The 72,089-nt window shown below is 38.5% G+C and overlaps 1 protein-coding gene across 2 annotated transcripts; it reads right to left on the minus strand.

Annotated features, from left to right (window-relative positions):
• Window positions 1-7,028: 7,028 nt before the first annotated feature.
• Window positions 7,029-54,430, minus strand: tafa1a (TAFA chemokine like family member 1a). 2 transcript variants are annotated; one of them, XM_027145326.2, is made up of 6 exons: window positions 54,074-54,430; window positions 53,153-53,282; window positions 11,914-12,051; window positions 8,181-8,305; window positions 7,974-8,029; window positions 7,029-7,297 (listed from the first exon to the last, which is right to left on the minus strand). In XM_027145326.2, exons 2-5 carry the CDS (start codon window positions 53,280-53,282, stop codon window positions 8,003-8,005), a joined length of 420 nt encoding a protein of 139 aa, XP_027001127.1. In that variant the 5' UTR covers window positions 54,074-54,430; the 3' UTR covers window positions 7,029-7,297; window positions 7,974-8,002. The 2 variants fall into 2 exon arrangements, with proteins under 2 accessions (XP_027001127.1, XP_027001126.1); XM_027145325.2 differs by having other exon boundaries at window positions 11,914-12,054.
• Between the last annotated feature and the right edge of the window lie 17,659 nt (window positions 54,431-72,089).

Raw genomic sequence — 72,089 nt, forward strand, 5'->3', positions numbered from 1 at the left:
GGGCCCAATTCGGACATTAATGGCTGTGTGTTGAGATATTTTGAGGGGACAGCAAATTTACACTGTTATTCGAGCTGTACACTCATTATTTTACATTGTAGCAATGTGTTATATTCTGTGTTGTCATTTAAAAAGATGTAATAAAATATCTACAGGTGTCCTGTAAAAATTCAAGGTTTGTACTCACTTCTGTGAGATACTGTACTGTATGTATGGCCAGACATACATTATATAAATATGACCATCACACCCATATGTGAGTGTTTCCCAAACCTTTGCCACAAAGTTTGAAGAACATAATTGTATCTAAACATATGTTGTGTTCCTTTCTTTGGAGTTCTAGGGTTCAACCCTGTTTCATATTAACATTGCATGGTCCATAAAGACCTGGTTTGCAATGGTTGGTGTGGAAGAACACGTGTGGCCTGTGCAGAGCCCTGACCTCAAGCCCACTGAACACCCTTTTTTGATGAACTGGATCAGTGACTTCACCAGACCTCATTGGTCACTAATGCTCTTGTGGCTAAATGGGCAAAAATGCTCTTGTGGCTAAATGGGCAAATCCACACAGCCATGATCTAAAATCTAGTGGAAAGCCTTAACAGAAGAGTGGAGGTTATTGTAACTGAAATGTGGGGACTAAATCTTAATATTCACAGAGTCTAATTTGTGAAGATGTAACCAAGTGTAATAAACTAAGCATCACAACACTGGTTTAAAGTAGACAGAAGAGTTTACTGCTTTATATGAATATTAATATTGTAGCGAATCTCTACTGAGACAGGTTGAACACAGGGAGGGGGTAAGGGGCATGAGAAAAGTGCTCTTTAATTTTAAGGTTCTTTAGGTGAGGTGCAGTAAAAACGTGGTGAGGGATGCTGTCGGCAGAGGTGTGCTCCACGGTAGTGAGTTGTAGGCAGTGCTAAACTGTGAAAAGGCAGGACCCAGGAAGCATACAGGGTGCAAGTTAAGGGAGAGTCATCCTCACTGTCATCAATGGGCTACCTGGAACGTAGATGGAAGCAATCATTAGACCACATTCGAATGCAACTGGCTAACACGAGCACTGAACTGGTCCTTTCAGCACCCACGTGGTAGTCATGTGAGGAGTGTGTTTTGGCTGAGATATGTAGTTTCAACAACATTGTACTCACAACCAAAAGTATAGTATTTACAACCTGGAAACCTTTGCTGTCTGAAAGCCTTTTCTCTTATTTTTCTTTTCTTTTCATTTTTCATTTTATTGTATTCACTTTGTCATAGTCATCATGAAGTCAGTTATCAAAAGAGTTCACTGATGACTTTCATCTCTCTCTCTCTCTCTCTCTCTCTCTCTCCTCAGCATCTATCGTGCATCTGAAGTGGTGGTGTCAGATGGAGCCATGCTTGGAGAGTGAGGAATGTAAAGTTCTTCCTGACCTCACCGGCTGGTCCTGCAGCTCTGGGAACAAAATCAAAACCACCAAAGTGAGCAGGCCACCCAGGGCTGCAAAATCAAATTAATTACCATCATCTAAGTAGTCTCATCTGGCTGACCTTTTCAGAAGTCATGCGCTGATCTCCAGCAGTAATGTACAACAATATCTGGAGTCCAAGAAATCCACCCTCGACTCCGGCTGCTATGATTGCTGGATTCCTGCTCTTAGGCAGCCTGTAAATGTTAATGGCTACAGGAATAGAGTTGGATATTGCGCCCACAGATGCTGGGAATCCACATAGAAGTGGTTATTAGTATTACATTTGTACTGAACCTCTTATTCTTTCTTGCACTCTGTTCTGTTTTGCACAGCCATCTACAACCACCTACAGCTACAAGTAATGAGAATACACAGAGTGTACACAAGTGAGAGCATGTCTGAAGAATATATGTAAATTCTTAATGAAATAATGTAAAGGTTATTTTTTGTTCATATGAGCAATTATGAGGAGGGATTTTACTCTAATTCCTTTTTAGATTATTATCTTAAATAATCATTCCACCACTCACAGTCTTACAAATTAAGACGTTTCCCCTCTACATTAACCTAATATGTCACTGTATTACAGACTCAGAATACTTCCTGGGAAGTTTGGGTCACTGGGTCATTCATGTTGACATATCTCAAAGTTACATGATTGTATTATTCTCTTCATGCATAGTGATGCTACTCTTGCAGTTCACACACACACACACACACACACACACACACACACACACACACACACACACACACACACACACACACACACACACACACACACACACACACACACACACACACACACACACACACACACACACACATGTCCACTCTGACACAGTGTACAGTCCCAGCACAGCTCCCTGCCTCTGACAGCCTGACTAAGCGAAACATGGAAATATTCAAATAAAGCCCTAACACACACACACACACACACACACACACACACACACACACACACACACACACACACACACACACACACACACTTGCCGGCCCCATTTATTTTCCATCTGACTGGTTTGACACACCGCCTGCAAGCCTGTGGAGACAACTATGGCACTCAGTATGGCACCAAGAGAAAGAAAGAAAGATAGATTTATAATGTTACTCTTTGCTTTTTTTAGATTTCATATTATTTTGCCAAATTGTGCATGTTTGTTTAACCCACTTTAAATGACTGTAAATGATTAAGAATAGCCATGATGAATGAACAGTACAATCCTGTTGTCTTATGAATATTGCATGTTGCTTGTTGCTGGTGGTTGATATTATTTCCAACTCTAGAATAAAGTTTTATTTAATTAATTTCTTAACCATTAATTGCATCCCTGATCTGCATTTTTAATAATAAATAAATAAATAATAATAATAAAATAATAATAATAATAATAATAATAATAATAATAATAATTAATAAATTCAAATAAAATAATTTATTAAATATTCACATATATAGTGTTACTGAAGTCTGACAGAGCTGTCAAGGAATAGACATATTTATGTTTTAAATACATACAATTTAATCTTAATTGTATACAGCAAACTCTCTTAGGGAGCAATTGTTCTGAGTGGAAATGCAGGGAGCTGGATTTTAGTGTTATTATTGCACACTGTGTGTGCTAAAGGCCCCTGGGGAGGTCCAACACACCTCTGCACGTTTTTAGCAGAGATTAAGTGAACACAGCGTCTGCATGGTGAGAAGAATAAATTTAAATACTATTGACATTCGTAATGATGTTAATAGCTGTCTGATAGAGCACTTCCACTTTCTAGATTGAACTGAAATGTTAATTCACTTCAAACTGGAGGCCTAGATATGTCACCACCTGTTGAAAATGTATTTATTTATTACAATTATTTTTAACAATTCGATCTATGTTTCCGTAGTTATACATAATATTTTAAAATGGTGACATGTTTATGTGAGATTGTGTCATGTTTCAGTGCTGATTTCAATACTTCTGATTCCTCCAGGAAAATCTGCCCAGGAAGCTTGAAATGTACAAATACTGTGAGTTAAATAGAGAGAATACTGAGAAGATATCATCTCTGTAATGATGGCTTGAACCTCTACTGATTCCTGGTCTCTCTACTGATTTGATCATCTCAAACGCTGTGAGCTTTAAATTGGAGCTTTTGCGATTTTGTTGTGCTTGAGTGCAACATAATTGCTTTGGTTAATAGGAAAGCACTAGTGTGATCTAAGAAGAGAAGTTGTTGAAATTTGAAAACCAGAGCAATGGATTTTAAATCAGCAAGCAGACAAACACAGCACTGAATGTTTCAAAACAACAGGGAAAGGGAAAGGAAAGACACTATTCACTGTACACTGTAAAATAACTGAATAGTACCTTTCAGTGACATAAAGAAGTCAATTAACAACTCAGATGGGTATGAAACAAAAACTTTCATCTCACTTTAATTTTATTGTGGCTTCAGGGTTGGGGTTTAATTCCTGCCCCTGCCTTGTGTGGAGTTTGCTTTTCATCCCCAGGACAAAGACATATGGTGTAGGCTGATTGGCTTCTCCAATCTATCCGTAGTTCGTAAATGTGTGTGTGTGTGTGTGTGTGTGTGTGTGTGTGTGTATAGGTTGGCACCCTGGTGTCCCACACCTTGTGCCCTGATTCCCCTGAGATAGATTCCATGTTCCCTGTGTAGGGTCAGTGGTACACAAAATGGATGGATGACGTCAGCTTATTATTATTATTATTATTATTATTATTATTATTATTATTATTATTATTATTATTAATCTAACCTGACTTAACCTGACTAGACACTACGAGACAGAAATGTCTCACTTGCTGTTCAGATGCGAGCACAAATAGATCTAGACCATGGCAGCACAATCTCTGGACATCAAACCACAGATATTTATATATCCATCCATGATTGAAACCCAATTCAAGCTATTTAAAATAGCAATATTGAGAATTAACTGGATAATGAAATCATCAAATTTATTGAAATTGGTGAATGTCAGTTCTAGATGTTGCTATTGTGCATCAGATGTAGAATGTCCATAAAACAATAAAACTACCTGAGACACGCCGCTTACCAACAGCCCCTAACACATTCACACCTTACTAAGAAACACGTTCATAATCTTAATGCATAAACTTAATGGATATGTGCATTCAGGCACAAGTATAATTTGTTATTATAACATTTGTATATTACAATTTTAGTGATGCTTAAGTCAAAACCTTCCCGAGTTGATATTTTAATAATCTGAAATAAACTCACCTGCATTGATGTGGACTGAGTGGTGCAACAGGGGGTATGCAGGATTACTGCCTGCCAAGACAGCAGTGGCAAAGCAGCTTTTTTTTATTGCTTTGAGTAAAGGCTAAAAACCAAATAGCAAATTAACAAAAATAGCAAATGAGCTTTTCTCCACTTTCTTGTTTATGCTTTTAAAATTTGGACAGTTGGCTTGTTTGTGAAACTACAACTAAACAATGAAATACAGTTTGTACATGATGGTGAGGACAGAACAAAGTATTTACTGCACGTTGTCTCAACCAACCAGCCATTTATACCACAAAAATATCAACCTGGATTCTTTAAAAAAAATCTAATCTAATCTAAACATCACTGTGCCACAGCAACACACCAAACTACACTTCTAAATAATACACAATATGGACAAAAGTATGTGGACCCCGACCATAATTCCCATACGTGGGCCTTCTCCAGACTGTTTTATAGAAGGTCTGGCATGTCTTTGTATGCTGCACCATTAAGATTCCCTTTGACTAGAACTAACTGCCCTGAAAATATTCCAGCAAGACAATTCCCCTGTGCACAAAGCAATGTCTATAAAGACATGGTTTGCCAAGGCTGGTGTAGAAGAACTGGAATGGCCTGTACAGAGTCCTTGTGACTGAATGAGCACAAATCCCTACAGTCAAACTTTAATATCTAGTAGAAATCCTTCCCAGAAGAGTGGAGGCTGTAAAGGGGAACAACTCAATATTAATTCACATGCTTTTGGACCACTTAGGCATCCACATACCTTTGGACATATAGTTTATATTCACACTCAACCTGCAAGTCCATATCAATCCCCACTATCGCTCACTAAAATACAGAGGACACATAATGGTGCACTCAATCGTATGCCTCATTTGCTCGTACCTCACATATTGGGTCTATTGAATAAAACTGTTTTCCTGATTATAAAATCTGGTTGGTTTACAATATCATGGCTGTGTATAAACTTTTGTACAAATATAGTAAGCTTATGACCTACAGGTATATAATTAATTATCTATACTGTACGTATAATGAATAACACACCAGAGAAGGCAAGAGAATATTTTTCCAGAAATAAATAGTAGAGCGTTTTACATGTTAACTCACCCCCACTGTGATATTACATTTAGGACCTTTAATATGAAGTGAGTAAATGAGCTGGATGTCAGGAGGATATCCCAAAGGGTTTTCATGATGTCCTTCAGTCCAATCTGCATGCTTTCACCTGCAGACACAATCATATAACTGGCCCTCTGGTTTTATTGAATTTTACCAGTTTATTTTTTAACAATCAGGACTATAGATACAGTAGGAAAAAGGAGGATTTGACTTGAACAAATCTGATTGTATTGTAGTAATTTTGGAAATGTTCCAAATTTGACACTTTACGCTTTTTTTCTTTACACTTTCATCACTTGTAGGTTTTGTTTTCATGTATACTGTATGCTATATCTTATACAGGTCCCATCCTCGAACGGACTGAAAGTCATATGTTGAGCTTTGCTGGAAAAGTTACTGATGCTATGTGGTTGGCTAGAGAAAAAAAATAAACATCACATAAAAGAATAAGATACTTATTTTTCGCTTTCAGACTCTCATAAGACGAGGAGCTCAATTCAAACAGAAGTAGCATTCAGGATGTTCGGGTCTCCAACACGGAGCACAAACCATCTTTACATTTCACATTTTACTACATGTTTAATGAAAGCAAAGCTCTAGACAGTTTAATCGAGATCTGACTCTGAGTATTTAAATGCCATGCTATTTGATATCTGCATGCAGCAGCAGATTTCGATCAGACCTCGTTGGCTTTGATAATAAGTCTCAGAGCTTTCACACTGGTGTCCTCTCAATGATGTTCTATCAATTTATCATTAGCTTAATGAACCAGAAACAGGGAAAATCAGCTGGAGCTGGACTAGAGCTTCACTAGCACATAGAGGAAGGAGGACACTTTGCATTATTGTGCTTTTGCCTTTTAGATCACAGTTAGCAGTGGGTTCAGAATTACAGTTTCATTTAAGATGATTTTCATCTGCTGCTTTGCTTAAGGACATAAAGATGTCAGATGTCTGTGGTTAGACAATGACAACGAGTCTGTGAACAATTATATGATCAGTTTTATGTTACACATGTCCTTAACAGTCCATTTAGTGGCTGAAGAAATGCGGTGAGCTCTTCAATGACACCCGATGAGGTTTTACCGACCGAGTCATATGAAAAGTCTTCTTCCTTCTGTAATGGCTTGTCATAAATCAATCGTGCAGGTGAGTTTGTTAGCTCAGTCAATTTTGGAACCAAGGATCACCAGGAATGTCTTTAATGAAGACTATATTTTGGGCAAACAGGGTAAAGTCTCAGATTACCAAATATTTACAGCACAAACCTAAATGAGCTGAAACAACAATCAAATCATGAATGAGAAAACGTCCATGGACTTCATCAATCAGCCGATGGTCGCGCTGCTGTGTAGAAAATTGAAATGAAATATCCGCCTGAAATGTACCATGAAGTTCACCGGCTTCCATCCATTGGAATAGTTTATTTAACTGTTGTCCTGTTCTCCTGAATTCCTAAAATGAACAATACACAAATCAATGGCTGCAATATTAATAAAGGGGAACAAAACAAAAATGTATAAATACAATATTTCATAAGTGATGTCCTAAAGAAGAAATTCTGTTTGACAGAATGACAGAATGTATAATTTAAAACAATTTATGGTTGTGCGTCTATGGTAATGGTTTAACTGGAAATTTTTGGTCCTGTACGAATTACACATATGAAAAGATTAACCTCTGAATTTACTTGTTGTTAAAAAAATTAATTAGTTTTTTTTATTTTTGTTCAGAAAACAAAACCTCCTAGCACAGGGTTACTGTACAGAAACATCAAGGTCATGTGATTTACTAATGTTCAAGTGCAACAAACAGCTTAAAGTCCAACAACAAACAGTTTCAATAAATCGATAAGGGGATTTTGTCTGTGTGTGTGTGTGTGTGTGTGTGTGTTGAGCATGAACATATACTATATGCTCACACTTATACACCGTGATTTAAACACAGATCTCTTATGCTGTGTGATTACAAATTATTACAGACGCCCTTATTGCTTAACTGAACATCTAAACACAAGCCCTTCCTAAAAGTACTTTAATCCATTCAGCAAATGAATCATCATTGGGACTTTTTGTTTTAAATAATAACAATCATGCAGTTATGCAGAGTAGATATAATGAAGATAACAAACCTTTGTTTTGCACTAAACTGCTCCTGCTGCTACAATGATGTATAGGGATGAGTGTTCTAAAATACACACACACACACACACACACACACACACACACACACACACACACACACACACACGCACACACACACACATACACACACACGTACAATATTATGCTATGAATAACATCGCCATGTTAATTCATGCATATGAACCAGCTCTCACCCTGGTGGTTTTGATCTTGTTCCCAGAGTAGCACATCCAGCCCGAGTTGTCTGGCAAAGTCTTGCACTCTTCTCCCTCCAGACATGGTTCCATCTCACACCACCATTTCCCCACCACTATAGAGGCTGTGGGAAAGCACTCGTGAACACTTTTTGCAGGTTAAAAGGAACAGTTTACACAAAAATACTACCTCTGGTAATAGACCATTTGGTCAATGTTTGGCATTTGAAATGTTATGTGAATAACATCAGATTTACGACTGTGATGTCTAACCATTTTTAACCTAAACAAATTGTACCAGTCATCGTTGAAGTCATTGCTTTTTAGACGTTCCTATAAGTGTATAAGCTGAATTAAAAACAGTTAAGGAGTAAAGGAGTTAAACAACTTTTAACATATTTCAAGGGTAACACTGAAACACTCGGAATGTACTAATTTTTTCAAGTTCAACAGAAGTGTTATTATTATCCGCGTCTATTTTTATTTAGTCTGTTTTTATCCTTGTATCACAGATCTATGAACTTTTCTCTCAACCAATATCGGATGAATAATAAGTCAATATGTGACATGACATCAAATTAAATTGTCTACATATTTGTATTGTTTTCTCTTGTACATGTTGCACTGTATAAGGCATTACATGCAGCAAAATGCTACATTGGTTCATTTGAATTTATTTCATCCTACATCAACTACCAGTCTAATACCATATCACATACAGTATAATCCTGACAGATTTGCTGCTAGTAATGGGAGGAAATTGACATAAATACAGTTTAAGTTCATGGTTCATTTCAATGACTTGTCAAAAGACCAGACAATGTAGACCTTATAAAAAGCTATCAATTTCACTCACTTTACACTGTGAAAGAGTGATCATTTTGAAATGACAAGAACTGAGGCCATTATATGCAGAGAAGGAGCGCAATCTGGCACCGTGATATAAAACTGATGTGTTCTGAATGCTGAAAGCTTTTTAAGCCCTCATCATGCACATGGTCATTTTGTATTGTAACAAAAGCATAATACTGATTTAAACTAAGGCTTATTCATGAGCAGTGTGAATGAGCTTTCTGTCTACATTTTAATTTCCCTGCAATATTTCTGTCAGCCATTGTACAGCAGTATGTATTAGTCACAATATTTTTTAATTCTAGTTTCAGTGTTCTTTTTCCATAACAGTACAACCTTTAGTCACTATTTGAAATATTACACCTGACACCTGAATAACAAAACTAATTGGGAAACTAAAAGCATAGGCACTTGATTTACTATTTATCTATTTAATCTTTTGAGTGGTTGGAACCATCAGTAAAGCTAATTGAGCAGATAACTGCTATGTTTTGCTCCATTAAACGATTCATAAAGAATGTGGAGTAAGCTGCGGAATTTCATCAAGCTTGCAATTTAATCTGTTGATAAATTCAACATGCTTGAAACCTTCCCTATAACAATTGGTGAGGTGAGGAAGGAAGGAAGGAAGGAAGGGCATAGTCAAAATGTAAGGCTTATTAGGGCAAATCACAAATCATCAGCATAAATCGAAGCAGTGGCCAAGGTACTCGCATGAGAGCGTTAAACAAAGGTTATTCATAATCAAAAATGTTTTTGACTTTCATATGCAAACAAGCTCAGGAGTTGACATTGTTAATGCATGCCATAAATCAATCAGTGTGTGCGTGTTTGCCCCATTCTCCTTGGTTGTAGAATATCTTCCATTAGTGGCTGAGTATTGGAGAGAGCTACCTGGGGAGATAATGAAGCAAAAATCTGCACAACTGGAAAAAAAAAAAGATAGAAACTTAGACAGGAAATAAGGCTTTGATATAAAGAGACAAACTAATTGGCAAATTGGGATGAAACAAGGAACAAGTACAGACAATTAAGGAAACCAAAAAAATGGACTAGACGATTGTAAAGACAAACAAAAGCATATGGTGCTTGACTTGTTGACCTATTTGTTTCAATGTTATATTTTTAAGCTAGAAATGACCATTTTCTCTTCTCTGCTTCTTAACTAGTTCAAACTGGCCAGAGTTACACAGTGAAAAAAGCTATATCAGTATCACCTCTGGAAAAGTCATTTCTGGGTTCTGTTAAAGAAAACAAACACTTCTCAGCCTTTATAACGTTAATAAAATGTCCTATACATAACTCCTAAAACTGAACCTCATGTTAAGCTTTGACAGGAACTGGAAGTATTCATTCCAAGCATCTCTGACATTCCAGCACACGGGTTTAATGAAGCAGACACACAGATGAAAGTGCAAATTTATTCAAACTACTGTTGCAAATAAACCAAAGGATTAGGCAAGACACAAAAATACACGAGGCAGGCGAGTGATCAGGCAATTAGCAAAACATGCTAATTCTGGAAATTTGTCAACTTATTGTCAAAACACTAATAAAAACAAACTGGCCACTGATGGTGTTGGTTGAGTAACACTGGGTCTGGTTTATTTAAAGGACGCATTGTGACTGCAATCACTTTGGTGTCACTGTGAGCAGAGATGTGTGAGTAGATACTGAGATACTGTGATGAGTTTGTGGGCTGAGGATCATAATGTAGTTGTATGAGTTGTAGTCTGCTATCTTATAATCGACTTCATGAGATAGAGGACAACATCAATTATCTGCTTGGATGTGGATGTGTAGCTTAGTAGTTAAGTGTTGGACTACTGGTTGGAAGGTTGTGAGTTTGAATCCCAGGTCCACCAAGCTGCACTGTTGGGCCTCTGAGCACAGACTTTAATGCTCAGTTTTATAAAATATAATGCTCTGGATAAGGGCAACTGTGCAAAAAAATGCAATAAATGATCTGTTTTAATGGCCATCAGTGGATCAGCTACATCCATCATTACAGATTAAGTGAGATTCACAACCACCCACACTGAAAATGAGACAGGTTAACCCTAAGTAATACCATCTTATACTGGCCCAAGCAATTTCCGTAATTAAGACTGCACTACGTTCCTTAGGGATTTTTATTTGTGGCTATTCCAGGTCATTACGCTGGAGTGAAATGTGATGTTTGGTTGGTATTTCCTGGCACAGCCAAGGCTAATGTTTTTCCACAGTAGCAGCTCAAAGCGACTCATTTGTCAAAAGGACAGAGCGGTAATAATAAGAGCCCCTCAAGAGACCCTTGGGCGAGGATACTACAAAAGTGACCTGAGTGCAGAGCCTGCTCAAACACTGCACACTTAAACAGCCGTTCATTTATTCATCTTCACTAACCATCAGCATTCATCTTTATCTTGCTCAGGGCCATGGTGGATCTGGAACTTACATAGGAACACTTGCCATGAAGGAGAAATATACCCTGGATGAAAGACCAGTCTAATATCACACACACACACACACACACACACACACACACACACACACACACACACACACACACACACACACACACACACAAACACACCTAGGAGCAATTTGGAGTAGTCAATCCACCTACCGGCTAATTTCTGGTAGGTGGGAATAAAATAGGGAACCTAGAGGCACAGGGAGAACATGCACAGAAACACCATACTGCTCACTTAAATATGTCTAGTCCTTATTTTTAAACATGGTAGTGTGTGGTCAGGTTATGTTTGGGCAGTGTGTGGAGCTCCGAACCACAACATTCGGTAAATCTGAAAAATCTGATTTCTTCCCAAGATATATTTAGTTTCTTTATAGAAAGACATAAACAGTGCAGCAGTTTCAGCTTACAGCTCAATTCACTCACCGTCCACACAGGAGGGCTTATTCCTTGTGGTTCCTGCTACTTTCCCAGGTAAACAGGAACACTTGACTGTCTGCGATCGTTCCTCGATCTTGTTTTTGTTACAGCATCTATGTGCAGCAATCACCTCGCATGTCCCTCCTTCTGCCAAAAAGGGGGAGGGGGTTACAAAAACAACAACCGGTTAATAAACAAATTAATCACATAACAAGTTAAACCAAGTAATCACATCTCATGTCTTGGGCAATATTTTATCTTCCGGTATAGTTTAAATCATCATCATCATCATTACATTATGGCTCTGCATGACATAAGAAATAAACCAGCAAGCAGTGTAAAAGTGGGTGAAGTTTTTAACTGCTGTGTTTCCAGTCCGGAAACTTTATTTATGTAGATTAATGTTTGTCCCCTGCGATTAGCACGGTGCCATGGTGCTAAGTAAGAATGATGTGGTGTGTGTGACGCAGTGAAGATTCGAGGCCTGGGTGGGGGTTGCTATCTGTATAAAAATGCAATAATGAGAAGGGAGGTGAAGTGGGAAGGAGGGAACACAAAAAGACAGGAGGCCTGCAGTCACACACCACAAGTGAGTGATTACTGAACACTTCAGTACGTCCCCACGGTGACAGAGGGACACACACACTCACAAGGAATCTGAATAGCGCTACTGCAGTGTGGCTTCAATGAGACTGAATGAGAGATACGAAGTCGGAGTTTGTGTCATCCTGCAAGACCTAGGTTAATTATCACATCAAATAGATTTGATCCAGTGTGTAAAATTATGGAATATAAATGATGACTCATGACTCAAATGAGTCATGAAACAGAAGCCTGGAGCTTGATCAAACCCCCATCTGGAAATATAACACTCCCTGTAAGGTTAATGAGGAGACAAACAATTAAACATAAAGGCATGGGTAGAGTGTGCCATAAAGACCCAGGAGAGTGATTAGCTGACTTCCTCTTGCCTGGGTTCCCACTGATTAGGATTGGAATGGCTCAGGGTTTCCACATCTGGCATCAGGTTTGGCTAAGATGAGCACGATACTGAATAATACAGCCACCAGCAGTAGGAATGAGGAACGCTGGGAATATGCTGAGCACCGTGTGGAGTGTTGAACAGCGTGCGTTTGCGCTCCATTAATTATAAACTACTCCAAGCTCCACTGGGGCTTCAGAGTGAAGGCACAGAGGTTTGTTTGCTTTAATGTTCAGTCTTAATTACATAAGACAGACACAATATTCCACTTTGATCCTAAAAATAAATAAATAAATAAATAAATAAATAAATAAATAAATAAATACAAAGGAATAAAGCAACTTCTTGACAAATAACCACACACTTCACTCAAAGTAAACAAAAAAGAAATGAAAAAGAAAAATAATGGTTCTCATCTGCGAAGTTAAAAACGGAGGTAAATGTACTTTTAAAAATCAATAAAAATGTAAATAGCTTGAATATCTCCAGCCAGCTTAGGAAAAGGAGGAGGAGGAGGAGGAGGAGAGAAAGAAATAGAGGGCGGGGGTGTCATTAGGTCCAGAGTAAAGTCAGTCAAAGCAGAATAGAGAAAAGAAAACAGTGAGGGACAAAAAGAGGAGGGGATCACAGCCTGAAGAAAGAGAAAGAGCGATTCAGAGCGAGAGTCAGCAAGAAACAGCATGTTGCCTGCTGACTGTTCTAACAGCCTAGCTAAGGGTTATTAATATTTAAAAAGGTGACACTGGACTTCTCACAGCCATGTTGCGGAGCGATTGCTTTTCATATCTGCTCAGTCTGTGTGACAGAAGGGGAGATGATTGTTTTACTCCGGGGGCCAATGCTGTCACATCAGTGGTCTGTGTACTCACTCTTAATGAGCACAACGTATTAAACACTGAGTCGAGTGTTAAAATACACTGACTTTCCAGTGTGTGAGTGTGGGATAAAAAGCAGATTGTGAGGTCAGTTCTTGTCTGTTTGGGTGCTTGGAGTGTGTCAGGTGTGTGGGTGAATGTTGATTTGTGTTTGTATGTGTGTGCAATTTCATGCAAGTATTCGTTTTAATCACAGGGAATGATTCACCCACACATTCACACCTAGGGCCAATTTAAAGAGTCAGTCCACCTATTAGCTTTTGGGGAGATGGGAGGAACCTGGAGGAAACACAGACACAATGAGAATGTGAAACTCTACACAGATACACAGTAATCCTATCAGGTGTCAACACAACCTGCTGCACATCCAATTTTGTATAAATATTATATGCACCAATTTTGTATAAACACAAACTATGCAATCATGTGATCAGATTTCTTATGTCGTATGAATTGATCAAATCTAGATCCCTTTATCTTGTCGCTTTAGAGCGGGCATCACCAAATTCCGGACCGCGACCCGGATGCGGACCGAGTGACGGGTCGGCCCAGACCCATTAAAATTCTAATATTGTCATATTAAGCATCTCCTTATTATAATCTAATATAATCTCTTTGATTATTAATAAAAAGATAAATCTTTCGTTCATGCGCAGTTAATCTAGTTAATATGACAGGAGCGTCATCAAAAGCCAAGCCAAAAACAGATTGTTTCTGTTCCATACTCCAGAGCAGAAGGTGGCAGTAATGCACCTAATCACGCTGGCAGGACACTTAAGATTCAAACTGCTGGCAGGACAGTGACATGCCCATTTCTCTCACTAGGAACGGAAGATGGAAAGGGAGTAAGGAGAGGTGGAAAGGAGAGAGGAAAAAGGGAGCTGCTCAAAGCTCTGCACTTTTCTTTTACTCAGTAAATTCTGCCCTGTTCTATTTTACTTGAAATGTTCTTTTGCCTAAGGTTCCTGTGTAAATAATGTAGTCAATGTTTAAAAAAGGGGCAGCTCAAAAGTCTTTTGTTTAATTTTTTTCTTAAAGATTAAAAGCACTTTTATTTTATTCAAAAGATTCTGAATGTTTTACATTACTTGAAATATAGGCCCTAAGTTCAGGCTACACAAAGCAAAGTGTGTTTGCACGTTTTATTTATTTTATGCAGAAGAAATTCAGTGTCTGTTGTCTGTTACTTGACATGTAGTAAAGACAACTACAGGATTGTTTTCCATTCAAGTGCAATACAAGTTCAGACTGTGAAAACACTTGAAATTTAACAATAAATTATATAGAAATGTGTGCGTTATTGATTTTATTAACATGAGGGTACACTATTTTAAGTGACAATATAAGATTCGGACCTTTGCTGGGAGGAAATTTTAGTAACTGGACCTCTTTGAATTTTAATTGAATACCCCTGCTTTAGAGTAACCCTAAACCCCTGTCTAGAACACTACAACAGCTTATTTCCTGTCTCTGAGCATCCCAGGCAAAAACGAAAAAAACAAAAAACAAAGTTAAGCGCTCTTCATCATCCAAAGAAGCCTAAATTTATTATGAGTTTAAAGATTTGTTCTAAGACAGTTTGTTCTTTATGTAGCTCTTTCAGTAAATCACTACCTGTTACAGTCTTTATCACCTCATGTCTTTTTCTGTACTGTTTATTATTAAATTATCGGATGGTTTTTAACACTTCTGCTAATCCTTGCTATAATAAATATAGTTTTGTGCTGTGCTGTTCTGTGCTATACATTATTAATATCTCAAATGTTTTATCGTAAAATCTGTAAAATGCTACTTTGAGTACTGAGGAGAGCTGTTTTGTATGTTTTGTTCTCTTTGTTCTCAGTTTAATTCTCAACAACAGGCACAATAACAAAATAACACCAATCTCCTGAACCACTGCTCTGCAACTGCACTCTTCCTTCTCTGATTTAATTGTTAATAGAAAGTTAACTCCAAAATCAAATGGCACGATTTATGGAAGACAGAAAGAATGAAGATCTAAAAACGATTAACTTGAGCAATACATTATATTTTGTCCTTTGTACATTGTACATTACATCGGCATCCTATAGAGTGCATTATATATTTTGTACTGCACCCATTTCATATATAACACGTGCCTCGTCCTATTCCTGCCCAGCCGTCGAGCGGGTTACTGTGCTGCTTGAATGGTTTCTCCCTCATCGTACCATGTGCTGTTCTCTGCTGTGTCTGTCAAATTAGCTGGATTTCTACTAATATGCAGCACTGGGGTAGGAGTGGGTTTCCCCCCCACTTAATGGACTGCGTTTTCTTCTCTGAGATAGCATTTCTCCCATAGTTCAGTCTACACGAGTGGTTAGATCTATGCTGCACGAACAATCTGTAACGCTTGGAAGATGCAGCCACTACAGTATAGAAGTGACTATATTGATTGCTGTCAGCTTCAGTATACTTTAGAGAAAGAAACAAAAGATTAGATCACTTTGTGTACAGTTTCTTTGAATCAATTTCCTCAACTCATCAATTGAGACCTTTTATAGTGTATGTGGGTCAAGATCAGGAGGTAATGACTGCAAGGAAATGAGAAGACTTTATTCTCTATTTCTCTCCTTCTGAAGGAAACAATTCTGATAGTCTAAATAGTAAGTTATAAAGTACTGTAAAGTAGTTTTGGGGAATTGATTGCCCTGGCGATAAACTTACCAGATGATTTCTGTGCAAGGTCATTTCACCCAGCTTTGTGAATAAGTCAGTTTTCTTTACATCTTTCAATGAAGATGGGCTTTGCATAGCATTTCCTACATTGGTTAGTGGACATGTCCTATAGACAGACTAGATGCTCCATCCTTACTGTGAAATTCTACTTTTATACTTAAATAGAGGCAACCAGTATTTATGCCATTTCAATCAAAAGTCCAATAATTTTTTTCATTTACACAGTGCTCAAGGGCCTAACACTCAAGGTTGCTGAATAGAAACATAGCACAAAAGACAGAAGAAAAAAAAAAAACGACAGAAAATGTCTGGTAGGAAAAAGTGGAAGGTCTCGTCGTATGTGCACACAAAGGTATGAAGGAATAAACTCATTACCCCTGTCAGATATATCAAGGGTTCAGACAGTCATAACTTACTTAACAAGCACTTATGCATCTAACTTCTCCAGACCACAATGACAAACATCTAGTTAACTGTTACTCTTACCACTGAGGTTGTCTTTTAAAAACATTGCCACAAATTTTCCCATTGTGCTGAAAGATTCTGGAGATGTCCATATGTACACAGCACACTTTAAAAGCACATTTGGTGGTCAGATGAAGGCTGCCATATGGCACAGAGACATTTTCATCAGGCTTCCCAATTCCCAGGTGAACGATTTCATATTGCTTCCTTTGTTTGGCTTTCACAGAGGACCACCACTTTAGAATTTTTGTATGAAAGGTGACAACGTTATTTTCCAGTTGAACTGTGGGGTTAGTAGTGAGGAGCCAGACTCCGGCACCCGATATATCATTTCAGTGTGAATGGACTCGTGTGTATCTACTTATGCAGACAAGCAGCTGTGGAGACTGCTCTGTATATCATTCATCATCCACAATGATGCATGTAGAAGAACAATGTGGAGAAATAGAAGAAGAAGAAGAAGAAGAAGTAGAAGACTAAAAAGAATTAGACAAAAGAAAAAAGAAAAAGGACAAAAAATAAGAAGACAAAGTAGAAAGCAAAGTAGAAGAAAACAAAGCAGCAGCTGAAGAAAAAGAAGAAGAAGAAGAAGAAGACACCTGCATTAGTTGTGTACATCTCATTCATTCATTCATTCATTCATTTTCTACCGCTTATCCGAACTTCTCGGGTCACGGGGAGCCTGTGCCTATCTCAGGTGTCATTGGGCTTCGAGGCAGGATACACCCTGGACGGAGTGCCAACCCATCGCGGGGCACACACACACACACAAACACACACACACACACTCTCATTCACTCACGCAATCACACACTACGGACAATTTTCCAGAGATGCCAATCAACCTACCATGCATGTTTTTGGACCGGGGGAGAAAACCGGAGTACCCGGAGGAACATGCAAACTCCACACACACAAGGTGGAGGCGAAAATCGAACCCCCAACCCTGGAGGTGTGAGGCAAACGTGTTAACCCCTAGGCCACCGTGCCCCCTTGTGTACATCTAATATTTTTATGATCTGTTTATTGGTAAACATGACTCTTAAGCTATTATCTATTATTAGCTATTATTTTACAGTTTTGAAGGTAATCTTAATCTACACAGATTCCTGTATATCACTGAATAGAATAAATGTGAGCAAAGTGTGAAATATTGTTAGTAACAGACAAATGAGCATGTAGCATCAAGTGTAGTGAGGTGATCCACAGTACAAATATATTCTCTGGGTGTTCAAATATTGAAAACATATTTGCAAAGCATCTTGTTACAGGTTTTCTTCTTGTGTTGTTCTCTCATCTGCTTTTTAATATCAGGTTAGTTCTCTTTACAAACAGCTCCTTAGGTACTGTCAATTAACACCAAATATATAGCCATGTCTCAGACACGAACTCTCTAATTGTATATAATTATAAACTCTCCTTTTTTTAGTGCTGGTTTGCTGAGCAATCACATTGAAACACAAAAATGCAAAGCAATGCATTTCTCGAACCACACCGAAGTAAACGTACCTCCGAGGATTTGTTTTTATTTAAAGATGGCTATAGATATTCACTTACCATAACGTTCTAAAAAAGATTCTAAATTGATTTAAGATCTTCTGGTATTATGTGAGAACAAAGATGTTTCCAGAGCATGTTTAATCAGCAGAGTTACAACAAAAAAGTCACTTCCCAGTGGTTCGGATTTTTAACACTGTCATTCCAAAAAAAAAGTCTTTAAGCACTTTTACTAATTCAAGTTCAATCACTAATTCACTCTGTTAATACAAGAGTTCAGTCAGGACCACTTGAGTCAAAATAAAGACTATTCTTTTAGACATATATTTAAATTTTTATTTGCAAGCTTGTTAAAATTACATTTGGGCTTTACGTATGGCTCTGTTCTGAATTCCCCATCCTTTTCATGGGGGAACAGCAGCAGCTTCTGGGAACAATCTCCCATTTAAAACTGGGAATGCAGCAAAACAAAAATCCCCCATTTAGAACAGAGCATGCAACAGTGACAACAGAATGACACTGATTAAGTTAAACAAAAAAATTTCAAGGAGGAGCTACTGTAGGGGAGGAGGTAGGTTGCAGCAATGCAGAGGAAACAGCCAAGCAGACTGAAAATGCCTTTAAATAGGGCGCCCTGTTTGAAAGGGACCAATTGAGTGCTTAGGAATCAGATCAGCTGATGGGCTGGGTTAGAAATGTTTGACAATCAGCTGATAGCCGAGCTTGACTATGCGGCCTGCCTGAACTGAGGCTGAACGCTATATTTCACACACTTTATGTGCAACTGCTAGCTAGAAATCCCAAATGAGTTTGATCTGTCCATCAATATGCTATGTAAATGTACAGTGAGGTCCAAATGTTTCCATATGATTTTTTTTTTTTTTTTTTAATTTAACACCAAGGTTTTCATTGCAAATGATATTATAAGCAATAACCCGAATGAGTGAAGGGTATAGAAATGTTTACGTGATTTCTTACTGTCTATATGTCCCAGTTTTGCTTTAATGACAGTGTGCACTCGAGCCGACTCAGACTCCACAAGCTTGTGTAAAACCGATGATCCTTGTCAGATCACATCCATTGGAGTGTTTTCTGAATAGATGCTTAAAGGGAAGACTCAGAGAAAATCTAAGCTTTTGTGCAAAGCAGTTAACATAAGGCGAATTTGCTTACTTTTTATTTTAGTGACCATGAAACCGACAGCTGAATGTTCTAGAAACTGAATTAACTGAAAAAAAAAACAGAACATATTTTCAGTGTGGACACAGACTCTCAGAACCAACTATATTTTGTCAGATCTTCGTGTGTTTGTTATATAAAGAAATCATACTCTATAACAAAAAAAAAAAAAAAAAAAAAACGACTGTTTTACTTTGATTGCACAAACGATTGAATGATCTCTACAAGGTCAGAGACATACACTAACAGATTCCATAGTTTTAGTAAGTCTCGTAATTAGAAGATTTTTTTACATAAGTCAAGCTACACACATCACAGCTTGAGAAGTGGATACTCAAGTTTTCAGAGTAGTTTCAAGTAGTTGGGATATTAGGAAAGAGATATTAAGAAAAACCTACTGAGTATTAAGCAAGTGAAGGAGTACCAACCATCACCTTACTCGGAGTTGGAAGGTGAGTGTGGCTCTGAGCCAAACACTGCAGACTCAGCAGAGAATGCTTCATTTCATGAAGAGCTGGAAGACATTCTGGAAATTTCTGCAAACTCAATGAAGTGAAATCACTTTATTATTACTTCATCATAACCACAATTGTGCGGTTGGAGAAAATCTTGGTTGCGTTTGGCATAGCTGTGCAGAATAAAAAACAAGTATGCAAATCCCTCGTGAATAAATGACTCTTTATGTGAGCAAATCCATTTACAATGGATTATTATTATGAGTTTATTGTGAAAGCTAATAATTTTTTCAATTTGCCTATAAAGTCTTTGAGACCATCTTCCCTGGCTTCAAGCGAGTTATTACAGGATACGAGTTCCCACTTTGTCTGCAGTCCATCCTCCGGTGGAATGGGCTCAGTGCTGCCTTATGGTGTCTCTGCTCTTCTTTAAGTTTGAGCGATGTACTTTAATCCAGTGAAAGTTCGAGCTGACGACTGAATGTCAGGTACTGTCGCTTTGTGTCAAAAATCTGTCAAGCAAATTTGTTAGTCGGCTGGAAGGTGCAGCAGAAAGCGTTAACATCTCACAGCATTACAGTCTACTGTTCAATCCTGGGCTCAGGTTAGTGACTATATGGAGTTCTCCACTCTCTCTGTGCATGTACAAGTACAAGTTGAAATACGGGGGAAAAGGATTAACCAGTCTGCTCTAATCGACTCCGGCGCCGCGGGCAATTTCATGTCAAGGGAGTTTGCGCAAGCCTATAACGTGCCAGTGACCCCATGTGCTTTTCCTTTGGCAGTGGAGGCGGTAGACGGCAGGCCGCTCAGTGAGGGCCCCATCACGCACATCTCCAGGCGTCTCCGGCTGCAGGTGGGCCCTCACCATCAAGAATACCTGCCTTTCCACATCATCCGCTCCCCACGTCACACCCTCATCCTAGGCTTCCCCTGGCTCCAACTTCACAACCCCGTCATCTCCTGGAGAGACCTGCACATCTCAAGCTGGGGCGAAGCATGCCACCGACACCAGCCACTGCCTCCGAAAACCCCACGACCCAGCACCACTCTCTCTGTATGCTCCACTTCCACCACCTCTAAACTCCTAGCGGAATACCAAGACCTTTCGGCGGCCTTCAGCAAGACTCGGGCCACCGAACTACCACCGCACCGGCCCAGTGACTGCGCCATAGAACTTCTGCCTGGATCCACTCCACCCAGAGGGAGAATCTTCCCGCTGTCGCAACCAGAGACGGCAGCCATGAAAACCTACATCGAGGAGGAGCTCCAGAAGGGCTTCATCCGACCCTCTGTCTCCCCGACATCCTCCGGGTTCTTCTTCGTGAAGAAAAAAGATGGAGGCCTCCGCCCATGCATTGACTACCGGGCGCTGAACGACATGACAGTCAAGTTCCGGTATCCTCTTCCCCTCGTGCCGTCGGCTCTCGAACAGCTCCGCCAGGCCCGATACTTCACGAAATTGGACTTACGCAGCGCTTACAACCTCATCCGGATCAGAGAGGGGGATGAATGGAAGACCGCCTTTTCGACCCAATCAGGCCATTATGAATACTTAGTCATGCCGTTCGGCCTTTCGAACAGTCCCGCGGTGTTCCAGTCATTCATTAATGACGTGTTCCGCGACATGCTGGACCGCTGGGTGGTCGTATACATCGATGACATCCTTATATATTCAGAGACCATGGAGGAACACACCCAGCACGTGCGGGCAGTCCTTAAACGTCTCATCCAACACCGTCTGTACGCCAAGGCCGAAAAATGCGAATTCCACCAGACCTCCACGACCTTCCTAGGCTACGTCATCTCAGCCGAGGGGGTCGCCATGGACGACTCCAAGGTGCGCGCAGTACTACAGTGGCCCCGACCACAGAGCCTGAAGGAGTTACAGCGCTTCCTGGGGTTCGCTAATTTCTATCGCCGCTTCATCCGTGGTTTCAGCACGATTGCAGCCCCGCTCACCTCTATGACCAAAAAAGCATCCACTCGGCTTACCTGGTCCCTTGAAGCTATAACGGCATTCCGGCGCTTGAAAGCGAGCTTCACCTCAGCTCCCATTCTCCACCACTCGGATCCAGACCGGCCGTTCATAGTAGAGGTGGACGCCTCTAATACGGGGGTGGGAGCCATACTGTCTCAACGCCAGGGCCCGGCCAACAAGATGTTTCCGTGTGCATACTTCTCTCGCAAGCTATCTCCGACGGAACGCAATTACGACGTGGGGGACCGAGAGCTGCTAGCCATGAAGGTAGCATTCGAGGAGTGGCGGCACTGGCTAGAGGGCGCGGTACACCCCTTCACCGTGCTCACCGACCACCGGAACTTGGAATACCTTCGCACCGCCAAACGCCTGAATCCCCGTCAATCGAGGTGGGCCATGTTCTTCACGAGGTTCAGATTCACAGTGACCTACAGGCCGGGGACCAAGAATATCAAGGCCGATGCCCTGTCCCGCATGTTCCGTGAACCCGGCCCGGACACAAGCCCTGAACCCATCATCTCCGAAGCCCACATCCTCGCGCCCATCCAGTGGGACATCATGACGGAAATAACCCAGGCCAACGCCCACACACCACCACCTGCCAATTGCCCTCCATCCCGGACCTATGTGCCCGAGAACTGGCGCACGAACCTCCTGGAGCTCCTACACTCCAACCCCAGCGCCGGCCATCCCGGCGTCACAGGCACCCTACACCTGGCTCAGAACCAGTTTTGGTGGCCGACTCTAGCCACAGACGTGCGCGAATTCGTCCGAGCCTGTACAATCTGCAATACCTCTAAGCCCTCTCATCAGCTCCCCGCGGGCTTACTGCTTCCCCTGCCCACGCCTCAACGCCCCTGGTCCCACATTGCAATTGACTTTGTCACCGACCTTCCCCGTTCCAACAACCACACGGTTATCCTCACCGTGATCGACCGATTCTCCAAGGCCTGCCGTCTGATCCCCATGCCGAAACTTCCCACAGCCTTCGAGACCGCGGAGGCATTGTGCAACTTTGTCTTCCGGTACTATGGCCTGCCTGAGGATATCGTGTCCGACCGCGGTCCCCAGTTCACCTCACGAGTCTGGGCGGCATTCTTCAAACAACTCAACGTGAACATCTGCCTCACCTCGGGGTACCACCCGCAAGCCAACGGACAGACGGAAAGGCTGAACCAAGATCTCATCCGGTTCCTACGCTCCTACTGCCACGATAACCAGACCGACTGGAGCACATACTTGATGTGGGCTGAGTATGCTCAGAATTCTCTCCTCAAACCTGCCACGGGTCTAACCCCATTCCAGTGCGTCCTGGGATTTCAACCTCCTTTGTTCCCCTGGTCCGACACACCCTCGGACCTACCGGCCGTTGACGAGTGGTTTCGTCGCAGCGGGGACACATGGAGCGCGGCGCACCGGCAGCTACGGCGAGCCATTCGCAGGCAAAAGACACAGGCCGACAGACGCCGCCGTGAGCACCCCGACTACCAACCCGGACAGTGGGTCTGGCTGTCCACCCGTGACCTCCGCCTCCGTCTGCCCTGTCGTAAGCTCAGCCCACGGTTTGTGGGCCCATTCCGAATCATCAGACGGATTAATCCAGTCTCCTACCGCCTGGCACTACCCCCGTCATACCGCGTATCCCCCACCTTTCACGCCTCACTTCTGAAACCCGCGGAGAGACCATCGAGAGACCCAGAAACCTCCGCCGAACCACCAGCACCCCTCTTGGTCGACGAGGGAGAGGCATACCAGGTCCACGAATTGCTGGACTCCAGGCGCCGACGGGGCCGCCTGGAATACCTAGCCGACTGGGTGGGGTACGGCCCGGAAGAACGCTCCTGGGTCAAGGCAGGGGACATCCTGGACCCTTCACTCACCACTGACTTCCACCTACGCCACCCAGACAGGCCCGCTCCCCGGTCTCGTGGTAGACCTCGACGTCGCACACGTCCTCGCGTCAGGAGCCGCTCGCAGGGGGGGGGCTCTGTCATGATCAGCACACCTGCCTCACCTCCGCATCCACAACGGAGAGAATCGTCTCCGGAGTATTAAGCGCTCCCGGACTACACTTCCCACTACACCCCGCTCAGCCTAATCAGTGCACCATCTGTTCTCTATCAGCTGGCGCACTTAAATAAGCAAACGAACTTGATCCCATTGCGAAGTCTTGATTTGCTACGGCTATCATTCTGAGCGTTGTCTGATTGTTCCTGTTTCTGGTTTTTGATCTGTTTCTGTATTTTGCCTCACGACTGATTTCTGCCTGCCCTGACCTTTTGCCTGTTGTTCTGACTACGTTTTTGCCTTACCTACACTGTCGTGTTTACCGGTACTGAACTCTGCCTGTTGTTTCCGAGATTATATATTAAAGCTGCAAATGGATCCTCAGTCTTACGACTCCTCATTACAGCATGTTTGCCCTGTATCTGCATGGCTTTCATCTGAGGTCCTTTAACCACTTAAAGCATGTCAGTAAGTGGATTTGCTGATGTAAAATGTCCCTGAATGTGAATGTGAGAGTGCACGAGGTCCTGTGAAATATAAAAAATTAGGGTTGAAATAATTGTGATCTTTTTGTGGCTCCTGGTTGTTTCTGTATGTTTACAGTATATATAAACCATTATTGTTAGTCATGTATCATATAAGGATGATCATTTAGATTAAGTTTTGTCTCATGTAATTCATATTACAGCCAAAGGCAGGAACATATTTAAAAGTGTGAAAATTCCAGACTTTTTTCAGATTCTGTGATGACAGAAGAATCATTATCTGGAAAGTTCAGGGAGGATGTAGTCTGTGCGGAACTGCCACGCAATATTCAAGACCATATTCAGTGTAATGCATAATATACAGTCACCTCAGAACAGCAAGGACAGGAAATCAGTGGAGATGATAGATCAGATGATATATACATAGATAGATCAGATGATAGATACTGCATTCATTTCAGCTTACATGGTAGACCATTTCATTTTTAGAGGAGCAAAAGTATAGGAACACATAGACTTAAAGAAAATGAAAGCAAGTGTGTTAAAAAAAATGACCTTCTAAAAATTAATCTTTCTGACTCCAATCACTCTATTGACCAGCACACTGAACTCGAATAAAGAAAAAAAAAGCCAATTCTTTAGTCTGGGATGACCAGGGATGAGGTTTATTGTATCTTACATGATGATTTCATCCTGAAACACTCCATCTGTAGTTTCAGTATTGGAAAGTTTTTGCTTTTCCCAGATACAAGTAGGTTCTGCATTTTAATTTACATTTACATTTAGGTTTTACATTTAATCTTAATATAAAACATATTTAAAAATGAGCTTTTATTCCTACCTTTGTGGAGTTTTTTCAAAGTCACCACAATTTATGCATTTTGAATGACATGTTTAGCTTTGACCTGAACTTGATGTTCTCCAAACCTTTTCCAATGTGTCTCAACAATCCATGGCTTCTCTCAGACTTCAGCTGCATACTGTATGTCCCATGGAAACAACACTGCTCGGAGCCATGGCTGGTGACTACCTACAAGAGGTACAATGGATGCTGCTAGACTAGGGATGTTATTGTTAGTTCACAAGCTACACGAAGCCTATTGATTAGGGGTAGGCTTAACATATACAGTACACCTAAACCAATTCATCCTTCTTGTCACGTTAACCGTACCCCATTACACCAACAACAGAAATGGTGCTCCAAACTACCTCTGGTGTCACCTCATCTTTAACAAATTCATGTAGGCCTAAAAATATTCCACATAAGTGACACTTAATATTTGGTTGCATATTCCCTTGCTTGCAATAACTAAATCAAGCCAGAGAGCCACTGACATCACTAAACTGTTGCCTTCTTCTTTTGTGATGCTTTTTTTGTGATGCTGTTTTCTCCCTTCAGTGATAACCCTGTCTAAAACCTTTCTTCCCCTACTGAAGTGTTGTGTTGTGAAGGTGGCGGGAAAGTTCAACTACTGTACAGGACTGAAGAAAGAATAAAATTAAAGTATGCTTAGCTAAGAAAAACAGAAGAAAGTCGCCAATGAAGGTTTTGTTACCTTATAAGGAAATTCTAAATCTAAGTTCCTTATCCTAAATATCTGGTTCAGAAATATCTAACTTTAATCTAATTATGTATTTAACACCATAAACCTATCGAGGATTTTGGATTGGATATCGTCCTGTGCAGATCCTGCATTCCCTGAAAGGCAGACCGCAGGTAGGTAGATTCATCTGTGGAAACACCACCAGTCTGGACTGTGAAGCCCTGAAAAGGGTGATGCAATCAGCCGAGCGTACCACTGGTGAACAGCTCCAAGACCTGCAATACATTAGCATCTAGTGATGCAGAGAAAAGTCTAGGAGGACAATCAAGGACACTAGACACCTAAACCAGAGCCTGTTCTCATTACTGCACTCTGGCAAACACCAGCGCAGCATGAGAACCAACACAGAGCATTTCAGAAGGAGTACAGTACATTCCACAAGCGATTAGGGCTTAATTGAGTAATTTCATCTATCTTCATTTCATGGGCTCATAATCACACACCCAGTTGAGGACCTAGCCTGTTCATATCATTTATTACTACAGCACACTCATCACATACATACTAACACACACACTCATCACACACACACACACACACACACACACACACACACACACACACACACACACACACACACACACACACACACACACACACACACACAGAGTTCAGAACATATCCTGTATAGATATATCAGTATTTGCATATTGGAATTTGTATACTAAAGAAAGATATACACTGATTTGTCCTGCACTGTTGTATTATGTGTCTCACATGCCTAATGTGTCTTTCTAAAGTTTGTAAAGCTCAGGAGTTTGCAATTAGTAACCTTTCCATAAGAAGTATACACTGTATAACCATCTGTATGTGACAAATACAAAGAACTTACACTTTAAAATGCCCCTGTGCACAAAGTAGGGTCCATCAAGCCAAGGTTGAAGTAGAAGAACTCGAGTGACCAGCACAAAGCCCTGACCTCAAACCTAATGAACACATTTGGGATAAATTGAAATGCTGACTGTGCCCCAGGCCTTCTCGCCTGACATCAGTGCCTGACCTCGCTAATGCTCTTGTGGCTGAATAAACACAAATCCCTACAGCAATACTTCAAAATCGGATGTAATTCTGAAAAGAGTGAAGGTTATTATTATAACAGCAAAGGGGAGATTAGTTCTTAAATGGGATGCACAAAAAATATTTGGTTTCAAGGTGTTTGGCTAATTTAGACAGAATTCAGTCAGCAATCAATATCTGACATTATGAAACAGACTACAGTACCTAATAGACATTAATTCAAACTGAGTGAACACAGTACCCCAGCTGATGGCCTGCTCATATCACTGATGCTGCACCAGGAGCTTCATTCTCCCTGGCAGTTGTTAAAACTCCCTTAGTGCAATAGCAGTATGTTTCAGATTGCTTATAGGATTCTCTAATTGATCCTCTTTATTGTAACTGTGCCAAATATATTACACTTTAACTGTGTATTTAAGCAGAGACAGGGATAGTAAAAATTTTAAAGGTCTTTGCTTTTTTTCTCCCAAAGGTTTTTGAGTACAATCCTTTTTAAGGTGGTTAGCTTTAAATAAATAAATTACCCACTGCTCAGATCAATTATGCTGCATACTAAAAAAAATGCTAATTAAAACCTCACCCCACTTCTATTTAATGGACATTTCAGGGACAGATTCTCTGCTACGTCATCTCCACCACTTCATTTGTGCATGCAACTTCATCACTGCTGTAAATGAGCCCAGTTACTTTGGACTTATTATCCGAATTGATTAGTTGTACTTAGTGCATGCTCGCAGGCACACTAACCAGGGCAGTAGTTTACAGTTGTAGAAAGAACATTATTTAATTTAAAGAACATTCTATTCTCCCAAGGGTTTCTTCCTCGTGTTGTCTAATTAGTGAGAAGTATAAACTTCAATTTCAGATTTTGTAATAATTATTCTGATTTTTATATTTCCGTACAGCTGTATATTTCTGTACAGCTATTCAGCATGAGAATGTGTCCAGGGTCAGGATAAATAAGGTCCATTTTTATCAGTAATAAGGACACACAGTGTCATAGATATGAATCTCCATTCCTTCGTTGCAGCCGCTGTACTTTGGCACACTTGTTTTTATAGTCAACTCAAACAAACAAGTCTGAGCACGATACCTGCTTAACTCTACATATCTATAAGGTCTACCGCTCTTAAGAAGATTTTTTATATATATTCTAACAGTATTGTAATGGATATGAGTGCAGTTTATTTCACACATGTAATTGCTTTCTTTCAACTGGACCTGAAAGTAAAATATTTTATATTTCACACCTTCTAGTTGAAAATATGTTTGGCTTCATAGCCAAGTCCAGGTTTAATACTGACAACCATGCCAAGTTAGTCTGCTTGCTTAAGAGCAAAAATGTTGTTTTCTTTGGCATCACTGGTCTTACTCCACAGGCTAACTACTGTAGTTAATCCTGCTTCTAATAAAACATCATGATTAAATATACAGTAATATTACAGTAAATACTGTATATACATTATGTGACGATAAGAAAATCATCTATTTCTTTAAGGGCAGTTTGATGCTATATTTCACATCCAGATGCATTTATGGCACTATAGCAGAAGAATTAGAAATATTTACTCCGAACATTAATTAGAATTTTTCCATTTAAATTCCACTTATTCCGCTAAAATTTTAATGAGTACTGTAGGCATGTTTTTAATAAATGTTCTAAAATGCCACTGAAAACTTTGATAACAGGGTTTGAAACACCGTCCTGACATCTGCAATTTATCAATTTCTATGATGTATATAAGTGAAGAACACTGCTATGTTGAGTCTTTATACATAGGACATAAGCTGAAGCCAATTAAACACTTTAGTGAATATATAAGCAGCTCAATTCGAGACCATATTCCTGTGACAGCTGACGTGAACATGGAGAGAAAAGACCTACATTTTGAATGCAGGTCACTATAAGTTACAAACCTACTACTGTCTAATTAGGCACCAGCAGTGTGTTCTGTCTTGAGGGATACACAAGTGTTTTCCTCGGTAAGTATCCCTTTTGACAAGCTGGTTTTCATTCCCATTCTTCAGAAAATAATCCACCAGGCTGTCAGAACATAAACTAACAACAACAATAGATAAACATGCACAATATGGCTTTGTCTATGAATTTAGAAGCTGTGGTTAGGTGGGTGGAAAAGAGACAGGGACGTGAAAAGGCAGAGTGGGAAGAAAAGTGAAAAGAAACTCAAGGAGAATGAAGAAAAAAAATATCAAAAGCCAATGAAACACTTTCACTGTCTCTTTCTCTTTCTCTAAGCATCAATCCGTGAAGATGGACGTGTTCAGAGACTCTTCGGTTCACACACGGCACCTGACCACACTGAAGCTCATATTAAATTCAAGTAGCTTCACTGAAGTGTGATAGAAACATTTCCCTGATCCATCACTTGCTAAGTAGCACAAAAAATGTTCTAAAAGACAGACAGACATACAGACAGACACACACACACACACACACACACACACACACACACACACACACACACACACACACACACACACACACACACACACACACACACAAACTCTTTCTTTACATATTTAAATATGCATCATAGGGTATTTGTTTTACAGAATTGGCTAATAGCACACAAACACAAACAATCCATATAGTAAGTAATTCAGAAATACATACACTGATATATACAAAGGAACATCTTTGTAGATTCATCTATGGATCTCTGAAACATTTCTCAGCCTAACTGAAGTTTATTTTTTTATTTAACAGGTCTGAATTGTCTATTTTTTTATTTTTAAAATAAAACACATTTGTGAAGTGATGAATGCAGCCAGTAAATGTGGTGAACATCTTTATGTGTATTCGGAAATCTTTTATTTGTCCAAAAAAAAAAAGCCTCTCACATCATATTTTATTCTTTATATATATATATATATATATATATATATATATATATATATATATATATATATAAAAAATTTAAAGGTGGAACTTATTTCTTTTTTGGAAGCGATGCTAAAAGAAATACCACCCACAGACAAAAGTACCAAAACTATTCTTCCATCTGTTAAAACAGATTTGCAGAATTTTGTTTGTAACACAATGCAAAAAAGGGGATTACGGGTACTTTACCGAGGCCCACAATGTAGGCAATGTGCACTCCAGCAAAATCAGGACAGTGTGTGCAAATCTGCAATGCTGTGTGTCAGGAAAGTACTGATTAGTTGAGCAGGGAAGTGTAACCAGTGGCATTGAGGTTGAGACCTGAGCTAGAGTGCTTTTTCCAGACAGACATTGTGGACTACTCAAGCACTTTATTTCAGTTTCTCACAGGAAGATAGGAATGCTCGGAACAAACACAAATGATAACTCTATTCACCTGGTAAGAACAGCAATTAACACGAAAGAATGCTGTTTTGCTGTTTTCGGATTCTCTATACTCTTATTTTATATGGAGAAATACTAATCATTAAGTAGAGATCATAGTCCTAGTCCTAGTGTCTTTATATTCTATTCAATAATCCACTACATTTGGTCAGGAGAAAAGGCAACGGGCAACATGTTCAAGGAAATATCACCACAATGTATCCTCAAGGACAGTGTATACAGCATTTTATTACATCCGGTCTTTTTACTTTTCTTTATTCTCCCTTCTACAGGGAAGCATAAGAGCTTTTTTTCCCCCTTTTTCCACACATTCATTTTCTACACAATTGTTACAGTGTACACATTTCTGTTACATGTAAGTACAGTATGTTGGTAGACACCTAGTGTACACCCATATATGCTCTCAGATATCAAGACACAAGTAGAAATGGTGTCTTAGGAACTTGAGCAAAAAGGCTGTAACACACTTCCACCCAGCTGCTCACATTTCTATAGTAACTTACAGGAACAAAAATGTTATTATTGTATAGACAATTTTGCATATAGGCATCAATAAAAAGTGTTACACTCCCTCTTGTTAAGTGCACTCAATGACAGGGTTAGTATGGATAAGATTAAACAAAACCCAAACACAACCACTTTTCCCTCAACCACAACCACACCTCTCTGAACCACATCATGCTCATTAACACGGTAATATCACCCTCAACTATAATCACATCACAATCTACCACAACCACTTCCCTCTCAATTACAATGACATGTCCTCAACCACATCTTCCTCAAACAATCCACATCATGTTCAACTGCAACTGCGTCACCCTCATGCACAGCCATTTCCCTCTTATGTACAACCACATCACTCAGAACTACATCATACTTGCCCACTCCATACCTTCTTCATACAATACCAATTCCTTCACACTTTCAATGACATAATCCTCATCCACAACAAACTCAACTGCAATCACCTTCATCCACAACCACAACCTCCTACACCATACACCACTTCCCTTTCAAGTACAAACACATCACCTCAACCCAAGCTTTTCATACTGTATTACCCTAAACCCAAAAAATCCAACCCCTTCACCCTCAACCACATCATTGTCAACCCAACAAACGATCCTCACCCTCAACCCCATTAACCTCAAAATACATTTCCCTCAATCACATTGTATTGTATGCAAACATAAATTGCATCATCCTCAGCCCAACCCATTAAACCTTAACCACAGCAACATCATCCCAATCACAACTACCTCAAGCCAATGCAATCACACTCAATCATTTCATTGTCATCTGAACCACATGATGCTTAAACCACAACCCCATCAACCTCAATCAGACATACTGTACATGTCCTTTAATCACATACATTCAAACATAAACCGCATAACCCTCAACCTAACGCAATGACCCTTAACCTTATCCTTTACAACCTATACTGTATACATCAACATCGACCCAATGCAATCACCCTCAATCCAACCTCAATGTCGGACACACCCTCAATCCTCCACCAAAACAACATTCCTCTCAACCACATAAACCAAGGACGTTATCTTAAGTGCAACCAATTCACCCCTAATAATGCTCCTTCACCACAGCATGCTCAACTCCAACCACATAATCCTCTAATCAAAGTAATTACCCTTAACCATCCCCTCACCCTCGAACACCAATCAGCCTCAACCACCCAAACCACCACAATCACCAACAACAATATTACCCTTAACAAAACAATTTTACCACCAACCTCATTCACACTCTGAAATCAACCTTAGATCAACATAATCCTCAAGCACAGCTGCATTACTCTCAACCAAACCACATCACAGTCAACCCAAGCACATCACCATCACTTTCAACTTCAGTTATGAAGAATATTCAATTAAATTCACATTGTCTCAAAGCAGCTTTATATTAGTGTGAAAACTATATAAATGTAAAGTTTAAAATTAGTTACTATTTATCTCTAAGAACTCCCCTAATGAGCAAGCTGGAGGTGACGGTGGCAAGGAAAAACTCCCTGAGATAATATGAGGAAGAAACTGTAGGAGAAACCAGGCTCAGAAGAGTCATCTGGGTGATAATGGACAGTAAATAATCCTCATGTAAATGTATATAATGTCCTTTCTACAGCATTTTGTAGTGGAGTGGATTTAAGCAACCAAAGGCTCAGTGAGTTCACTGCAATCCCAAAACTAATTAATTCCTCCTGAAGACTTCATATAAATATGTTGACTTTGTTGTGATGTCTGTATAAATGCATGCAAATTTGATAAGATATTTGTTTCTGGTTGATTTTTGTCATTTTAAAAGGCTAATTGAAGAAGTGAAAAGTATAAACTGTATTTTTCTTGAACTTAATTACAAATTGTTAAGAAAAACAATTCACTGAAATGACACATTAAACATAGTCATTTACAATGACTTAATTTTCACCTCTGCTTTTAGGGGACATTTGTATGCGCACACACACACACACACACACACACACACACACACACACACACACACACACACACACACACACACACACATACACATACACACACACACGCACACACACACACACACACACACACATACACACACATACACACACACACCATTGATTTTATTATTATTATTATTATTATTATTATTATTATTATTATTATTATTATTATTATTATCGCAGTTAGATAATTCTATCCCCAAACTGACATCAATAATCAAAAGACATAATTATAATTACATTACATTGGGGGAAATCTAGTCCACTCTAAAAAAAAAAGAAAAAGGCATTTCATGGTTAAGTGCTCTTACATTGTTGCTTGCTTCACTTGGCTTTAGTAATAAACACACTGAGAGTCAGACAGTCAACTGGAGGAAAGTGACACAATTCCTGGTAGAAAGTGAAGCATGGCTGGCTCAGTGCCACTGAAGGTTTTGTCAAGGTGACCGTGATCTAACTGAGCTCAATCCCCTGTGTGCTGGGGTGGAGTCTGACAGTGCTGTCAACAGCTCTGTCAACAGTAGCTAATGAGACTGTGGACTGATCTTAGGCTCACACACAAATTCACACATGCAGAACTGGAGCACTGCTGCCAACTCATAATTCTTTACCCTGCTCCAAGTCCACCAAAGCAATGTTTCCTCTCCTGGGTAAAAACAGAAATCGGTGTGTTCACCTGCTGACAAATTGCTGCTCTCTCTCAACCCTCACAACAAATTTGTGACAGGGTAGAGGGAGCACAAAACACATGACTGATCAAATTCGCAATCAAACTTATTTCCACTAGATGGAAGAATGAACACTGGAGCAATGAGCACAGTATCTTCATCTGTCTAAAGGCAATTTACACTAAAACATATCTACAGCATTTTTTTTTTGTGCAGGGGAAGCACAAGCATCTTGATCTACACAGCCTGTGTTAGAGATCTCTCAGAACTTCTATGTTTTATATGCATGAGTGAGTATAAGCGACATAATAATCGCAAGCTCTAATATTTACAGTTAGCATCTACAATGATGTCATGCTTGTGCATAGTGCAGATTTCAAGATTAGTGTCTGTATGATGCTGCTCACCAGAATAGGCTGTTTGTTGACCATCCTACTATACGTGTCATGTCATTTTTTTTTATTGTGCTGTAATTACTACTGACCCAGCCTTGTTTTGATTGACATGGCTGTGCATGTGGGTGTTATCTTTTTGTTGTATTGCAGTACAATTTTGTTGTGCGGTATGAACTGAATGGATGGTCAACACTTACTATGGGTCCAGTGTGAATTCAGAGATTCTCTCTGCCCATTACTCTTAGAATGAATACAAGCTGACAGCAGCTTTTACAAGAAAACTTCCACAAACCACAGAGCACACCGACTATTACTGTTAACCTGGAGGGAAAATCCAACCAATGGATAATAGATGATATCACATTCTGATTACTCTGCATCCTGGCCCTGTGTTACCGAGATCTGAGTGAGAGTAATACATGCAAACTTAATAGCACCTTTAAAAAACATGTAAGCTGATTAATTAAGTGAGTCGGTGGTCTCTATTTTAAATGAGGAAAATATCATGTCTTTTGCATTATGCATGATTTCCTTTGTGAACATTTGGGGTGTTTCTACATGAAAGTGCAAATACTGTACAGGGCTCAGACAATGCAAATAGACTGCATCAGCAATGTGATTTATTAAACTTGAAAGGCAATTTTGAATGAGGAATTTGTGTGCAAATTAATATGTCTGGAGACCAATTTGCTGAAATCTCTTACTACCAGATAGACATTCACTAGGTTTTAATAAAGTAAAGATTTAGTTTGATTATGTCCCAAAAGATTTTTTAAAATGATGGCAATATAGTCATGGACAGGTTTCCTTAGATATTCATCTAATGTCAGCTGTATTAAATAAAGCATGTGTGGTTACTGCCATAACCTTAACTGAAAGCCTTTTATTATTATTATTATTATTATTATTATTATTATTATTATTATTATTATTATTATGAGAGTGAGAGTGAGAGTGAGAGAGAGAGATGTACCTTTATTAATCACTTCAATCGACATAGCAGCACAAAAGTAGAGAATAAGAAAGAAAACCAGCTGTATATCATACATGTGCAATATCCTTTACATTTCTATTAATGTGCATTGTTCTGTATATGGAATGATGTAGGAGGAACTGGGAACTGTTGCACTGTGGAATCTGACAGCTGATGGCATATATTAAATATGACCCTTTTCACTAAGCTCACAGAAACACTGTAAAACACTGGAAAATGCCCCGAATGAAGACATAGTATATAACATGCAGAGAACTAAAAAACTGGACCGCTCCTCCTTAGACTGTACATTTAAATAACTACATTTAAATATAAGAAATGAAAAAGAAATAAGAATAAATAGGAACTATTTGTACAGGAATGTGTGAAAACATATCAATACGCAGCTATGTTACATGTACAGTATAATGTGGAGAGTGACAAGAGCGTCTTTATGGAGTCCTGAGGGATCTGAATGTTGGACATATTTGTATTGAGGATGTATTACATATTTGTATTAAGGCCTGAGTGAAGAATCTCATACTGAGCTTCCTGAGAAAATGAGGCTACTGTCGATATGGTCTGTGAATTCTGCTTGTACCTCAAACTAAGCTACATCACTCAAGTTCATAATTAGTCTTAACTAGAGAAGTTTGTGCATTTTAAATCCCTCTTGTGCAGTTCCTTTGTTTTTTTTTACTTTGCAGCTGCTTATGATATATACTACTGTTTCCTGTATGAAAGTAAATGCCTCCTGATTGCATGAATTTTTTTATGTTTCATGGGATCCAAGTCCTGATGCACAATTACAGTCTCAGCCAGATGCTATATTAATAACTGTCTAACAAGCTTTGTAGGAAAAAGATAAAACAAAACAATTACTGTTCACTTTATTCGGAATACCTGCAAATTCATGCAGCCAATCAACACAATGCATAAATTATGCAGATACAAGTCAAGAGCTGAAGTTAATCTGCACATCAAACATCAGAATGCTGTTGTTGATCTTCTGATTATCCCACACTAAGGTATATAGAGTTTACAGAAAATGGTGCAGAAAACAAAAAACACTGAATGAGCGACAGTTTTGTGGGTGAAAGCGTTCCTCGTTGATATGAGACATCAGAGGAAAATGACCAGATTGCTTCAAGCTGCCAAGAAGGGCAGAGGAATCACTCTGTAGATATAATCACTCTGTACAATCTGAATCATTTAAGCATGCACAAGCATTAACATGATGGGCTGATGGATACATGTATAAAGTAGATATTGACTGTATATTTGTATCCATTTAAAATGCATTATCTGTTCATTCTGATCATTGTATTCATTTTAATCCCTAGGGAAACACAGAGCTACGGATGAGCTACAGTCAGCAACAGTAACCTACAGAGTTTACTGGTAGATTTACTTCATCAATCGGCCACTCAGAGTACACACAAGTCAACACAAGAGCGATGGTGGAGCAGTGCTTAAGGCTTTGAACAAATCCCTGCACCCCCACTGCCACTGTTGTGTCCTTGAGCAACAACCTTAACTCTCAATCGCTTTGGATAAAAAAACATCAGGCAACATAAAACATATATAACTGAATTTAAAATAATGCACAGAGAAAGATATGAAGGTGTGTAACACACACACACACACACACACACACACACACACACACACACACACACACACACACACACACACACACATACAGAGTCATTAGTGAAGACAATGTAAGCCATTGCACAGCATGCATTTACAGTTGTATGCAAAAGTTTAGGCACCCCAGACAAATTCCATGATTTTCATTTATAAATATTTAGGTGTTTGGATCAGCAATTTCATTTTGATCTATCAACGAACTGAAGGACACAGTAATATTTCAGTAGTGAAATGAGGTTTATTGGATTAACAGAAAATGTGCAATATGCATCAAAATGAAATTAGACAGGTACATAAATTTGGGCACCCTTGTCATTTTGTTGATTTGAATACCTGTAACTACTTAGCACTGATTAACTGGAACACACAATTGGTTTGGTGGCTCATTAAGCCTTGAACTTCATAGACAGGTGCATCCAATCATGAGAAACGGTATTTACAGTAAGGTGGCCAATTGCGAGTTGTTGTTCTCTTTGACTTTCCTCTGAAGAGTGGAACACCCAAATATTTATAAATGAAAAACATGGAAATTGTCATGGGTTCCTAAACTTTTGCATACGACTGTAATATATAGCAATATGCTGTAAGTGTAAGAACACCAGGAGTGTTTTGAGGGCTTGCCCCACACATCCGACACATGTTCTAGAATAATTACAGACTGTCCATTTACAAGTTTCTAGACCGAATTGAACAATTATACATTTTGTATCTAATTAAGCAGAAAATGTCTGATCCAGTAAGAACGTGCCAAAACCATTCAGGCTTAATCTCCTATAAATGCAGATATAAAATACAAGAACCTGTGCTAGTTATGTTGAGTCACATTACGGGCAGCGCTAAAGTAAAAAAAAATATTTATTTAATGCATTCAAGGAGGTAAGATGCTAATTTAACACCTAATTCCTGCAGCCTGATGGACGGCAGGTATAATAATGGACCATTTAAATGCTCTTTATGAGTAATAGTTATAATTAATTATTTTTTTAATATAAAGTTGCATTGTTTTTTTCCTTGCATGTGGACACATTTTAATGATCACAAAGTTTCTCTTCAACAGCACGAGAGATTTCAATTCAGGCACTGCCCTTTCAAATTAATTCAGCTATTATTTTCACAATGTGCAGAGTTTACACATGGGTGAAGCAAATATCAGTTGCGAATCTGAGGAAACCAGTCAGAGATCGCAAAAGGAGACAGGAGGTTTATGGAAAACCTTACATGCTCCAGAGCACTGCCATCTACGCATGGTGTGGAAAACCAGTTTGCTCAGGGTGTCCTGTTTAAAAAAAAAAAAAAAAAACACATAGAAAATGCAGATCATCTCCAAATGCAGTGTGAGTCTGTGCTGAGTTTGAATGAATGCAAGCAACATGAAAAAATATAAAGAGAGAGAAGGAGACAGGAGATGTGCAAGGAGAAGAGAAGGGACTGGGTTGGTGAGTTGGAGAGCGTGAGGCACAACAGAGCAGAGTCAGCGAGCGAGGGAATATTTCGACCCCGTCAGTATGTGCTCCCTCAAAGCCAGTCAGTCTGTCACATTCAGAGAAAGGATGCAGCCCAAGCTGCAGAGAGTGGAACTGATCTAGGACATGAAATCATATTCGACCTGTGCTGAAGGGCCTTAAGAAAAGCTGTGCCACTGTGGAAATAACATGCAGGCTTTGTTTGGGCAGCATGATGCATCCTGTGCTTATGCCATCTAACTATAATTCCTCCTCCCATATGTGAGGGACAAATAAAGTTAAAGTAAAAGAAATAAGGGACTACAAGTGCTCGATCTCACAGCACCAGATTTAAAGAAGCAACAGCTTCACATGGTTTCAGGCGACTTAACATTTGGTATAATCTTGGAGACATTTTACCAGTTCTGATTAATTGAAACCAATGTAAAACTGACGTTTTGTTCAACACTTCAATGTACACTCATTAGCCACTTTACTAGCATTCATGCAGTTATCCGATCAGCCAATAAGACAACAGCAGAGTGCATGAAATAAAGCTAACAGAGTTCAAGAGATAAAGTTAATGATCACATCATAAATTTGACCTCAATATCTTAGACCATAGTGTGGTTGTTGATGCCAGACAAGCTGGTTTAAGTATTTCAGAAACTGCTGATCTCTTGGGATTTTCACACAAAACTGTCTCCAGAATTTACACAGAATGGTAAAAAAAAAAATCAGGCAGGCAGAAACATCTTGTTGATGACATAACTCGAGAACGAGAATAGCCAGACCTGTTTCTGCTGACAGCCTCACTCAAACAGGCACTCTATACAACTGTGGTGAGCAGAAAAGCATCTCAGAACACACAACATGCAAAACTTTAACAAAATAGACTTCATGTTAAAACTAAAATCGAATTCCTGGTTACACAATTGCACTTTCTGGCCAAATAGTACACAGTTACAGAAGAGAATAATTTATGATTGAGCTATTCACCGTCACACAGATAAGGATGAGTTCTCTTTTGAGTCTGATTTCTCATAAAGTTTCTTCCTAATAAGGTCTAAGGGACTTTTTCCTTGCCACAGTTGCCTCTGATGTGCCTATTGGAGATAAATTCAAAATGTATCATTTTTAATTTCTTTTCTAAATGTATATATTTCTGTAAAGCTGCTTTGTGATAATGTGCATTGTTAAAGGCACTGTACAAATTATACTGACTTGAACTGACTACAGTAGAGCCAGGTTCACCAAAACTAGACGATTGGTTTGTTTAAGTTTAGGTGAGCTGTTAAACTGACAGCATACAGTATATATAACCATTGTAGTTACTGGCACCCTTCAAAATCGGTTGGCAAAATTGATTGTATAGAATAAACATCTACATAAATATCTACATAGTGTCTACACATTTTTGGCCATATAGGGAAACTGTTTTAAAGTACAATTTTAAATAACGAAGCATACAAGCATACTGTATTTATTTATAATGATGAAGGTGAGGGAAGAGCCTAAAGATCACAGTATTGCACAGCGTGATTAATTCTTGAGGTTATGAACTTGAAACTATGAAAAATCTGTCTATTTTGTATATTATCTATTTTAGATATATTTATATATGTAATGCTCACTGAGTTTTTAAAGTCATTGTTTTCCTCTTATACCGTTGCCAATTTCCGCCCACTAGTTAGGAGCCAATGCATATTTTGAAACTGTTTCTCACAGAACATACTGAACACACTAACTGGTTTCTTCTTTAAACATAAGCTAACAGACATCTGTAATTGGCTAGCCAAGCTTCAGTCATGCAGCGTAAAAGAATAACACACTGATTTCTACAATTACAATGAGATCAGATGTGAAATTTTGTAGGATTTTATACTGTTAATAAATTGCTAACTGCGATCTTTTATTCCACCCTCTTGTATATAAGACTATGTTAGAAGCCCTGTTGGATGCAGACACGCATCTTCTTCCACATGCTGTCTTCCACAGCAGTCTAAAGTAATTAGGAGAGCTTTACTACCTCACTGAGGTTATGAAGGGGCTGGCAGAGAGGCCTCCTCATATGTTAAACAAGCCGAACAATTTTCCACTTAACATTTTAGAGAAGTGTTTCAAACAAAGACAATTATATGGTGAGGGCTTCGGCCCACGTACGTTCGTAATTGAGACACGAGAGCTAGCCGAAAGGGCTAACTCAATTTTCTCTGCTAGGTAGAGCCTGACTGAAGCACATACACCATGTATTATTCAAAGCTGAGGTGAGCTGAATCCACTGGTACTTAAATTCTTTCAAAAATAAAACAGGTCTTGGTTTGTTGAGCCAGCTAAGCCTACTATAACCGTTAAGTCTGCTGTTTTACCCAACATCCTGAAAAACACACAACAAAACAGAGTAATTGGAATAGATGCTGTCTTTGTCTCAGTTACACTCAGCGCTCCTTCAAAGAGCATTGCTCTGCACTGTACAGCGAGTTTATTCTTCATGTAGTTTGACGGTGTTGCTGCTAAAAAAAGTTCAGATATGCAAATGAAAATGAGTACAAGTAAGAACGCTTCAGCACACAAACAGCAGAAATGTGTGTACATGAGCATTTATCTGGAATATGGGCTCTGCCGTGTTGCTGACGCACAGCATGAAGTACTAATCTCCACTAAAACTGTACAGATTTCTTCAATGGTGCGTTAATTCACGTCATTGCCCACCTTTTGGACCAAGTTAGTGTTTAAATATGCTGGTCAAAAGACACTTGACCATCACATGCATATATGTTTGTTAATCTTCCTATTCCAGAGGTAGTCTCCCTTTAATGTTATAATAACCTCCACTCTTCTGAGAAGGTTTTCTGTTACATTTTAGATGGTGCTGTGACTGGTTTTGTCCATTCAGCTTTATGAGCATTTGTGAGGTCTGGCACACATGTTGGTGCACAGCTGGCGTCCCAGTCCATCCATTGAGGTTTTCCAGCTAGCCTCGGCACGCCATGTTTTCATGGAGCGTATTTTGTGCACAGGAGCATTGTTATGCTAGAAAAGGTTTGGGCCTTCAAGCTGCCACTGCTGGGCCCCTGAGCAAGGCCCTTAACCCTCAGCTGTTCAGTTGTAAGTCACTTTGGATAAGGGTGTCTGCTAAATGCCTTAAATGTAAATGTAGTCCCAGCCCAGGGAAAGCTGTAATTCCACCGTATACAGTGACATTCTATATAATTGTTTGTTTCCATCTTATCAGTAACAGTTTGGGAAAGGCCATATTTTGGCGAGTTAACATGCTTAGTATGTTTCACAAAAATCTATTTAGCATTACTTGTTGTTACTTAAGTGGAAATTCTGCCTTTAATTTCCATGGGTCTTTTTGACAGTGTAGAGTTTTATATAATAAAGTCGAAGGTCTAAGTAATGGCAATTACTTCTGAAATGTATCCCAGGTGATTTTCACAACAAAAAATGATCCAGGATCATGGATCTGAGAAACTAATGTACAATCCTGGTATATATGATTATATTTGATACTGTATATATTATATTTATATTATATTATATGATAGTTGCTACCCTGCTGCCATATTAAGGATGCTACAGGAAGTTCAGAATGCATCATACCGTATCCTTACTAGGAAAAGAAGCAAGTTGCTTGGGTTTTATTCAAGCTAAAGTGGCTGCCTATTAAGTCCCACTTTGACAACAATGTCCTGCTCATGACATTTGCAGCTCTGAAAAGTTCAGTGCCAGTGTATCTTGCACATCCCTTTAAACACTACAGTCCACTTTACTCAGATAAAGGCTGACCAACTGTTATACCAAAAGTTCAACCGAAACATGTTTTTCTTAGCCTTATAAATATGCAGAGTAATGTCCATAGGAATGCTTTCTCCATAATTCTTTTTAAATCTAAATGTTTTTTTATTATTAGACCTTTATATATATTTACAAATTAAAAAAAAATAATTACAAATTTAAAAAAAGCAAAAGATTTCTTTTGCTTTTTTTAAATTTGGCATATTCTCGGTTCTTGTACTTTTATAATGAAAGCACTTTGAGTAATGAACTTGAACTTCTAAACGAAATAGTCTAATTTAGTTGTAATGGTAATTAGTCATTTAAATGCCTGTCTGAGTGACCAAGTAATGGCATAAGTGGAAAAAGAAATTTTAAAAATAGCGAAACTGACAGGTTTGCACTTATATATAATCTCAATACTGTCCAAGAGTAAACACCATGTCAGTGTCTTTAATGGCTATGTTTAAGCATGCACATTCATAAGCTTTAAATCTCTCCCTGACAAAGCCTTAGAGACAGGCTGTATGGTTTTGTTAGTGTTTTAGTTTCCTGCATTCTCTCCTGCACAATGAGGCCTGAATCACACTGGGCCAATTTAACTCTCATTACAAAGATTAGTGCTCATGCAGCCTAGGGCAAGAAGGAAAAATAAATAAATAATATGTCTTAATTCAAGCCTAGCTCAGTTGTAGCTCTGCTTATTTGCATTACTGAGATGACTGTACATGCAGTTGGAGCTGGACTGTGTATCATGTCTTGTTAAGTCCATATATTGGAGCTAAAAGATATTCATATTCATTTGTTCGTGTTCATTTGTAATTCAATTTTTCAGATGTTGTGACCAACATAAACATTAAACCTGTACAAATCTGTAAATGCAAATGACAAAATTAACCCCGGTATCTACTTTCAGTGTCTTTCAGTAAACCTAGTTCTGAATTTAATTACTCAAATATAAATTTGTCTTGCGGACCGTGGCACGTTTTGCCCCCTTGAGCTCGTCTGAAGGGAAAGTTCTCTCTGAAAAGCTTCACTGTGTCTTTCTGTCACTCTAGTAAAACTCAGTAGAGCAGAATATCAGCAGCACCTCTCTCACATCTCTCACAACACCATCTTGCCTTCCCTCTTTCTTCGTTTGAAGTGTCTTTCCATGTGGTGAAGAATAAACACTTATATTTCATACTGCATGACAGGAAATAAGGGTTTATTATTGGTGGTGAGACAGTGGTGAGCTTTTACTCTTAAAAGTTTTTGTCCTTTTTTTCACTTTTACCAAAGCAGAAAAAAAGCAGGCAGGAAAACACGTCAGCACTCACCATCTATACAAATCGAAAAAAAGAAGAGAAGAACTACAAAAGCATTTTTATAAAGTGAAGCATTACACGCTTCAAAGAGATTTCTCAACATTTGACATGCAAATATGTGAAGCAATAAACGGTCGTCCTGTAGCAAATTCACACTGAATTCCTGTGTCATTCCTATTTATGTTAAAACAACTCAATTTCCACTGAAATTTCCTTCTCACCAAAGCTGCGATTGCTTCTATCAGTGGTATGGCAAGCTTTCTGATTGATTACCACCCTGTTTGCTAATAGCACTTAAGCATGCTAAACAATTACCGCACTTTGCTAGAGGTTCTGCTGCAGGGATAGAAGGGTGGAGTCACCCCCCAAACACAGCGACTCCATGTTGCATGTTTATTAATGCCCTGAGATTCTATAGGAAGGTAGAGGGCTGAGAAGAAGCCAGTGTGGGAGGGCTGAGTGCAGAATAATCATTTAAGCTGTAGGCAACCAAAATCCATTTTCCCAACCGCGACCTGTACGGTTTTCAATTATTCGTGCTGTTTAAACAATTACACATGAACACATTTGTGTTACGCACTCTGCATTATTCATCAAATCCAGTGGGGAAAGAAGTTTGGCTCCACGAAGGCAACACTAAATTTTACACCCACAGATGTGGGTAGGAGCTGAAAAGTCAGAAAGAATGCGCAGGCGTAAGGTTCAGCACTGGTGTACGTTGTTCTATTTTAGTGTTTGTATGTATTTTTTATTTTAGTTTGAGAAGTAATTAAAAATTCTCATTTACGGTTAAGGCTACAGCTACATTAAATCATATTTCTCAGGTTATATACATTAAAGTTGTCCAATGAAAAGGATGGTGGCGGGTCGAGGGGGGTTATGTTCCCAAATAAAGCTACAGAGGAAATTGTGACACAACAATGCTATAATCATCCAAGGTCAGGAGTCAAGAAAGCAAAATTAGCGAAGTTTTGGAAGTGGAAATGCCAGTCGAGAGGCCATACTGTATGTGAGAGGCCATGTATGCAGAATAGGGCAGCAAATGTAGAGGTTGTCTTCATGTGTTGGACGAAGCACGTGTCTAAATCACCCTCTCGAGTAATAGAGAAGGTTTGCTAGTTGGCTAGAATTGGCAAGACTACTTTTATCTAATTGTGCAGCAAAAATAACAAAAACAATATTATCTACTATTTTTCAGGTTTAATCAACAATGTTTCAAAATAATAGTATGATTTCACTTAAATGAAGTAACAAATATAAGACTGAAATGTCACTTTTGCCACATTCAGGATTTCTTTTTCATGCCTTTTACAACACAGGTGGCTTCTTACACTTGTACACTAGGTAGGTTATAACAGAAGAGCACGGAATATATTGTGACTATTCTGAATCAATCACAGAGTAGTACAGATCTGAAGGCAAACTTTCCAAACTCACTAAAGTACAGTAAGAGCTACCGGATACTGTACACTGCATGCTGGCAACACAATACAAGACCTGCTGTTTGGAGATGCTCTGACCCAGTCGTCTAGCCATCAAAATCTGGCCCTTGTCAATGTCGATCAGCTCGTATATATATATATTTAGTTCTCCTATATTAGATTAGACTAAATTCAACTTCGACAGATTCCATTCCTTCAACAGAAACCATTTATGACTTTCATGCTGAATTTAGCTCAGAAAAGCTTACTGACACACCATTTGTATTCTTTCCTCAAACTCAAGAATCCATTGCTATTCTGGATAAGACTCACTCCTGGTAGAACCTGGATGCTGCCCCGCTATGTGATTCAAAGTGCAGTCACTGTAATCCATAAATCATAGGTGTACCATTTTTTCACCCAAGAAATCATATGATGCATTTCCATTCAGAGAGAGCTGGAGGATTTTAAAGTTAGACGATGCATGCTCTAACTGAACGCTCTGCTCTGGCTGCATGCTTTCTAATTCTGGAGCTGTCTACATTTGTTTCCCCAAACAAACACATATTAAAAACTGTAAAAAAAAATAAATTATTTGGCTATGCATGTCTGCTTCTCTTTTTTGTTGTTGTTTTGATTATAGGGCACCAAATCAACCAACATGGGAAAAGTCACGAGTTTACTGATGTGGTTCTGTCCCCATACAGTGCTCCAAATGAGTCCATTTCATAAATCGGTGAGATATTTGGGTAGGTGGGATGATTGTTATTAAAAGGAAATAAGGAAATACAATTTCTCAGAGTTCCACAAGCTGGGAGATTTGTGTAGCTCTAAAACAAGTCATACAAAGATAAGCTTTAACAGATTTAAATTTACATGTATGGCATATAAATTGACATTTTTGGCAGACATCATTATCCACATCTACCTATAAAAGTGCTTTGAAATATCTAGTAATGAAGACATCCTGATTTTGGTTCAATGGTTCACGAATTAATAATAACATGAGTCTAAAAACTCTGTTGGCAGCCAGTAGAGCAAAAAAAAAAAAGACAGCACAGAAAACTAGATTTTTTTTAAAGTGCTTCAGGAAGAGGTAGATCTTTAGAAGTTGTTTGAAGCAGCCAGTGTCTCAGCTGTTTGGACATCTAGAGGAAGAAGAGTAAAGAGTCTCTCAGAACAGAGAAGAGTCTTGATGCCTACCTTCCTGAAAGATGGTAGGACCAGTAGAACAGTGCTGGAGGATCTGAGATAACAGGGTGCAGTGTACTTTGTGTTGTACCAGCTTTGAGGTAAGAGGGTACTGCTCTGTTTTGGGCTGTGTAGGCAAGCATCAGTATTCTAAATCTGACGAGCACAGCTTAAGGAAGCCAGTGGAGGAATTGTAGCACTTGGGTGGTGTGGGAGAACTTAGAAAGGTTGAAAACGTAGCTGATGGTGGGTGGTGCAGCAGGTAGCATTGTTGACTCACAGATCCAAAGTTCCCGGTTGGATGACAGTGTGCTTATTCATGTTTTCTTGGGTTTATTCTACCTAGCCTGTAGGTGGTTTGACTACTAATGTGCCCGTATGTGTGAATGAGTGTGCAAATGTGTGGTGTTTAATTTGGATGCCTCGTACCCAGGGTTCCAGGCATATGCTCTGACACTGTCTGGGATAAAGCAGTTACAAAGATGAATGAATGAATAAATGAATAAATGAATGAATGAATGAATGAATAGATGCTAAGCTTGGGAACATTACATTGTTTATATATCTGTTTTATATTCGCAGTATTCAAGAAATCAATGTAGAATAATGAGATTCTGAGACTAGTAATAAAAAAGTGTGTGCACAAAGTCACATTCTGTAGATTTTATACTATTTACCATTAAATTAAATTTCTTTTTTCCTTCAAGACACAGCACAATTAACCTCAATACATAGAACTTATTACTTAAACAAACAAACAAACAAACAAACAAACAAACAAACAAATAGATAGATAATTGGGCAGTAAACAATATACTAAAAAAAGAAATATGTAAAAAAAAAAAAGTAGCATTATACCATAGTAACGTCTAATAACTAAATCTTGTCACCTACAAACTTTTTAGTGCCAGTGACTAAGATACAGCTCCGCTAAATTTAATATAATTACAAATGACCCACAGATCAAAGAATGAGTATTCAAATTGACGGTGCTGTGATTCAGTTTCTCAGGAGGTGAAAGCAGGTGACATTAGATCGGATTAGTATTCATAGACACTGAGAAAGAGGGGGAAAAGCATGAAGTTTAACAGAGCAAGAAAAAGAGACAGAAAGGGAAAGTAGCACGCAGCAGATGGAGAAGAGCCGAGGGTCAGAAGTGTACGCTGCTGCCATTGTTCCTGCAGGGAGACGCCTCTGTCAGAAAGGATGGATGGATGAGGCAGAGATGGATGTCAGGCTCTCTGATAGAATAATGTACCTTCAGGACCTGGGTTATGTAAGACTATTAAGCTGTCACAGTGTGCCAGAGTGCATGCAGGCAGATAACCTTTGTTTTGCCAGAGATGAAAAAAAAACTCCATTTCTGTGTTTGCTTTCAGTGTGGGCACACAAGCAGCAAAGCATCATGAAGAAAGAAACGAGAGAGCCTCTTCTGCTGCTTTCACTCCTCTGATATATTTAATACACACAAGAGCGAGTAAGATGTGGCGCCTCAGCCGGGGCCCTGATTCTGTCAGAGATGTTTTGTAGCAAACACAATGGGCAGCGCGAACACGCCTTCAATCTCTGTTTAGTGCTCAGCTAATGCTTTAAGATGAATTAAAATAACAGGGCTGTGTTTCACTTACAAGTTCCACAGTAATAACATGCAGAAAAGGGTTTGTGGAGCTGTGTGGCTTATTGCGATATAAACTTAGAACGGAGCTCCCAGTATGGCATTGTGTGCATGTACAAAATAAATTATATGTATAGGAAATTATAGTGCATGTAAATTACTGTTATATTTTCTTCTTCTAAACAGAAAAGAAAAACTAGGATTAGAAAAACTGGAAAGACACATATTTCCCATTCCTATTCATTAGAAAAAAAGAAGAAAAAAAAGTAAAAAATAAAATAAATAAATAAAAAGAAGACGAAAAATCTGAATGTAAAAGAAAAAAAAGAAGAAAAACGTATTCTTCAGTTTGTCCCTCTGGAGGAACCCTTTCTGCAGGTTCTACTTAAAACCCCAAATCATAGGAGTTTTCTTTCAGACAGGTTTCTTCATAGACCTGATTTAGAGCCATAAACCATCTTAACAACCCCAGAAGAACCATTTTTTTCTGAAAAAAATTTGACATCTTTCTGGCTCAGAAATGAGTTCCATTCCATGTACGAACAGAGCGCTGCAGATTTAGCTAAAATGCAACTCACGAGACATACAGTTTCAACACTGCAGGTGAATTGGATGGATGGAAGGAACAAAAAACTGCAGTTCACTGCAATTGCTCTTCGCCTCACATTGAACAGTTTGCCCAAAGGATTACAAACTGCTTTGTTTAATGGCTAATGTCTAGCAACCTATCCAAAATACCATGACTATGGATCATCCAGAGATCATCAGAGAGCCATCGCTTTACAAAAAAGCCATATCTGGACAAAGACAGAGACATATTGATCAAGGTGCTCTTCAGTAACGCTACAGAGCCCTCTACTGATTTACACAGTCACTAACGATTATGTCGGTGAAGTCTTTAATGTGATTACCATCCTGGAAGGCTTGCTCTCTCATCAGCTACATGCTAAGCAGGAAAAACGATATTGTAGTATATTTGAGCAGTGAAATTAGCTTGCTCTCTTTTTATATCTGTCATCCAAAAACAGTGCCCTAAAATCTGACCACGAAAATAATGAACGCTATTTCTACAATGGTATTTCTTCACAGAACACTAACAAGGGAACCAAACAGATTTGTTGAATAAAACCAGAAATGGTATTTAATTCTTTGTGCAGAGTTGAACTCTTTAAATCTGACCACAAGGAAATAAATACAGTTTATAGTTTGCTGTTAATTATGCAGGAAATTTATTCTGCTCTCTCAATAGCATTTCAGTGAAAGCTTTTACTTCCTGCAGGGTTGCCTCCTGGGGTGCACTGTCTATATAGATTAGTGTACAGTAGGTAAAATGTGGTTACTTTCGCTATCTGGCGAGTCCATATTCTGACAGCAAAACATGCTGCTTATGTATGCATGACAAACATCATCTGCTTTGTCCGGATTTTACAGTCCACGCTGAATAAAGTCCCATGAATTTGCCGTGATTCACCCGCAGTTGCTGGTCCATCTGAGACTCGGAGGGGGAGAACAGCCGGTGGAACATCTGTGGACAGAGTTGCTCCCCTCAACACCTACTCACTCTGTCTCTCTCTCTCAGTCTTTCTGTCTCTCTGCTCTTCATCAAATTCAGGCACATACATAATTATCTATTCTGATCCCCGCAGGTAGAAAAAGCAGTTCTGCAAGCCCTCCAAGCTGCCACAGCATGCGCACCACCGGCTGAATTTAAAACAAGCAAACAGTCTTGTGCCTATTTGTATTACTATCCAAAAATACATCTGTAGCAGATGGACCTTAGAATGTGACTGTATTTATAACAAATAATACCAAATTAAAATAAATTTCAAAATCCTGGTTTTGTCACAGAGCATTGATAAAAGATGTGACAGTACAACTAAAGTCTAAACTGCAGTCAAATCCACGTCAGTTCATTACTGGATGAATTCAACATGAAATTCATCCATCCATTGAGATACTACTAGGAATAAAACCGAAACATGATACAAGATGAATAACAATCATTTCAGGGAGAAAATTGAATCAATATTTTCAGTTATAGTAACACAGAGACCTGCTACTCTCCTCCTGTTGATGATTTCCATGAGGTATATTGTTGCAATATTAATAACATATTCATCTGTTATGTCCAACACAGATTCTTTGCCCTGAATCTATTAGCGCTGAACCGCTGAACCTCATGTGGGATTGTAATGAAATCTGCACTTATGTAAGCTGTATCAGGAATTCTCTTTATCCTGCTGGAAATTCTAATTCAAATATATGGATTTCAGTAACTGTTTAGAATGCTTGAGGAAAATCTTTGACTCGAATACAAGGAAACGTTCTGTATCCGCTATTCATAATTTGAGAGATCATTTTGGTCACACCAATAGTTTCGGTTAAATGGCCAACCAGTAATAATTCATGACCTGCCAAACCTGAAAGCACTAAATACTATTACTATTACTACACACATACACACACACACACACACACACACACACACACACACACACACACACACACACACACAATCAGTATTTTCCGAGTGCTGATATTCTAAGGCATGAAGGTGACAGGACACAATGATCATAATAGTACATAAATGTAGCACTTAACTGCCTGAGCCAGCTGACAGCACAGCAGATGTGAGCGATTTGTGCTATTGGTATCAATTGATTTTCCGTTTTTTTCCTTTTCAGCCTGTCTTTCTGCTTAGGGCTTTACAACATGCACGTCTCTGTACATTGAACGGTATCGATCCCGGGAAAGGTATAGACGGGGTTTGATCCCACCACACAGTCGAGTCTCAAATACAAACATAGATGCTGAAATAGAATGTTATTTCTATATGTACAAAGTGATGTTAGAGTGAAGTGGCATCATTATGATCATAGAAGAAAAACATAGCTAGGTGTTTTAACCTCAAAGACCCATTCTCTGTAGGGAAAGTTTAGAGCTTCTGCTTGGTTATTGATGCAAGAATTTTTGTAAAATAGGAAGAAAACAGGCAAATCCAACCAGCGTGCTCTCTCCTGCAGAGCTCTTTCTGATTTTATATCTGATTTTTAAAAATCATTTAAACCTGAAGGTGCATAGTGGATTACTGCTTAACACATTTGCCCTGCACCTTGGGGGGTTTGATTCCATCTGCCGTGTGTGTGTGTGTGTGTGTGTGTGTGTGTGTGTGTGTGTGTGTGTGTGTGTGTGTGTGTGTGTGTGTGTGTGTGTGTGATTTACCCTGAAATGGGTTAACACCATGTCCCCTGCCATGAGTCCCCTAGGATAGACTCCAGATTCTCATAGACATTGTGTAAGGTGACTTGATACAGAAAATGGATGTAATTTAAACCTTTTTTGACATAAACTACTAATTAGGTCTAAACCTTGCTGTGATCTTTTCCATTCATTTCTTTTCTGTAACTAATTTGCCCTTTTTGAGGTGGATCACATCCTATTGCAGGACCACTGGACATGAGTCAGTCCAACAGGCAGCATGTTTTTAAGACCTGGAAGGAAACCAGAGAACAAAGAGGAAACCCTCACTGAGACAGGAAGAATTCACCACAAACACTGACACTATCCATTGCACTTCTGCACTGTGCCACCTTCCATTTAAAAAGACTATATATCACTGAAGAGTCTGTATGTTAATAACTTGGAGTGATAGACATCCAATATGATCGAACTTTAATGAATTTGCTGATCTGACTGAGCGCTGAATGTCTGCAGACTCGCAGGATGCCAAAGCATACAAACATAACAAAAACACCACAGCACAAAAGAACAGTTGCATACAGTATACAATGAGCCTAAATTATAAATGTATTATTAAAGCCAATTGCTCCTACTATAGATGGATATTGTGGCGCAGGAGCATCATTAACGAACACAGAAAACGTTAAGATTTTGCTTTAGAGGGCAGTTTCTGTATATATTACTTTTGTTTTCATGGTTAATTAGAAATGTAATAATAAAGAAAAAATTTCATAAAAAAAAAAAGAATACAAATGATTTTTCCCAGTTAGCCTACTGCCTATCACTGCACTTTTTAAAAGAAGTTATGTTTTTTTTCTGACAATATTTTCATGTTTTAGTGTTTGAGAAGAAACATTGCTTATGAAGTATGAAACCAACTCCCAGACACCTGCCAACACCTGATACTGATCCAGCACCTACAATTAACAAACACACACACACACAATTCTCCACCTCTTTAAACTATTTAAAAGAGGGTTTTCAGCTCAGCGTGCCACTGACACCTTAATCGCCTCAAACACTCCTCCATTTAAGTGGGAAAGGAATGCTCCATATGGACACATAAACACTGTCTCATGTGACTCATTTCTCAAGTTCCAAAACACTAATGTGTTCTTACACAATGCTGAAAAGCTCATAAAAGCTCAATACGGGCAAATGTCTCACAACATTGTTATTCATATTTATGTTCTGCTGAAATCTCCCAAGCTAGAGTGCTTAACCTTACAATAATAGTGCCACATTTAACGGAGCAATAGATACTCTCACCCTCTGAAATGTTCTTAGTGCAGCTCGATCTCAGATAAGACTCGTAGTGAGCTGGACTCTTCCTTTAGCGCTCGCCCCACTCTAATGAATAATCACTGTATAATCATAGCCACAACCATTGCTAAATAATTAACAGCACATTTTATTGAAAAAAGAAATGATTCAGATCATTTAGTGTAAAATGCTTATATTATTCTTCAAGAGTCTGAAAGATAAAATCAATTCCAATTGAAGCTCCAATCCCAGTAAAGTGGCTCAGGCTGGATCAGTTAATGTGAGTGGACCAGGCTCCATTTGCTATTAGTGCCCTCAATTTAAGGTGTGAGGTTACGAGTAGCAGCACCACAGCTCCATGACAAATGAGGTACCAGAGAGCAGCTACTCGAGTGCTGGCTAATATGTCACACCGACCATCATAATATGAGATTTAAACCGGAAGCCTTTGAAATATTTACATCCTCAATTCTTTGCTCGGTCATTAGCTTTGTACTGAATTACATTTCAATAAAATAAACTAAGGAGTACATTAGTCAGCTCTGATCTGCTCTGATTGCATAATTAATGCTAAAATATCTTAGACTTGACCATATTACTGATATTGGTCAGAATCATTTAAACTTGAGACTAAATAATGTAATCTAATATAATTACAGTCATTATCATTCATTTTAATCCCCTGAGACACGTTCCCACTTTCCCTGTGTTACTGAATGAGACTAGAAAACTTGTTTTGCCATATAATTCATTTCCTCCACAATTACCATGCACAATCAAAAAGTCTCTTTGCTTGCCAGACATTTTGTGTTCTTCCAAATCTCATCACCCACAGGGTGTTTCTAATGGCTTCTATCATGTTGTCCTTTTCATTACACATCATTGCACATCTAAATATCGGTCTAAAATGACTGATTTGAACCCAATTTGTCCACTATGTAATACTTTCCCATGGTTAGTCAGTGAAAAACAAACACAAAAAAATGTAGAGGCTTGTAGCTTGAAGTGACTTCTGGAGTGCAAATGTTCAAATGCTCAACAATATTCGAGTGTGTGTGTGTGTGTGTGTGTGTGTGTGTGTGTGTGTGTGTGTGTGTGTGTGTGTGTGTTTGATTGCTTCAAAGAAATATGCAGTGCTCTAGAGAGTTTCAATAGGCAGTAGGGTAGAACGGCCAGGATGGAGATGGGCCAGAACCAGACTCACCGAGGATCTGGATGTTAGTCCCAGGTGGTGCCAGGTGTTGGTGTATGGTCTTGTAGAAGGTGGCATCACACACCAACATGACGGTCACACTGATCCACACCCACAGCAGCCACGACATTCCCACACCCATCTGCAAACACACACAAAGCACATCCACTCAGCAGCACAAGCCAGCTTTCCTTCAGCATGCCTTATTATCGCACAATATCACGCTGCAAAACTTTAAATACAGTGTAGCCTACCGTGCATTATTCTGACCTCTTTCCTTAACCCACACCCCCTCACACACCTACACAATAACACTATTCAAAGAGTAACGGAGTTACTAGTTTTACAATAGAGTTTACTTATGTCGTCATAAGACAAGGTAAAGGTAAGGTCTGATTATCACAGAGTTACTTAGTTATGACTTATTTTTATTGTCTGATCTGTTGAAGTGAAAAATCTGCTGCTGTCATGGGTGACAGACAGACAGACAAACAGACAGACAGACAAAAAGAAAGACGAGACAGACAGATAGGTAAGCAGCAGAAAGACACAGACAGACAGACAGATTCCTCCTCAGCCCAAAATTAGACAGGAAAGTGACAAGCAAGTTGTTGTTGTTTTTTCTTCTTCTTCCAAACAGCTAGTGAGTGTAAGTGGGTCTGGATGCTGACATACTCCAAGTACACTCCAGCCCTGTGTATGTTGCAACAGTATTTCACACTCAGTAATGAAACTGCAGCCTACTCATCACTGGAGCATGTGCTGAGCTATAATAATAATAATAATAATAATAATAATAATAATAATAATAATAATAATAATAATAATAATAATACCCCATATGGCATCAATCCTTGTTTTGCTCTTCTTTAAATTCGACATGATACTGAAGCTTGTGAGGTTTATTAGTAGCGCTGAAAACTAATCACTTACCTGTAACCAACTCGAAGCAGGCAGATGATGCACAGAACAGGTTGTGTTTAATCCATTCCTGATGAACTTGTGCAGTATTCCACTGGTCCTGCTGCCTGCTGCTCTTCAGCACAACTCTCTCCTGTCGGTCCCTCCTGCGGTCTCAGGTAGCGAGTCGGAGCCACTGCTTAAGTAGAATTACATCAGACTGCAAGGCTTTAAACAGAGACACCGGAACAGAGGGACAAAAGCGAAGTGTGGCATTAAAACACCGCAGTGCTTCTCAAATTACCCCCAACAGCCACGTCACTAAAGTGATGCGCGAGGACGAGTTTCCCCGCTCATATTAAAGCGCGAGACACGGAGCGCGAGCCTTTCTCTCTCTCTCTCTCTCTCTCTCTCTCTCTCTCTCTCTCTCTCTTTCTCTCACTCACTCACTCTGTCTCTCTCTGTCTCTCTCTCTTTCTCTCTCTTTCTCTCACACTGTCTCTCTCTCTCACTCTGTCTGTCTCTCTCTCTCTCACACACACACACACTTACACACACACTTACACACAGACACACTTCTATCTATCTATCTATCTATCTATCTATCTATCTATCTATCTATCTATCTATCTATCTATCTATCTATCTATCTATCTACCACAATCTCCTTCAAGTGCTTCTAAGTCTTGGTTTCAAATCTGGAATCTTCAGTCTAGCTGGGTTTGTTTGACAGTCTGTATAAACTCTTCACCAGGTTCTAGGACTAAGGACTAGAACCTTTTATGACCAAGTATGTGTGAGTTTTTTTTTGTTGTCTATCTGCATGTTTGTTTTTAAGTTAAACTGCTGAACCTTCCTCAGATGAGCTTTATTCTCATTTAAAATTGGTTCATTTCTGACTTTGTGGTAAGTTGAAAATATCCGAGCATCACCTTAGTAATCGCCTCTAATCATTAATTCGCCTTTAGTAACCCCAGGAATACACATAGAAAAGGACACCAGTTCATCCCAGGGCTCTTATGAACATGAAAAATTAAATCATTTATGAATGTCCATAAATTATAAATGCACTGTGCAAACATGATCAGAGATAGGGCTGTAACGATCAGATGATTCGGACTGATAACACCCAAGATGATATGGGGCAGAAACCTTGAGATTAACCAGACTCAAAAAAGAAGCATCCACATTTGGGTGACATAGAAGAGTGTGATTATAAATAATCTCCTTACAATTGTTGTATATAATCAAATGCCGTTGTGTAACCAGGAACTTTCCAGCTACTTATTTCCTGTTGTTTTATTTCATTGAGCCGTGTCTCCCTTCCTCTGGTTCAGACTCCATAGTATTTTCTGTAGGTAGGGTTATGAAATAAATGTCAAATAGTAGCCTGAGGTCCAGGGAGAGACGTTTTTCTACGCTGCTGTCCTTATGTGCTTTTTCATGTTCTGTCACATATTATCTTATCTTACTCTGTCCATCAAATGTCAGATGTAGAGTTAGCAAGCATCAGCAGGGGTCTTTAAAAGTCACATTTCCAATGTTAGTGCTAAATATTACCTTCCACTTATTTCGGGTGACTCTGACAAGTCTTTCTGAAAAAATTCTCATTAAATGTCAAGAACTCACTTTATATTTAGATAAACATCTCTAAAAACAAGCGAAACTAGCTCAGCTTACACTGCAAATATAATTAAATCATCTCCACACCAATTTCCTTTTTGTTCAGATAAATTCATGGTCAGAGGAAGAGCACAAGATCTGTAGTGGGGTCTTTATTAAATTTTGTTTCCTTGTAAGAGAAAAAGCTTTCCACAGACAAAATAGACCACATTCAGACCATTTTTGTTCAGACCATAAGTGGCTTAAGCTTGTTTAAATATTGTAACATCACCTAATGTAATAAAGATGGCAAACAGAATTTAATTATAATGACCGCAGTGCACCGCAAGGAGTTTCAATTCACTGTTAAAGTGTAATTTTTTTACTCTTTGTGAGGACAAACTTTTAAAAAAAAAAGGTCAAATATATAACCCATGATGCTACTTTAGGTGTATCTCAGAGGGAAATGTTGACATTTCTAATAAAAAATAGTTATTATTAGGAGATTAGAAGTCAAGAAAATGTTCTTATAGATTTCAATGTGTGTGTGTTTAAGTGAGAGAAAGGTAAATAATCAATGTAATTATATTTAATTATTTACTGTGATGTGATGGAATTGTATAAGAAGAACAGTGTCAGCTTTCATTAAAATGTCAGACATCCACACCAGCTACTGTTCTGATTAATGATTATGACCTAAAACATCTTGAAATTCATGCTTTTACTGATTTGCAGATGAAACAATACCAAACCCATCTCTCACCATCAGCTGACTTTAGCTGCATGTTTATTTTATGGTAATGGACCACAGACAGAGAATCAACTTTGAATCTCTCAACATGTTCCTCCAATTTCAAGTCTGTAAGTAATTTTCTGACTTTGAAAAGCTTTAACTGGTATTGTTTGGGTGAAATGGATTTTGCTGCTTTTCTTATGACGACATTCATAGAAGATTCATACAAGATTCCATTGGACCTCCTGGCATATAGGGCATCGGTGGCAGGCTTTACCCAAGGGCATCAGACCTCAAGATGTTCTTCCTAAGGTCAAACTACAATAGAGACAGGCATTCAGCAATAAAACCAGCAGACCATATAAGATAAATCGTTTTTGCAGAGTTCAGTCAATGAGAAGCTCATCACCCCTCAGGCCTGGCAGAAGAAGAGAGGGATGAATAATTCCTCCATCTCTTTTCCAAACTCCTGATCCTCTCTCCAATGACACTGCAAAAACTGTATCTAATATACTTTAGCTCCAACACACACAAACACATGTCGCTTGAATGACTTCTTTAGAAGAGTCAGTAAAAATAAATACAGGAATCATTTGCAACTGTTATATTCACAAACCCTTTATGTGCCAGATTCATAACGTAACCTGGAATATAGTGTGACTGGAAGTGCTTATCTGACAAAGTAAACGCTCTCGCTGCTAAACCGTCCTATTCCTGGCAGTTCCGTATCCCTGCCACATCCACTATCACAGACAACCAGACAGCTTTCTCTTGTAAGTGCCTTCTTTTCCCCATCCTAAAGAGATTACTAATAACACCAAGAATCGGAGAGAACTCTCACTCTTTCCTGTTTAGATATCCCTTGATGTTTGTGCTGCAACTCAACACTTTAAATATCTATATGTTTGGATGGTGAAACTAAATATTGAGGTGCCTTGAATGTTAAGGTGTGCTTCATTATACTGACCTCTCTTTTATTTCCGCAGCCATTAAGGAAGTGCAAAGTGTAGAATTTAAATGGGCACATTCTGCGTCTCAGAGGTAAAGACATTCATCGCGAGCTGTCCACTATGATGGGGACTCTGATTACATTTAATCGCTGTAAGGCTCGCTCACACAGAGCATGTGTAGGATGTGGACGTGATTAATGTAGCACTCACTTTTATCTTATCTCCAAGTGTCACAGTTGGCAATGTTTCAGATCTGGCTATTAGTCTAATAGTCATGCTTCAGCAGTGTGGCAGGAGAACAGTGTGGGATACGAGGGAGTGTCTGGAGTGAGTTAAGCACAAGTGTGTGGGCAGTGAGGGGCTGGAGGTGAGCTGAAATCATGATGTACTTTTTCATGAGCTCCAGGCATCTTGCACTCACTCTGATATTGCAGTGGGGAAACAAAAATGCTGTGGGCCAGGGGCAAAAGCACACACTCACATTAATGCACACACACACACACACACACAAACACACACACACACACACACATTTGTATTGCTATCCTTGAGAGGACCTTTTGTTGACATTTGTCTTTTGTTTACTTTTTTCAAATGAAAGCTGATGTTTTTGGAATCCAGTGTCCCTGCAAGGTCAAAACTATCAGATATTTTTATCCTTTTGGGGACATTAGAATTCTGAAAAGATATAAACATACAAACACACATATGTGAGTCTTACTTTCATTAAGAGTACCGTTTACTCACATTCATCTCTTTATTTATTTTTTTTTTCAAATAAATGCTTTTGATCTTGTCTATATGTCCTGCATGGTCAGAACTATCAGATCTTAGCTTAGTGAGGACACACACACACACACTAGTTTCCCTCAAACACATCTCTCTGATTCCTGCTGTCATTAGTAATCTCTTTAGGACAGGAAGAGGGAGGCACTCAGAGAAAACTGTCGGAGGACAGATGGATGAAAGGAGATTTCAGCGAGAGTGGAGAAGATAGAGAGAAAGACAAGGAGAAAGAAGGTAATAGACACAAGAAGGACTGATTAATGAAGGAAAAACTATATGAAGATGGATGGACTGGTTCTGAGACTTTTAGGAGTAACTGTCAATGATCATTCACACGGTTGGCATTGGTGCCTGGGCGGGAAGCCACACTGTCCTCAGCAGGGGTTTCAGCAGCACAGACAGCAGCAGGCTGTTACTGTCACATCAGCAGCACAAATCAGTGGACAGTGTCTGCAAACGCCTGCAAGGAGCCAATTAACCCTAATTGGGGATGGCACGAAAGAGAGAGATGAAGAGGAGAAGGTGAGTGAGAGGACATGTACTCATCTAATAAACAAGCACTCTCTGCTCCTCCCAGAGGAAGTGAACAGAAAAGCTGTTTCCTGCTCCATGCTGACAAACGAAGACTCTCTGGAACCTTAAGCAGTACTCGAGTGAATACAAAAAAATTCACCTGATTCAGAGCACAGCCACATATTCTTTTTGTATCTGTGTGTAATTTGCACTAGCTCACAGTGTCACCACTTCAAGTTTAAAAAAATTAACCTTTCTTTCTCCGGGTGCTGATTACACTTTTTCCTATATTGAACGCAATCCAGCCGGCCAACGATAAGTCTTCTTTATTTTTTTTTAATGTTTGTAAGTGCACAGCAGCAATTTGGAAATTAATGAGCAAAGGTGCCACGACTGGTGCTGAAAATGAAACATGTGCAGATGGAATTGGATGTGACTGTAGAATCAGTGCGGAATGCTAATGAACATCTCCAGAGAGAGCATATGTTCCATTCCTGGTTGGGGCCTTCACTCCTCTAATGAACCTAAAGACAGAAAAGTCACAATTTCCTTCAATGCATCTCTTTTTCATTTCACATAGAGTTCTCGACATAATGACGCTAAAGCCTTAAAGATGAGGCAAATCAAATGAAGGAGGAGGAGATTAGTCAACGTTTGACAACCTTTCATGGATAAGGACTGTGTTATTTCTTTCTTAAATATTCTGATGCAGATTCTATGGACCATGGAGACCAGTGACAATAAATAGAAATGTCTCATCCCTGCTTTTTCCCTCTATCATTATGTTAAGCCTGACCAAACGATTCTAAGAGGATCCAAAGATATTCTTGAAATTGGAATTTAAATTGAAAGAGCAGATCCACTTAATTCACTTTATAAGTGATTGTAGTGTCTGCCTCAGATATAGAATCCACCCCACTATCCCTTTGCCTCCAGAACATAAAGCATTCACCATAACTGTTTAACAACCACAGCACTTACCATGGCAACATGCCACTTTTGTCTCTCTGAAGAAAATGAAACGATGTGAAATGCCCAGCGACTAGCCAAGGAACTTACAGTACATGTTCTCTTTTGAAGTGTCTGTTGCTTAATTACTGAGTGTGTCTTTTCTATGGTATGTTTGAATCATACTGTACATCTGTGAGATCACAAGGTCTATATTTATCTGTTCCCCTTCAACACAAAACTTCACTAATGAACTTATCTCCTTAGAAAGAACAGAAGTGAAATCGTGGTGTTGTGAAAAGGCTAGAACTAAATAAAATACCTGTAAACATTACAGTTCTAACATTACCCTGGTGAGTGTTACCGCTTTAATGTCAAGAGCCCAAAACACCCATGGATGCCATTGTGTGAAGCTTATTAAAGGTATAATTTTCATCATTTCCCCCCACATTTTATTTACTGCTTAAACAGCAGATTTAAAACGGGGCCATTATAATCATAAAGAATCTGATTTCAAGAGTCTTCACTCACTTCCCTGTGACCCTCTGGCTAAAGATGGAAGTCCAGACAGATATTTAAACAGTGGCATCCTTTTTCTCATATTTACATTATCCTCTTGAATCCAGGACTAAAAAGCTTTGTGATCTCATACGATGATTTGATCCCACTTGAAGAAAAAAAACACAGTGAATATTATTGAGCTCTGAGAAGTGCTGATACTCTATAACCAAGTTACTAGCTATATTTCAGTATGAGTTGATCATGTTGCCTGAATCTTGTAAATGGTTCTCCTTGAGTGGGAATGGCACATTCTCAATACAGAGCCAAATTCTCTGTTTACTTTTCTATGATTAAACCTCATACTGTATTTCAGGAAAAGGCTTTTTATGGATTTCTGCCAGGAGCAGTTATTCATGTAAAAAGCAGTCCAGGAAAGATATTATTCTTATTTCTCATGTCTCTGAAAATCCCTACACATACTAACATCAAAAGCCCTAAAGGGTTTTATGCATTCGGTTTGTTTGATATGAAACAAGGCAATTTTCTTCAATACTTCGCTAAGATTAACTAGGGCCAATCGCTAGCCAGCACTCTTCTATCTTTTCCTCTTGTCTAAATGGATGGGACTGTCGATCATGAGTGTATGTGTGTGTGCTCACATGCACACTCCAGTGAGAAACAAAGAACATGTTCTTTATCTGCAGAATAGGGAGATTGCAGAGTGATAGGCAGTTCTCGTGTAAGGCCTGCCAAAGTAACATCTCTGCAAGGAAAATGTGACGCAAAAGTGTTCTCATCTCTTCAGCATAATCTGAATATTCTTTCAGGGATGATTTTTTTTTTTTTAAATGGATTGTTTAAAGAAAAAGAAGAGTAAAGTTCAAAAGGGAATGTTTGAAAATTGGCTCATTGCATAATTGACATTTTGGGGTTAAGAGTGATTTAAAACAGCAAAACAAATGAAAGGTTCAGGTTTCACAATGTGAAGACACCAAAGTCTTCTGGTGTATTTTGTTGTGGGAATATGAACGCAATGGACAATGTAATAAATTATGGCACAATATATTATTTGGTATAATAAACCACTTTTAGGTTTGGGACTGTTAACACATTCAAACACAGCATTCAGGTTTTTGCGAATGTGAACACATGCAATATTCCAGTTTGAATATATAAGTGAACACACAAGAACTAATACACATTATACCAGTTTTGGGAATAAGACCACATCTAAGGGACTATAGTTGAGATCTAGTTTTGGGATATGTTAATACTTTCAGCACAATATTCAGTTACACTCAAGCATAATCATCTGATTTGGAAATACAGACACTCTTAAGCACAGTATTCTGGTTTTGGGAATAAAATCACACCTAAGGGACTATAGTCCAGGTATATGGCAACATATTTAGAACAATATTCACTTTGGGTATGTCAACTTGAGGTTTCTGGTTTATAAATATGAGCACAAGGTTTGTGACACAAGACATTTTTTTTACAATAATCCCAGAGAAATTTGATCTATATTTGAACATGTCCTTGACATTTCATGAGTAGATAAACTTAACACCACACTGAAGCACCCCAGAATGAAAAGTCCTTCTTTCTGTCATACGTTTCAAGTTGAAATTCATGTACATATATAGGACAGCAGTGATGAGCTTAGTATTCGTAAATCTCTGGATTGACCTGAGAAAGAGTTACGGAAGCACCAGCATTTTAGGTGATTTACCCACAGGTGTATTACAATACATATTAATGCAGCTCAGTATCCTCGAGTTTCATCTTAATATTCAGTTACTCAGACTCATGAAAATCTCGACACCGTCTGCTAGAAAAAAATCTTCAATTGCAACTTATTTGCACTTCAGTATGATGAATATCATATGTTCTGTCACAAGAACACTATGTATTTCATCACATAACATATAAAACTGTGAGGAAAATATTGCTATTCATCATGTAGATGATGTCTGCAAATAAGTTGCATGTGATTTTTTTTATATGAGTCTGGTTTGGAACAGATAAACAGTTAATTGTATGTGTGATATCAAAATCGTGTTAAGATTAGTTCAGGTTTCTCTGTTTATAAGCCTTTTATCTCAGGCCTGTCTGTGATACTGAAAGCTAACCAATTGTCTTCAGTAGAAAGTAATTGAAAAAAGATAGCTAACCTCTGAATAACATTCATCACGTTCATGGACAGCCACGTGTTTTAGTTTCAGGTGATCTGTTCTGGGTATCTCTTTGTTTCCTTCTGTATAATGCATTTCTTTGCCGATGGACAAATCTGTGAATTGTAGCTTTGAATTGTAAATCTTAACCCTTTCGAACTGAGAGCCTTTTCCCTCTTACACTAGTAATCACATGGACAAAGAGATATTTGGGGTGGAAAGAAAAGCAACACAAACAGTTCAGAATTTTTTAAAATGAAATATGGTATTAGCTTCCATTGTTATGCTGCTGACAGAGTTATATGTTTCAGCTAAGTTATATGAGAGACACCAGCTTATTAAGATTGAAGAATGTATAAAGGACATTAGACAGTGGATGCTTACTAACTTCCTCCTGCTAAACCCTCCTGCTTAACCCTTGGTGTCATTATTGACTTCAATCTCTCATTTGAAGCTCATGTAGATAATATCATTATCATTTTTTCTTAGGTAAATGAGCAGATCTGGAGTGTTTATGGGTATGGAGAGTTTTCGGTCAACTGGGATGTCCGGATGCTGTCACCTTACCACCCTTGCAAGTCGCTCGGTTTTGCTGACTGTGGAGTGGTGCGGCACTTTTCGTCCCAGAAAGCCCTTATGTCTCTGTCATCTTCTGGCTTACCCTTTTAGTTATGTTGCCATAGCTAATCTTGCCAGAGTCCCTGCCTGCACTTTGCACATAATGTACATTGTGTTTAACAAACACATGATTACAAACATACCTAATATTTTAAAAAAAAGTGGCATGTTGCCATGGTAAGTGCTGTGATGGTTGAACAGTTATGGTGAATACTTTATGTTCTGGTGGCAAAGGCATGGTGGATTCTATATCTGAGGCAGACACTACAATCACTTATAAAGTGAATTAAGTGTATCTCTCTCTCTCTCTCTCTCTCTCTCTCTCTCTCTCTCTCTCTCTCTCTCTCTCTCTAACTATGCATGCCACTCCCAAGCTCCCAGTGATCTGAGTTCCCAGTGTGACCTCTTCTTCTTTCTTCTTGCTTGGGTCTTCATCAGATGCAAATGCAGTGGGAGTTAACTAACTAGGACAGGCAAACAAATCCAACTTGTGAGGCAATATCATAAACAGGCAAAGGTTCAGGTGATGTGAAAACCACTGTAACAAGCAAGAATCAGGGATCAACTAAATGTCAAAACCAGAGACACAATCGACATAGAACACCTTGGTAACACCAGGGACAAACACACTGAACAGGTACTTGCAATGTGAGTGTGGAACAGGAGTCCTAATGTACTATGTGAGATGATTGTCTTCAGGTGTCTTCAGGTGTGTGATTAGATGTCAGATGAGTGAGAAACTCACCTGAGAGAGAGTCAGGGAAATGTGTTCTCTGTGGAAGTGGGAGTTACAGTAACACGGCATGGACAAAGTACTGAGAAATTTTCTTTAAATGAACATACAGATGTCAAATCCGTAATCGTTAAAAAAAAGGAAGCGTCCAGCAATAAATTGGATTCAAAAAAGATTAAAAAAGAATTAAAATTTTTCATTACTATGCCATTTTGCCTGAAAACATCATACAAACTTTATAGAATTTGACTTGCTGCCAAGCTAATCATGCTAGCTTTTGGGACCAATACTAGCATTAGCAAAGAAAGCAGGCTCACTTATTTACATAGGTCTAGTTATTGTTGAGCAAAACATGCCGAGTCCATGCTGTCTTTTATTAAAGGTGTCCTCTTTTCTTACTGCTGCATATTTTACAGAGGTAGGAGGTTCAAAAGCTCTTAATATCAGGTTCCAAACTGTTGTCCACTGGTTTATTCACATTCAGATGCATATGGATGACTATAGTGTTAATTTTATTGTGTAAGATGAAAAGATCACTAGAGATGATGAATTGGTTGGACACAACAAATAATGAAGTCATGATTTTTTTTTCCTATATTGATGATCTTGATTGGATGCTAAACTGAAATGACTGGATGCCAAGCTGAGTCTATTCAACTGATGTATTGCCCACATATATTGCTGGAATGAAAGGAGAAGAGACCTTTGATGTTTGTAACAATTGCTATGAAGAATTCAATTCAATTCAATTTGTTTTAAAAAATGTAATGACTAAATGTAAGGTGTTTTTTTTTTTTCAATGGAAATGTAAATAAGTAAGAGTCTTATACTTACGAATCTTCACCACAAAAATACACCATAATGTGAATGCTACTGGATAAATCTTTACTGTACACTTATTTCAGGACATTGATAATTATTCCAGTACAATACAACTTCTAACCATTAGCACAGAACCTTCTGCTCTGAGTTCCACCTTTCTCAAAATAGTTACAGTAGGTCCTTTGCTATATAGTTAAAGTGCTCAATTGTGTATTTTATTTTAACATTTTGTAATCCTGCATTTTTTTCCCCTTACAAGCTGCAGCGACAGATACAGAAACTATCGTCTTTTCCCCAGTACAAGGTAATTGTCTGGCACAGTTTCCAGGGGAACAAGAAGCTCATGAAGCTCAGGTTTATTACTTTTTGGAGAAACGGGGTCCTGACTTAAACTCGCTGAAAAGACTGATAATTACGATGCCGTAAATTTACGATGAGCATTCCTGGAAGATCCAAAGCTCCAAGAGCCTGTCACAGGCCCGTAATGCATTATTGATAAATAATGCACCTTCGTCATTCAGCCAGCGCATTTGTCATATTTTAGAGGTACATTTCAGAGACATTTCTCCTCTTTCTCTTCTTTTATTTCTGTGTGTGTGTGTGTAGAATGAGTTAGAGAAGGCCTTAAAGACCATTCGCAAGATGTCTCTCACAGGATGTCCTTTACTGCCATAAAAACGCTGTTAACTAAATTATCTCTGCGAATTGTGGAGAGACATTGGTTTATAATATGAGTGATGAATCTAATCTTTTCTTCTGCTCATCTATTACACTGCGATGACTCGCTACTTGGTCTGTGATGCATTGTCATCTTGTTTGATCTAATTTGCAAGCTGCTGTATTGTAGTGGACCCAGATGTGGTTGTATATCAACACGTCCTCTCTTAATTTATTTTTATTTTACAAGAATCATTTTCATCACTTATGCTAGAGGTCAGATTACATGCAGCAGGCAGGTAGATGTCAAGCTTAGAAAATACAAATATGTGCTATAAATAAAGGCAAGTAAAAAGGAACTAGTTAAGAACATGTACATCTATAAACCAAAATTAAACAATGACAAAACGTATTGTAGAATTTGCATAATATTAGATATTTTGCTCACTTTGAGCCTTGACTTGGTGTACTATTGATTACATAGCTCTCCAAACTCTACTCTAATTGAAGGACAAGTCAAGCAAAACAAAAGGCTAGAAAAATCCAGTCTTAGGCCTGTCGACTTTTCAAAATCAATCTAAAAAGATTTTTTTTAATTTCACCTCTTAAGATTCACCAGCAGTTGCTGTTCACCATGTAAAGTGCCCTGACAGCAAGCCGCTAAATCACAGGCAATGGCTTCGGTGAGCAGTAACTACAATGGACTAATGAAGCCCAAGAGTCCACGCTGCTGTACTTAATCATCACTTTTACATGAGCTTTGGACAGACTGATGGGAGCCCTCTATCTCCAATTAACCCACTGGCTAAGTGGATAATTAAAACGGCCAGCTAGTTTAGAGTGCAATTTGGTCTGTGTCCAAAGGATTAGCAGTAAACATGAACCTGGCTCACCCACTAACCTTGGATTATTATATGATTACTACATTCACATTCGCTCTGAATGCAGTGTTGTTTCACATCAGACACTTTATTCACTCAAAGTGCAGTCAATCCACCTCTGCTATGCTCTCACTAAACTTCACCCATCACGACTGCTATACACTGGCTGATACAAGTCTGTTTCCCCTTCCATCCTTTTCTATAGTTGTCTGCTTCTGTGGCGCTTTTCTCTGACCTTGGTCCTTTATTATGTATTCTGTGTGGTCTCGGCAGTCAGTCTAATGGTCTGCACATAGTCACGAGTACATAATCAGGCTGTCTCATAATCTCACAGCCCTGTCAAAATGCAAAATAACACCTTTTAAACATCATCTGTTCCTCCTGTTTACTATGGTGGAACAGAAACTGCTGCTAACAACAAAATGTCCAAGATTTGACCTGTGTTTCTACTTCAGTTATAGAGAAAGGAGAAAGTGACTGGATAACATAAACATTGTATATTGTATATATACTGTATAAATATTATATTTTCTATCTATCTATCTATCTATCTATCTATCTATCTATCTATCTATCTATCTATCTATCTATCTATCTATCTATCTATCTATCTATCTATCTATCTATCTATCTACTGTACCTATCTATCTAATCCTTCACCAACCAAACTCATTGATAAATTATTTTGTATAATATTATGGATCTGTAAGTATTTACATCTGGAAGATAATCAATAGCTAATTTTATTTATTTATTTGGTTGTTTGTTTTTTTTTTTTGTTGTTGTTGTTTTGTTTTGTTTTGTTTTGTTTTGTTTTGTTTTGTTTTGGTGTATAAGCTCTTTCATAGGGACTTTTAGTGCATAAATCTACATAACATACACATTTAAGAAAAAGAAAAATGTCTTATTGTTAATTAATATGGTGACGTTTCCTGTTTAGGCATGTTTGTCTAACATTTATAAAGGGAGACTCATGGGTCAGAGGTTTGTAACTGTTTTCCACCACAGGAGAGTCTTAAGGACAGACAACTTTGTGATTTCTGCATGCTGGGTAACGTTTGGTTACAACAAGAATATTCCAAATCAGTTTTCTTGCAACTGAAAAAAAATGAAATGAAATGTTTGTATATAAAATTCACCAGTGTGTATATATATATAAACATATGCATCATATTATATGAGATAAAGTAGAAGCAGTCTGTGCTCTTTGCCACTGATTACATGCACTATATTGTTTTCCCATTGGTACACGCCAACGTCTACTCAGCAACGGTCGCTGTCGCTCATGTCACCGAAGTCACCGTATCTTATTAAAAACAACTGATCTTTAGTCACTTTGTTGCTGTGAGTCGCTGTATGTGGGAATAGATCATAACAAGACAAGCTGTATATTTTGTATAGCGTACACTGTATAAATAAATGTGATAATATTTAAGATCATTTTACTTGCTAGGATGACAGTTTTTCCAGTGAATGCACTAATATACATTCTTATATACACTATACATACTGTATGCAGCAGTAGCAGACTGGATGACCAAGAAAGAGAATAAAATAATGTGATAACAGGAATTCTCCATATCATTAAACATAAGTGAAATGTTTTAAAAGCATTTGAAAAAGCACTTGAAAAGCACATGAAGTTTTTCATTATATATACATATATATAAATTTCCCATATTGCCGTGATATAAAAGTGGATATAAGAATAATACACTTTAGAGAGGATTCATATCAGGCCACAACCCAACATTTACATTGTGTTTTATTCCTTACACAACACTTTAAATTACATCTTAGCTAGTCAAAATACTTATAGTATACTATAGAATATAGTAACTTTTAGTTAGTATTTAAATTATAAGATTACAATAAACCATACACCATATATATAAAATGGTGAAATCTTGTTTTATTGGCTGATTTTCTTTCCAGTTTTTTCTTTCTAGACTGAAATTGTATGGCCTTAGAATAAGAAAATTATAAATAGGTTTAATTATTTTCTATTTGGTTTATTACAAACTTATTAAAAATACTTAATGAATGTGACTACCACTATATTTAAGTTTAAATTTATATTTGAACTTAATGTACATGTGAATGTACTTTCTGATATATTTTCTTATATCCACATAGGTAACAATAGCAGACTGGATGATTACTGGATGTGCTACATATACTTGATTTCAATCAAGTAGAGCCACTTGTCAGCAGGCGTTCCACGTCTCGCTCTCTCTGCTATATAGGAATAAATGTGTTTACTCTCGTCATAATGAATCACCGCCTGAAGAACACTTCAAATGTTTAACAATGATTCCTGTTCACACAGTTTTCTATAATTAGTGTGTGGCACAAAAAACAGAGCTCTTTTCCATCCATAATCAAGCAAAAACGTGAATATGCAGCTAAAACCTCACTAGAATCTCACTGTCGCAAATGATTTTAAACTTGTAGGTTTCGTAAAAAACAGAAAAAGAAATTCATTCTTTAAAAAAAATTCCGAACAGAACAATCGCAAATGTTAAAGATTTTTCATTCTAGTTGTAAATGGATTAACACCTAACTATGTTTAATAAATCAATAATAATAATTAGCTTTTAGCTTTTAGCTTCTATCTCCTATGGATTTTGTTGATTGTTTTCTAATCATGATCTGCACTATAACTTGCAATGTTATAGTTTTCATTACAAAACACTGACCAGACTAATAATTTGCAAAGATAATATCTTATTCACTCCCACTCTCGCTGTCTATATTTGATTTCTTCTCTTGCAATCTGAAGTCTATTTCAAGGGCAGTGGTGTGAAACGTTGTGTTGTTGCTTAGCCTTGCTCCAGCTGCCGTGACTGTTCAAGTATATGAATAGCTTTAAAAAATAACACTGAACCCTATCACAAAAAAGAACAAAAGATCACAAAACCCACAAACGTCTCATGGACACCTTAAAGTTCAGGCAAGGTGAAGTCTGAGCTATTCCAGAGCATTACCTCTGATCTCTGTGCAAGACAAGAGTCTAATCTGACATTAGGGTGAAGTCTGGAAAAAACAATATATATATTATATATAATATAAAAGAGGGAAAGGATGCCAGTCCATCAAACACACACACACACACACACACACACACACACACACACACACACACACATACACACACACACACACACACACACATCTGCAATAAAAATAAATATGCTCTGGAGATTTATTAATCCACCTACCAGCATGTTTTTGGGAAGTTGGAGTTAGGAGAACTCAAAGGAAACCCACATGGACACAGAAACAACACACAAACCGATGATCCACACTGCAATATTTACATCATAGCAAGTGGAAATTCCTTGAAAATGGTCAGATATATGTAGGTTTTTCTGTTAATATAAACATTGATTACAATAAAGTTTTTAGTTATTTAAAACTTTAATTAGCCTTGGCAGACAATCATTTTAGCATGTAGAGATTAAATTAGGTTAAATTAACTGAAAATTTTAAGCTTTTAATTAACTAAAATATCTAGAAAAAAGGTTCAATAATCTTCTATTTGGTAGATTCTTATAGGAAAAATTAAGAATATTTGCTTATGTTCAAGATATTTTCAGCATCATGGCACACTGTAAAATGTTTACAGTCAAAATGCAGATTTTTAATTGCTGGATTATTCATTCATTCATTCATTCATTCATTCATTCATTCATTCATTCATTCATTTTCAGTAACTGCTTTATCCTGTTCGGTGATTCAGCTTAATAAAATGCTTTTTTTTTTTTTTTTGGCCTTTTAGCAGTAACCTATCATTTTGTAAAACTGCAATAGCTGTCCAGTTGATAAACCAGGATCCTGTATCTTAAAACTATAAATACCGTCCAGAGCGTTGATATAAACTGAACTGTATGGATTTTGTGGAACCGCATAGATCATTCATAAGTGTTTTAACACTATATTATGAATTCTAAAAGCAAAGTGTATTCTAAAGTAGATATTAAACATAGTTTAAAAAATTCCCTGCTGCACAAACCTACTTTGGAAGACACTGTATATTACAGTCAGTGTGAAATTATGTGTGTCATACTGAGCTGGCGTTAGAGAGTGGACAGGATGAGTGTGTGTGTGTGTGTGTGTGTGTGTGTGTGTGTGTGTGTGTGTGTGTGTGTGTGTGTGTGTGTGTGTGTGAGAGAGAGAGAGAGAGAGAGAGAGACTGTGTGTCATAGGTGTTAATCCAAAACTGGGAATCATGCCGCATGTGTATAGCTGCCTGTTTAAAGCTCACTAGTGTCCTGTATGGGTTTCAGTCTGCCTAGCTACTTTGCATAATTGACCCCCTGTTTGAATATATTTCAATATATTAAATCTGATTGGTCATAAACTCTTGCAAAAGTGTTTTATATGCGGCAGCAGGTTTTTTATGTCCGGTCTCCAAGGTGATTATTGATGTCATCTCATATCAAGAATTTTCCCTCATTTGAAATGAGAGCCATGAGGAAGCAGTGGACAGCTGTGGAATAAAAATTTGCAGCGGAGTCCTCTATGTATATACTGAACAATTCACATTCCATCGTATGATTGTATTACCATGTCATGATTTTGAAGAAGAAGAAAAAAAAGTACTCCAGAATTAGAGGTACATCAACTTGCATATTAATCTTTAATCTTTAAAATTAAAAACTGATCGTCAGTGGCATCTAAGATTTATTTTGTAATATAATTCAGAGTTGATTTCAGTTTAATCTCTTTTACCACCATGATAATATTTCCTTAGTTATAACACCACTACTAAAAATGTGGTTCCACTGGGATTAAGTCCTTTTCTTTTCAGCACTACAGAGAGAGCTTTGTCTAAATCTCTATCTCATTTGTACATCAAACATTGTCAAACATATCATGCTTGGCATCAGAGTCTCTGCTGTAACTTGCAACTGTCATGCAGCTGCACTACATGTTGGATTTTGACCTCATCATCTGTCGTCCGCACTACTTCTAGAACAAAAAAAGTAGCTTCTGCTTGTTGGTCTTCAGGTACTAGCAGCAGAACCTAACCATCAGCACTTATGTTTAAATAGAAATGTTTCCTTACTTACTTACTGTCGTTGTTCACATTTACTGTATCACATAATGGATATAACACTAACAACGGGAATTGATGGGGATTGAGAAAATGTAGCAGTAACCAAAAAATTAGCACCAGAATCTCTAAACAGATCAATATTTTATTTATTATAAAGTTTTCACTTAACAACATATCAGTTATAGTGATTTTTTACTTATATACTTCCTCTGAAAGTACTAGAACAGCAAGGTGGGTTTAAGATCTACTCGTTCATTCATCTACTTTCATACATTTCTGCTCTTCTAGTCTTCTTCAGACGGGGGATTGTGATAGCTTTACCCCTGTATGGTGGAGTTTGATGATGATGTCTCTGAATGTAGTTTTGTTTTTTTTCTAAACAGTTGTCACAATGTTTCTGTTATCCGCTGTTGTTCTTTTCCTTGGTGGTCTAGTTGTTAGTACATCAATTGTTTCCTTTTTCAGAAATTTCACAAATTGTTGTGTTGGTTAAGGCCGATGCTTGTGCAATGCCTTTGAGCAATGTTCCCTCTATTTTCATCTTTAAAATTTCTTGCTTTAAATATCAGAATGTTTATCCTTTTTTTTATTTACTAATTACAGTTTTTTTTTCAGTTGCTAACAAGCATTGTTCAATACTGAAACCACATTTTCAAAACTCTTCACACAGTCAGCGAAACAGAAGTCAATGCAGACCAAACTGTGAACCATTTTTCATTGCTTTCAGACAAAATGCATTCAGTGACCACACTTTTCAAACTCTCAGGAACATTTGTACTCCACAACATGCAAAATACTATGTATTTTTCTAATGCTATGTATTTTTCTTTCCCTCTGCAAAAAATTATTTTTACATGGCGTTCTATGGAGTAATCAGAGATGTGTGTGTGTGTGTGTGTGTGTGTGTGTGTGTGTGTGTGTGTGTGTGTGTGTGTGTGTGTGTGTGTGTGTGTGTGTGTGTGTGTGTGTTTGCGTGTGTGTGTGTGTGTGTGTGTGTGTGTGTGTGTGTGTGTGTGTGTGTGTGTGTTCAGTCATTTTACATCTTTTTACGTCACTAATTAAATTAATA

This window comes from Tachysurus fulvidraco, chromosome 23 (assembly GCF_022655615.1).
Source record: "Tachysurus fulvidraco isolate hzauxx_2018 chromosome 23, HZAU_PFXX_2.0, whole genome shotgun sequence".
Classification (NCBI taxonomy): Eukaryota; Metazoa; Chordata; class Actinopteri; order Siluriformes; family Bagridae; genus Tachysurus; species Tachysurus fulvidraco.

What these genes read in the sequence shown, in the direction of transcription:
- tafa1a (XM_027145325.2), bottom strand. Translation starts at nt 53,282, where the DNA reads ATGGGTGTGGGAATGTCGTGGCTGCTGTGGGTGTGGATCAGTGTGACC. An exon ending in GACTAACATCCAGATCCTCG is followed by an intron (nt 12,055 to 53,152) that starts GTGAGTCTGGTT and finishes CCTTTTTGGCAG; the next exon opens with AAGGAGGGACATGCGAGGTG. An exon ending in TAAGCCCTCCTGTGTGGACG is followed by an intron (nt 8,306 to 11,913) that starts GTGAGTGAATTG and finishes GCTTTCCCACAG; the next exon opens with CCTCTATAGTGGTGGGGAAA.